At 42.7% G+C, this 72,089-nt stretch overlaps 1 protein-coding gene across 1 annotated transcript; it reads right to left on the bottom strand.

Moving 5' to 3' along the window:
* Positions 1–27,817: 27,817 nt before the first annotated feature.
* On the bottom strand, positions 27,818–63,646 carry LOC116988230 (C-reactive protein-like). The gene is made up of 8 exons (XM_033044780.1): positions 63,578–63,646; positions 63,386–63,461; positions 62,148–62,753; positions 37,132–37,208; positions 35,007–35,087; positions 32,600–32,680; positions 29,235–29,315; positions 27,818–27,949 (listed from the first exon to the last, which is right to left on the bottom strand). Exons 2-8 carry the CDS (start codon positions 63,447–63,449, stop codon positions 27,818–27,820), a joined length of 1,122 nt encoding a protein of 373 aa, XP_032900671.1. The 5' UTR covers positions 63,450–63,461; positions 63,578–63,646.
* Positions 63,647–72,089: the final 8,443 nt, after the last annotated feature.

Below are 72,089 nucleotides of genomic sequence, written 5' to 3'. Positions count from 1 at the left end.
GTATGTCTTTGGAATGTCAGAGGCTGTCAGGAAATACGGTCGTCGTGCAGATGTGTGCATTTATTTCTACATGCCCTGCGGTGAAAGGTTGCATATTGAGGGGTGACCACATTAAATACAGATCTGACTGAGTTAAGGCACATTATAACTATCATTCAATAACTTCACCAGAGGGACTGTAGTGGTTCCAGCCAGTTCACCACCACCTCGTCAAGAGCAATTAGTGATTTGCAATAAATGCTGGTTATGCCATTGATCCTCAGGGACTGAAACATTAATAAAGACATTTTAAAAAGAATGTGTTCCAGGTGATTGGTGAATGAGGATTCCTTCACTACGCAATGTTTTCAATATTAACAAAATGCCTGTAACTCTTCGCAAAAATCAACATTTCCCATTAGGAATATTCCATGATTTACATTCTGATGCACCCAGAAATTGATTTTATTTTGAAAATGCAAGTTGTAAGTTGTTTGGAGAAGATGCGTTCAAGTGCAGAAACAAGGAAATGCAGATGCTGTTTTTCAAAAGTGCTAACTCAGCGAGTGACGCAGCATCATGAGAATGTGGATAGGTGATGTTTTGGATCAGGGTCAGGACCCTTTTTGAGAATGATTGTGGGAGGGTGGGGGTTGAGATATCTGGATGAGAGCAGAGGCAGGACATAGTCTGGGGAGGAGATATTTTGGATAAGCAGATGGTTGGACAAACTTCTTTTATAAGTTCAACTCTGTTTTATCAGGCATATATTGGGTAGATCGGAAGATTTATTTTGCAGCATGGTAAATGCTAAAGGGCATGGATTTAAGAGGAGGGGGAGTAATTTTACAGAAGATATGTGGGGCAAGTTTTTCATACACAGTGTGGTGGTGCATGGACTGTACATCCAGTCAAGCAATGATGTACAATACCACCTACTTTAGTATCATTGGAACACATACTAATCATGCCCAGCATATTTGTATCTAAATCATTTATATAAACCACAAACAGCAATGGGCCCAGCTATGGTCCCTGATGTTTACCAGTCATCACTGGGCACCTGTTCGAAATACTCATTGGAGTTGAGATTTGAATGTGGCAGCTTAGAGGATGTCCCCCAGTGAGAGATCGAGAAAGAAGGGTCAACATTTCAGAAGAAGGGATTGTACATTCAGGGTAGAAACAAGGAGAAAATTTTTTTCTCCCAGAGGTTTAGTGTTGCTCTTTGCAATGCACCATCCCAGAGTAGTATAGAGCTGGAGATGGACTGTGATGCAGGGGTGTGTGGAGTCAGCGGGCAAATGGTGTTGAGGCCAGGATTGGAACAGCCATTATCTCACAGCTGGCTAGCCTCTGCCGATATTTATCTCCTTTCGGATTTACTTTCAGCAGCGTCCCAGTATTATGGCGATCCACAAGGGTGAATCATTTTTTGGTGTTGGAAAAACCTCCCAGGAGGGAATAAATATTGATGTCCACCGCATTGAAACCTGTTAAAAGTGGCGATGTGTTTCCTTACGGGATGTTTTTCTCTCAGTAGTAATGATGAGCACCGCAGCAGTGTGCAAGCATCAGGGGAGGATGTGGGTGGGGTGAATGAAGGGATTTGCTTATGAGGCAAATCTCTGGAGTGTGCCTGCAGTGGTGTTTGACGATACGTGTCCTTTCTCAGCTCTTGTCCCTGCCCCCACCTTGTCCCATGAGGCTTCCAGCTCCTTTTCCAGGCTTCTAATTTGGTTCCAGCCAGCACCCAAAGTTCTGGAGCTCCAGGCATGAAGACCTGGATCCATCTGCTCTTTGAATCAAGGTAACATCCTGGCGAATCTCTTCTGTACCCTTTCCAATGTAATGGCAACCTTCCTATAGCTGGGTACGCAAAACTTTACATAGTATCCAAGTATGGTCTAACCAATACATACTGCTGCATCGAGACAATGAAGGGAAGCAAGCCAATGCCTTCTTAACAGCTCTGTCCACCTAAAATGTCATTTCCAGGGAACCATGTAGCTGTACTGTCAAATCTCTCTATTGTGCTAACCGCTCCAGGGCTCTATTCTTCACTGTGTCAGTCCTGCCCTGCAGTGATTTACCAAACTACAACGCTTCATACTTGTGGGAGTTAAATTCCAGTTGTTGGAAGTTGGGCAGAAATCCCTGTGGGGGGGGGGGGGGGGGGGGGGGGGGGCCACCACAGCCACCAAAGTCAGCCAGCTCCGCAATGGTAATTCCACAGGCTCTGCGATAGGAGCCCCCAAGGTCGATTCCAGTTGGAGGCCACCAGCTCCTTGATTCTAGCAACCTGGGACTTGCTGCAGTTCTCAGGTCGGATCGCCTTCCCCAGGTCTGGCTGTAGCACCCAGGTCAGATCCGGCCCATGGGCCATATGTTGCCGTCCCTGCCCTAGATGTTAGTCCTCATTGTGTCCCCTCCATGTTTTAAAAGTGATTTCCCAATATTTGCACTATAGTTTTACAGCATACGATTCATCTGCTCTTTGAACCAATCACTCACCTTGCCTTATCATTTCTCTTTCCATGTTGCTGCCACTTTTCTTTCCCTGGTCTCTGAATGATGAGCCTACTACACAGCTGATGATCAAACAGCTTTTGCATGACCACAATACGACATTCGCCGCCTTTCCCTCATTGACCCTCCTTGTGAGTTCAGCATGGGTGCAGGAAGCAACACCAAAGCAGTCATTCATGCTCTCAATTTCCAGCCAACACCACTGAGTCCTTCCTTCACTCCATCTCCAGGTCAGAGAATCAGGATGCAGGTTGGCCGTAAACACACATCACATGCCCACACACACCCAGACCTACATTGACCCTATTTCCATTCTCCTCAGTAAACCAGTTGTGAATGTATACGACCAAATCACTGTTAATCCCATGCATATTAATCTTCTGGATCTGCTTACTATGGGGTCATTATCAAATAGCTTACTAAAATGCAAGTGGACAACATCCACTGCCCTATCCTCATTGATCACATTCATCACCTACTCAAAAAAATCAACAACATTTGTAAGACACTGCCATGCTTATTTTGCCCAGGTATCCCATTCGCCACCAAATGGAATTGTGTAAAAGTGCAAGGCTCCCACCTCCTTCTTGATCTCAAACTGTACTTGCATATTAATTAACATTAGACTTTAGCCTTTACAGATACAGTGCAGAAACAGGGCCTTCAGCCCAATGAATCTGTGCCGACCAGTGGACACCCTGTATATTAACATAATAGGGACATTTAAAATTTTATCAAAGCCAATAAACTTACAAACTTGTATGTCTTTGGAATGTCAGAGGCTGTCAGGAAATACGGTCGTCGTGCAGATGTGTACATTTATTTCTACATGCCCTGCGGTGAAAGGTTGCATATTGAGGGGTGACCACACTAAATACAGATCTGACTGAGTTAAGGCACATTATAACTATCATTCAATAACTTCACCAGAGGGACTGTAGTGGTTCCAGCCAGTTCACCACCACCTCGTCAAGGGCAATTAGTGATTTGCAATAAATGCTGGTTACGCCATTGATCCTCAGGCGACTGAAACATTAATAAAGACATTTTAAAAAGAATGTGTTCCAGGTGATTGGTGAATGAGGATTCCTTCTCTACGCAATGTTTTCAATATTAACATAATGCCTGTAACTCTTCGCAAAAATCAACACTTCCCATTAGGAATATTCCATGATTTACATTCTGATGCACCCAGAAATGGATTTTATTTTGAAAATGCAAGTTGTAAGTTGTTTGGAGAAGATGCGTTCAAGTGCAGAAACAAGGAAATGCAGATGCTGTTTTTCAAAAGTGCTAACTCAGCGAGTGATGCAGCATCATGAGAATGTGGATAGGTGATGTTTTGGATCAGGGTCAGGACCCTTTTTGAGAATGATTGTGGGGGGGTGGGGGTTGAGATATCTGGATGAGAGCAGAGGCAGGACATAGTCTGGGGAGGAGAGTTTTTGGATAAGCAGATGGTTGGACAAACTTCTTTTATAAGTTCAACTCTGTTATATCAGGCATATATTGGGTAGATCGGAAGATTTTTTTTGCGGCATGGTAAATGCTAAAGGGGATTTAAGAGGAGGGGGAGTAATTTTACAGAAGATATGTGGGCCATGTTTTTCATACACAGTGTGGTGGTGCATGGACTGTACATCCAGGCAAGCAATGATGTACAATACCACCTACTTTAGTATCATTGGAACACATACTAATCATGCCCAGCATATTTGTATCTAAATCATTTATATAAACCACAAACAGCAATGGGCCCAGCTATGGTCCCTGATGTTTACCAATCGGCACTGGGCACCTGTCCGAAAAACTCATTGGAGTTGAGATTTGAATGTGGCAGCTTAGAGGATGTCCCACAGTGAGAGATCGAGAAAGAAGGGTCAACATTTCAGAAGAAGGGATTGTACATTCAGGGCAGAAACAAGGAGGACATTTTTTTTCTCCCAGAAGTTTATTGTTGCTTTTGAAATGCACCATCCCTGAGACTTTACTCAGAACTGCTGTAGCTTTGGGAGCAACAGCAGCAGGAGCTTAACAAGAGATACGACTGATTGGCTCTAGCCCAAGTGGGAGGAGAGAAGTGAGTCAGTGTTGGGAAAACAGTTGAAAACTGAGGAATTTGGTTTGTAAATTGGTAAATCAGGCAATTTATCAGTCAATTTAAGCAAGACGACTCTTAGCGAGCGGCAGTGAGTGAGTGGCCTTGTGAGGGAAGTGTGAGTCTTTGGCTCGAGAGTCTTCGGCGAGGAGGCTGCTGAGGAGAGGAGACCACGCAATACGCTTGAGAGGTAGAGACGAAAGAAGGAGATGTCAGGCAAGCTGATTCAGTGTGATGCTTGCAGTATGTGGGAGGTCAAGGACACCGCTGGTGCCTCTGGCTGCTAAAAATGCGAGAAGTACATCCAGGTAGAGCTCCTGAAGGGCCGTGTTGGGGAACTTGAGAAGCAAGTGGATGACCTCCAGTTCGTCCGAGAAACGGAGTCGTTCCTCGACAAGTCCTACAGTACGATTGTTACACCTAAGGTACTGGAAGAGAGAAGGTGGGAGACAGTGAGAACGGGAGGGAAGCATGGAATGCCAACGTCCCCGGGTGTTGTACCTCTTGTGAACAGGTTCACCCACTTAGAAGCTGTCGGGACAGAAGAGGTGTTTACACCGGGCGGCGGACTGGCTTGTGATGCAAATAGGGCTGTTGAGCCAAAACCAAAAAGGTCTAAGGCAGGCAACGCCATTGTAGTGGGAGACTCCATTGTGAGAGGTACGGACAGGGGTTTCTGCGGCAACAGACGGGATGCGAGGATGGTGTGCTGCCTTCCTGGTGCCAGGATCCAGGATGTCACGGACAGAGTGCAGAAAATCCTCAAGGGCGAAGGTGAACATCCAGAAGTGGTAGTGCATGTCGGCACAAACGATGTCGGAAAGAAGGGGATGAATATTCTGCAGCGCGACTTTAGAGAGCTCGGAAAAATGCTGAAAAGCAGGACCTCCAGGGTTGTTATCTCCGGTTTGCTTCCAGTTCCTCGTGCTGGCGAGAGCAGGAACAGGGAGATACGGGACCTGAACGTGTGGCTGAGGAACTGGTGCACGGGGCAGGGATTTAGATTCTTAGATCACTGGGATCTGTTTTGGGGTAAGGGGAAACTGTACAAAAGGGACGGATTGCATCTTAACAGGTGTGGGACCAGCATTCTGGCAGGCAGGTTTGCCACTGCTGCTCGGGTGGTTTTAAACTGAATAAGGGGGGTGGGGTGTCGAATGGGATAGTGGAGGATGGAGTTAAAGGGAAAGGGTTTCTTAAATGTGTGAGCGTAGAGACAGAGGGGTGTAAAATGAAGGTAGAAGCAATAGGTAGCAAGGTGAAAAGTAAAAGTGGCAGGCAGACAAAACCAGGGCAAAAATCAAAAAGGGCCACTTTTCAACATAATTGTATAAGGGGTAAGAGTGTTGTAAAAACAAGCCTGAAGGCTTTGTGTCTCAATGCAAGGAGCATTCGTAATAAGGTGGATGAGTTGAATGTGCAGATAGCTATTAATGACTATGATATAGTTGGGATCACGGAGACATGGCTCCAGGGTGACCAAGGCTGGGAGCTGAACATCCAGGGATATTCAATATTCAGGAGGGATAGAGAGAAAGGAAAAGGAGGTGGGGTAGCATTGCTGATTAGAGAGGAGATTAACGCAATGGAAAGGAAGGACATTAGTTTGGAGGATGTGGAATCGGTATGGGTAGAGCTGCGAAACACTAAGGGGCAGAAAACGCTGGTGGGTGTTGTGTACAGGCCACCTAACAGTAGTAGTGAAGTTGGAGATGGTATCAAACAGGAAATTAGAAATGCGTGCGACAAAGGCAAAACCGTTATAATGGGTGACTTCAATCTACATATAGATTGGGTGAATCAAATTGGCAGGGGTGCTGAGGAAGAGGATTTCTTGGAATGTATGCGGGATAGTTATCTAAATCAACATGTAGAGGAACCAACGAGAGAGCAGGCTATTTTAGACTGGGTATTGAGTAATGAGGAAGGGTTAGTTAGCAGTCTTGTTGTACGTGCCCCCTTGGGCAAGAGTGACCATAATATGGTTGAGTTCTTCATTAGGATGAAGAGTGACATTGTTAATTCAGAAACAATGGTTCTGAACTTAAAGAAAGGTAACTTTGAGGGTATGAGACGTGAATTGGCCAAGATTGACTGGCAATTAATTCTAAAAGGGTTGACGGTGGATATGCAATGGAAGACATTTAAAGACTGCATGGATGAACTACAAAAATTGTTCATCCCAGTTTGGCAAAAGAATAAATCAGGGAAGGTAGTACATCCGTGGATAACAAGGGAAATCAGGGATAGTATCAAAGCGAAGGATAATGCGTACAAATTAGCCAGAAAAAGCAGCATACCGGAGGTCTGGGATAAATTCAGAGGCCAGCAGAGGAGGACAAAGGGCTTGATTAGGAAAGGAAAAATAGCTTATGAAAGAAAACTGTCAGGGAACATAAAAACTGACTGCTAAAGTTTTTATAGATATGTGAAGAGAAAGAGATTAGTTAAAACAAATGTAGGTCCCTTGCAGTCAGAAACAGGTGTGTTGATCATGGGGAACAAGGATATGGCGGACCAATTGAATAACTACTTTGGTTCCGTCTTCACTAAGGAAGACATAAATAATCTGCCGGAAATAGCAGGGGACCGCGGGTCAAAGGAGTTGGAGGAATTGAGTGAAATCCAGGTTAGCCGGGAAGTGGTGTTGAGTAAATTGAATGGATTAAAGGCCAATAAATCCCCAGGGCCAGATAGGCTGCATCCCAGAGTACTTAAGGAAGTAGCACCAGAAATAGTGGATGCATTAGTAATAATCTTTCAAAACTCTTTAGATTCTGGAGTAGTTCCTGAGGATTGGCGGGTAGCAAACGTAACCCCACTTTTTAAGAAGGGAGGGAGAGAGAAAACGGGGAATTACAGACCAGTTAGTCTAACATCGGTAGTGGGGAAACTGCTAGAGTCAGTTATTAAAGATGGGATAGCAGCACATTTGGAAAGTGGTGAAATCATTGGACAAAGTCAGCATGGATTTACAAAAGGTAAATCATGTCTGACGAATCTTATAGAATTTTTCGAGGATGTAACTAGTAGCGTGGATAGGGGAGAACCAGTGGATGTGGTGTATCTGGACTTCCAGAAGGCTTTCGACAAGGTCCCACATAAGAGATTAGTATACAAACTTAAAGCACACTGCATTGGGGGTTCAGTATTGATGTGGATAGAGAACTGTCTGGCAAACAGGAAGCAAAGAGTAGGAGTAAACGGGTCCTTTTCACAATGGCAGGCAGTGACTAGTGGGGTACCGCAAGGCTCAGTGCTGGGACCCCAGCTATTTACAATATATATTAATGATCTGGATGAGGGAATTGAAAGCAATATCTCCAAGTTTGCGGATGACACTAAGCTGGGGGGCAGTGTTAGCTGTGAGGAGGATGCTAGGAGACTGCAAGGTGACTTGGATAGGCTGGGTGAGTGGGCAAATGTTTGGCAGATGCAGTATAATGTGGATAAATGTGAGGTTATCCATTTTGGTGGCAAAAACAGGAAAGCAGACTATTATCTAAATGGTGGCCGACTAGGAAAAGGGGAGATGCAGCGAGACCTGGGTGTCATGGTACACCAGTCATTGAAAGTAGGCATGCAGGTGCAGCAGGCAGTGAAGAATGCGAATGGTATGTTAGCTTTCATAGCAAAAGGATTTGAGTATAGGAGCAGGGAGGTTCTACTGCAGTTGTACAGGGTCTTGGTGAGACCACACCTGGAGTATTGCGTACAGTTTTGGTCTCCAAATCTGAGGAAGGACATTATTCCCATAGAGGGAGTGCAGAGAAGGTTCACCAGACTGATTCCTGGGATGTCAGGACTGTCTTATGAAGAAAGACTGGATAGACTTGGTTTATACTCTCTAGAATTTAGGAGATTGAGAGGGGATCTTATAGAAACTTATAAAATTCTTAAGGGGTTGGACAGGCTAGATGCAGGAAAATTCCTCCCGATGTTGGGGAAGTCCAGGACAAGGGGTCACAGCTTAAAGATAAGGGGGAAATCCTTTAAAACCGAGATGAGAAGAACTTTTTTCACACAGAGAGTGGTGAATCTCTGGAACTCTCTGCCACAGAGGGTAGTCGAGACCAGTTCATTGGCTATATGGAAGAGGGAGTTAGATGTGGCCCTTGTGGCTAAGGGGATCAGAGGGTATGGAGAGAAGGCAGGTACGGGATACTGAGTTGGATGATCAGCCATGATCATATTGAATGACGGTGCAGGCTCGAAGGGCCGAATGGCCTACTCCTGCACCTAATTTCTATGTTTCTATGTTTCTATCCTAGAGTAGTATAGAGCTGGAGATGGACTGTGATGCAGGGGTGTGTGGAGTCAGCGGGCAAATGGTGTTGAGGCCAGGATTGGAACAGCCATTATCTCACAGCTGGCTAGCCTCTGCCGATTTTTGTCACCTTTCGGATTTACTTTCAGCAGCGTCCCAGTACTATGGTGATCCACAAGGGTGAATGATTTTTTGGTGTTGGAAAAACCTCCCAGGAGGGAATAAATATTGATGTCCACCTCATTGAAACCTGTTAAAAGTGGCGATGTGTTTCCTTACGGGATGTTTTTCTCTCAGTAGTAATGATGAGCACCGCAGCAGTGTGCAAGCATCAGGGGAGGATGTGGGTGGGGTGAATTAAGGGATTTGCTTATGAGGCAAATCTCTGGAGTGTGCCTGCAGTGGTGTTTGACGATACGTGTCCTTTCTCAGCTCTTGTCCCTGCCCCCACCTTGTCCCATGAGGCTTCCAGCTCCTTTTCCAGACTTCTAATTTGGTCCCAGCCAGCACCCAAAGTTCTGGAGCTCCAGGCATGAAGACCTGGATCCATCTGCTCTTTGAATCAAGGTAACATGCTGGCGAATCTCTTCTGTACCCTTTCCAAAGTAATGGCAACCTTCCTATAGCTGGGTAGGCAAAACTTTACATAGTATCCAAGTATCGCCTAACCAATTCATACTGCTGCATCATGACAATGAAGGGAAGCAAGCCAATGCCTTCTGAAAAATGTAATTTCCAGGGAACCATGTAGCTGTACTGTCAAATCTCTCTATTGTGCTAACCGCACCAGGGCTCTATTCTTCACTGTGTAAGTCCTGCCCTGCATTCATTTACCAAACTGCAACGCTTCATACTTGTGGGAGTTAAATTCCAGTTGTTGGAAGTTGGGCAGAAATCCCTGGGGGGGGACGGGCCGCCACAGCCTCCAAAGTCAGCCAGCTCCGTGATGGTAATTCCACAGGCTCTGCGATCAGAGCCCTCAAGGTCGATTCCAGTTGGAGGCCACCAGCTCCTAGATTCTAGCAACCTGGGACTAGCTGCAGTTCCCAGGTCGCCTGCATGCCTCAGGTCTGGCCGTAGCACCCAGGTCAGATCCGGCCCGTGGGCCATATGTTGCCGACCCCTGCCCTAGATGTTAGTCCTCATTGTGTTCCCCCCCCACCATGTTTTAAAAGCGATTACCCAATATTTGCACTATAGTTTTACAGCCTATGATTCATCTGCTCTTTGAACCAATCGCTCACATTGCCTTATCATTTCTCTTTCCATGTTGCTGCCACTTTTCTTTCCCTGGTCTCTGAATGATAAGCCTACTACACAGCTGATGATCAAACAGCTTTTGCAAGACCACATTATGACATTTGCCACCTTTCCCTCATTGATTCTCCTTGTGAGTTCTGCATGGGTGCAGGAAGCAACACCAAATCAGTCATTCATGCTCTCAATTTCCACCCAACATCGCTGAGTCCTTCCTTCACTCCATCTCCAGGTCAGAGAATCAGGATGCAGGTTGGCCTTAAACACACATCACATGCCCACACACTCCCAGACCTACATTGACCCTATTTCCATTATCCTCAGTAAACCAGTTGTGAATGTATACGACCAAATCACTGTTAATCCCATGCATATTAATCTTCTGGATCTGCTTACCATGGGGTCAATATCAAATAACTTACTAAAATGCAAGTGGACAACATCCACTGCCCTATCCTCATTGATCACATTCATCACCTACTCAAAAAAATCAACAACATTTGTAAGACACTGCCATGCTTATTTTGCCCAGGTATCCCATTCTCCACCAAACGGAATTGTGTAAAAGTGCAATTTCATCAAGGCTCCCACCTCCTTCTTGATCTCAAACTGAACTTGCATATTAATTAACATTAGACTTTAGCCTTTACAGATACAGTGCGGAAACAGGGCCTTCAGCCCAATGAATCTGTGCCGACCAGTGGACACCCTGTATATTAACATTAATAGGGACATTTAAAATTTTACCAAAGCCAATAAACTTACAAACTTGTATGTCTTTGGAATGTCAGAGGCTGTCAGGAAATACGGTCGTCGTGCAGATGTGTGCATTTATTTCTACATGCCCTGCGGTGAAAGGTTGCATATTGAGGGGTGACCACACTAAATACAGATCTGACTGAGTTAAGGCACATTATAACTATCATTCAATAACTTCACCAGAGGGACTGTAGTGGTTCCAGCCAGTTCACCACCACCTCGTCAAGAGCAATTAGTGATTTGCAATAAATGCTGGTTATGCCATTGATCCTCAGGGACTGAAACATTAATAAAGACATTTTAAAAAGAATGTGTTCCAGGTGATTGGTGAATGAGGATTCCTTCACTACGCAATGTTTTCAATATTAACAAAATGCCTGTAACTCTTCGCAAAAATCAACATTTCCCATTAGGAATATTCCATGATTTACATTCTGATGCACCCAGAAATTGATTTTATTTTGAAAATGCAAGTTGTAAGTTGTTTGGAGAAGAGGCGTTCAAGTGCAGAAACAAGGAAATGCAGATGCTGTTTTTCAAAAGTGCTAACTCAGCGAGTGACGCAGCATCATGAGAATGTGGATAGGTGATGTTTTGGATCAGGACCCTTTTTGAGAATGATTGTGGGGGGGTGGGGGTTGAGATATCTGGATGAGAGCAGAGGCAGGACATAGTCTGGGGAGGAGATATTTTGGATAAGCAGATGGTTGGACAAACTTCTTTTATAAGTTCAACTCTGTTTTATCAGGCATATATTGGGTAGATCGGAAGATTTATTTTGCAGCATGGTAAATGCTAAAGGGCATGGATTTAAGAGGAGGGGGAGTAATTTTACAGAAGATATGTGGGGCAAGTTTTTCATACACAGTGTGGTGGTGCATGGACTGTACATCCAGTCAAGCAATGATGTACAATACCACCTACTTTAGTATCATTGGAACACATACTAATCATGCCCAGCATATTTGTATCTAAATCATTTATATAAACCACAAACAGCAATGGGCCCAGCTATGGTCCCTGATGTTTACCAGTCATCACTGGGCACCTGTTCGAAATACTCATTGGAGTTGAGATTTGAATGTGGCAGCTTAGAGGATGTCCCCCAGTGAGAGATCGAGAAAGAAGGGTCAACATTTCAGAAGAAGGGATTGTACATTCAGGGTAGAAACAAGGAGAAAATTTTTTTTCTCCCAGAGGTTTAGTGTTGATCTTTGCAATGCACCATCCCAGAGTAGTATAGAGCTGGAGATGGACTGTGATGCAGGGGTGTGTGGAGTCAGCGGGCAAATGGTGTTGAGGCCAGGATTGGAACAGCCATTATCTCACAGCTGGCTAGCCTCTGCCGATATTTATCTCCTTTCGGATTTACTTTCAGCAGCGTCCCAGTATTATGGCGATCCACAAGGGTGAATCATTTTTTGGTGTTGGAAAAACCTCCCAGGAGGGAATAAATATTGATGTCCACCGCATTGAAACCTGTTAAAAGTGGCGATGTGTTTCCTTACGGGATGTTTTTCTCTCAGTAGTAATGATGAGCACCGCAGCAGTGTGCAAGCATCAGGGGAGGATGTGGGTGGGGTGAATGAAGGGATTTGCTTATGAGGCAAATCTCTGGAGTGTGCCTGCAGTGGTGTTTGACGATACGTGTCCTTTCTCAGCTCTTGTCCCTGCCCCCACCTTGTCCCATGAGGCTTCCAGCTCCTTTTCCAGGCTTCTAATTTGGTTCCAGCCAGCACCCAAAGTTCTGGAGCTCCAGGCATGAAGACCTGGATCCATCTGCTCTTTGAATCAAGGTAACATCCTGGCGAATCTCTTCTGTACCCTTTCCAATGTAATGGCAACCTTCCTATAGCTGGGTACGCAAAACTTTACATAGTATCCAAGTATGGTCTAACCAATACATACTGCTGCATCGAGACAATGAAGGGAAGCAAGCCAATGCCTTCTTAACAGCTCTGTCCACCTAAAATGTCATTTCCAGGGAACCATGTAGCTGTACTGTCAAATCTCTCTATTGTGCTAACCGCTCCAGGGCTCTATTCTTCACTGTGTCAGTCCTGCCCTGCAGTGATTTACCAAACTACAACGCTTCATACTTGTGGGAGTTAAATTCCAGTTGTTGGAAGTTGGGCAGAAATCCCTGTGGGGGGGGGGGGGGGGTGGGGGGGGGCCACCACAGCCTCCAAAGTCAGCCAGCTCCGCAATGGTAATTCCACAGGCTCTGCGATAGGAGCCCCCAAGGTCGATTCCAGTTGGAGGCCACCAGCTCCTTGATTCTAGCAACCTGGGACTTGCTGCAGTTCTCAGGTCGGATCGCCTTCCCCAGGTCTGGCTGTAGCACCCAGGTCAGATCCGGCCCATGGGCCATATGTTGCCGTCCCTGCCCTAGATGTTAGTCCTCATTGTGTCCCCTCCATGTTTTAAAAGTGATTTCCCAATATTTGCACTATAGTTTTACAGCATACGATTCATCTGCTCTTTGAACCAATCACTCACCTTGCCTTATCATTTCTCTTTCCATGTTGCTGCCACTTTTCTTTCCCTGGTCTCTGAATGATGAGCCTACTACACAGCTGATGATCAAACAGCTTTTGCATGACCACAATACGACATTCGCTGCCTTTCCCTCATTGACCCTCCTTGTGAGTTCAGCATGGGTGCAGGAAGCAACACCAAAGCAGTCATTCATGCTCTCAATTTCCAGCCAACACCGCTGAGTCCTTCCTTCACTCCATCTCCAGGTCAGAGAATCAGGATGCAGGTTGGCCGTAAACACACATCACATGCCCACACACACCCAGACCTACATTGACCCTATTTCCATTCTCCTCAGTAAACCAGTTGTGAATGTATACGACCAAATCACTGTTAATCCCATGCATATTAATCTTCTGGATCTGCTTACTATGGGGTCATTATCAAATAGCTTACTAAAATGCAAGTGGACAACATCCACTGCCCTATCCTCATTGATCACATTCATCACCTACTCAAAAAAATCAACAACATTTGTAAGACACTGCCATGCTTATTTTGCCCAGGTATCCCATTCTCCACCAAATGGAATTGTGTAAAAGTGCAAGGCTCCCACCTCCTTCTTGATCTCAAACTGTACTTGCATATTAATTAACATTAGACTTTAGCCTTTACAGATACAGTGCAGAAACAGGGCCTTCAGCCCAATGAATCTGTGCCGACCAGTGGACACCCTGTATATTAACATAATAGGGACATTTAAAATTTTATCAAAGCCAATAAACTTACAAACTTGTATGTCTTTGGAATGTCAGAGGCTGTCAGGAAATACGGTCGTCGTGCAGATGTGTACATTTATTTCTACATGCCCTGCGGTGAAAGGTTGCATATTGAGGGGTGACCACACTAAATACAGATCTGACTGAGTTAAGGCACATTATAACTATCATTCAATAACTTCACCAGAGGGACTGTAGTGGTTCCAGCCAGTTCACCACCACCTCGTCAAGGGCAATTAGTGATTTGCAATAAATGCTGGTTATGCCATTGATCCTCAGGCGACTGAAACATTAATAAAGACATTTTAAAAAGAATGTGTTCCAGGTGATTGGTGAATGAGGATTCCTTCTCTACGCAATGTTTTCAATATTAACATAATGCCTGTAACTCTTCGCAAAAATCAACACTTCCCATTAGGAATATTCCATGATTTACATTCTGATGCACCCAGAAATGGATTTTATTTTGAAAATGCAAGTTGTAAGTTGTTTGGAGAAGATGCGTTCAAGTGCAGAAACAAGGAAATGCAGATGCTGTTTTTCAAAAGTGCTAACTCAGCGAGTGACGCAGCATCATGAGAATGTGGATAGGTGATGTTTTGGATCAGGGTCAGGACCCTTTTTGAGAATGATTGTGGGGGGGTGGGGGTTGAGATATCTGGATGAGAGCAGAGGCAGGACATAGTCTGGGGAGGAGAGTTTTTGGATAAGCAGATGGTTGGACAAACTTCTTTTATAAGTTCAACTCTGTTATATCAGGCATATATTGGGTAGATCGGAAGATTTTTTTTGCGGCATGGTAAATGCTAAAGGGGATTTAAGAGGAGGGGGAAGTAATTTTACAGAAGATATGTGGGCCATGTTTTTCATACACAGTGTGGTGGTGCATGGACTGTACATCCAGGCAAGCAATGATGTACAATACCACCTACTTTAGTATCATTGGAACACATACTAATCATGCCCAGCATATTTGTATCTAAATCATTTATATAAACCACAAACAGCAATGGGCCCAGCTATGGTCCCTGATGTTTACCAATCGGCACTGGGCACCTGTCCGAAAAACTCATTGGAGTTGAGATTTGAATGTGGCAGCTTAGAGGATGTCCCACAGTGAGAGATCGAGAAAGAAGGGTCAACATTTCAGAAGAAGGGATTGTACATTCAGGGCAGAAACAAGGAGGACATTTTTTTTCTCCCAGAAGTTTATTGTTGCTTTTGAAATGCACCATCCCTGAGACTTTACTCAGAACTGCTGTAGCTTTGGGAGCAACAGCAGCAGGAGCTTAACAAGAGATACGACTGATTGGCTCTAGCCCAAGTGGGAGGAGAGAAGTGAGTCAGTGTTGGGAAAACAGTTGAAAACTGAGGAATTTGGTTTGTAAATTGGTAAATCAGGCAATTTATCAGTCAATTTAAGCAAGACGACTCTTAGCGAGCGGCAGTGAGTGAGTGGCCTTGTGAGGGAAGTGTGAGTCTTTGGCTCGAGAGTCTTCGGCGAGGAGGCTGCTGAGGAGAGGAGACCACGCAATACGCTTGAGAGGTAGAGACGAAAGAAGGAGATGTCAGGCAAGCTGATTCAGTGTGATGCTTGCAGTATGTGGGAGGTCAAGGACACCGCTGGTGCCTCTGGCTGCTAAAAATGCGAGAAGTACATCCAGGTAGAGCTCCTGAAGGGCCGTGTTGGGGAACTTGAGAAGCAAGTGGATGACCTCCAGTTCGTCCGAGAAACGGAGTCGTTCCTCGACAAGTCCTACAGTACGATTGTTACACCTAAGGTACTGGAAGAGAGAAGGTGGGAGACAGTGAGAACGGGAGGGAAGCATGGAATGCCAACGTCCCCGGGTGTTGTACCTCTTGTGAACAGGTTCACCCACTTAGAAGCTGTCGGGACAGAAGAGGTGTTTACACCGGGCGGCGGACTGGCTTGTGATGCAAATAGGGCTGTTGAGCCAAAACCAAAAAGGTCTAAGGCAGGCAACGCCATTGTAGTGGGAGACTCCATTGTGAGAGGTACGGACAGGGGTTTCTGCGGCAACAGACGGGATGCGAGGATGGTGTGCTGCCTTCCTGGTGCCAGGATCCAGGATGTCACGGACAGAGTGCAGAAAATCCTCAAGGGCGAAGGTGAACATCCAGAAGTGGTAGTGCATGTCGGCACAAACGATGTCGGAAAGAAGGGGATGAATATTCTGCAGCGCGACTTTAGAGAGCTCGGAAAAATGCTGAAAAGCAGGACCTCCAGGGTTGTTATCTCCGGTTTGCTTCCAGTTCCTCGTGCTGGCGAGAGCAGGAACAGGGAGATACGGGACCTGAACGTGTGGCTGAGGAACTGGTGCACGGGGCAGGGATTTAGATTCTTAGATCACTGGGATCTGTTTTGGGGTAAGGGGAAACTGTACAAAAGGGACGGATTGCATCTTAACAGGTGTGGGACCAGCATTCTGGCAGGCAGGTTTGCCACTGCTGCTCGGGTGGTTTTAAACTGAATAAGGGGGGTGGGGTGTCGAATGGGATAGTGGAGGATGGAGTTAAAGGGAAAGGGTTTCTTAAATGTGTGAGCGTAGAGACAGAGGGGTGTAAAATGAAGGTAGAAGCAATAGGTAGCAAGGTGAAAAGTAAAAGTGGCAGGCAGACAAAACCAGGGCAAAAATCAAAAAGGGCCACTTTTCAACATAATTGTATAAGGGGTAAGAGTGTTGTAAAAACAAGCCTGAAGGCTTTGTGTCTCAATGCAAGGAGCATTCGTAATAAGGTGGATGAGTTGAATGTGCAGATAGCTATTAATGACTATGATATAGTTGGGATCACGGAGACATGGCTCCAGGGTGACCAAGGCTGGGAGCTGAACATCCAGGGATATTCAATATTCAGGAGGGATAGAGAGAAAGGAAAAGGAGGTGGGGTAGCATTGCTGATTAGAGAGGAGATTAACGCAATGGAAAGGAAGGACATTAGTTTGGAGGATGTGGAATCGGTATGGGTAGAGCTGCGAAACACTAAGGGGCAGAAAACGCTGGTGGGTGTTGTGTACAGGCCACCTAACAGTAGTAGTGAAGTTGGAGATGGTATCAAACAGGAAATTAGAAATGCGTGCGACAAAGGCAAAACCGTTATAATGGGTGACTTCAATCTACATATAGATTGGGTGAATCAAATTGGCAGGGGTGCTGAGGAAGAGGATTTCTTGGAATGTATGCGGGATAGTTATCTAAATCAACATGTAGAGGAACCAACGAGAGAGCAGGCTATTTTAGACTGGGTATTGAGTAATGAGGAAGGGTTAGTTAGCAGTCTTGTTGTACGTGCCCCCTTGGGCAAGAGTGACCATAATATGGTTGAGTTCTTCATTAGGATGAAGAGTGACATTGTTAATTCAGAAACAATGGTTCTGAACTTAAAGAAAGGTAACTTTGAGGGTATGAGACGTGAATTGGCCAAGATTGACTGGCAATTAATTCTAAAAGGGTTGACGGTGGATATGCAATGGAAGACATTTAAAGACTGCATGGATGAACTACAAAAATTGTTCATCCCAGTTTGGCAAAAGAATAAATCAGGGAAGGTAGTACATCCGTGGATAACAAGGGAAATCAGGGATAGTATCAAAGCGAAGGATAATGCGTACAAATTAGCCAGAAAAAGCAGCATACCGGAGGTCTGGGATAAATTCAGAGGCCAGCAGAGGAGGACAAAGGGCTTGATTAGGAAAGGAAAAATAGCTTATGAAAGAAAACTGTCAGGGAACATAAAAACTGACTGCTAAAGTTTTTATAGATATGTGAAGAGAAAGAGATTAGTTAAAACAAATGTAGGTCCCTTGCAGTCAGAAACAGGTGTGTTGATCATGGGGAACAAGGATATGGCGGACCAATTGAATAACTACTTTGGTTCCGTCTTCACTAAGGAAGACATAAATAATCTGCCGGAAATAGCAGGGGACCGCGGGTCAAAGGAGTTGGAGGAATTGAGTGAAATCCAGGTTAGCCGGGAAGTGGTGTTGAGTAAATTGAATGGATTAAAGGCCAATAAATCCCCAGGGCCAGATAGGCTGCATCCCAGAGTACTTAAGGAAGTAGCTCCAGAAATAGTGGATGCATTAGTAATAATCTTTCAAAACTCTTTAGATTCTGGAGTAGTTCCTGAGGATTGGCGGGTAGCAAACGTAACCCCACTTTTTAAGAAGGGAGGGAGAGAGAAAACGGGGAATTACAGACCAGTTAGTCTAACATCGGTAGTGGGGAAACTGCTAGAGTCAGTTATTAAAGATGGGATAGCAGCACATTTGGAAAGTGGTGAAATCATTGGACAAAGTCAGCATGGATTTACAAAAGGTAAATCATGTCTGACGAATCTTATAGAATTTTTCGAGGATGTAACTAGTAGCGTGGATAGGGGAGAACCAGTGGATGTGGTGTATCTGGACTTCCAGAAGGCTTTCGACAAGGTCCCACATAAGAGATTAGTATACAAACTTAAAGCACACTGCATTGGGGGTTCAGTATTGATGTGGATAGAGAACTGTCTGGCAAACAGGAAGCAAAGAGTAGGAGTAAACGGGTCCTTTTCACAATGGCAGGCAGTGACTAGTGGGGTACCGCAAGGCTCAGTGCTGGGACCCCAGCTATTTACAATATATATTAATGATCTGGATGAGGGAATTGAAAGCAATATCTCCAAGTTTGCGGATGACACTAAGCTGGGGGGCAGTGTTAGCTGTGAGGAGGATGCTAGGAGACTGCAAGGTGACTTGGATAGGCTGGGTGAGTGGGCAAATGTTTGGCAGATGCAGTATAATGTGGATAAATGTGAGGTTATCCATTTTGGTGGCAAAAACAGGAAAGCAGACTATTATCTAAATGGTGGCCGACTAGGAAAAGGGGAGATGCAGCGAGACCTGGGTGTCATGGTACACCAGTCATTGAAAGTAGGCATGCAGGTGCAGCAGGCAGTGAAGAATGCGAATGGTATGTTAGCTTTCATAGCAAAAGGATTTGAGTATAGGAGCAGGGAGGTTCTACTGCAGTTGTACAGGGTCTTGGTGAGACCACACCTGGAGTATTGCGTACAGTTTTGGTCTCCAAATCTGAGGAAGGACATTATTCCCATAGAGGGAGTGCAGAGAAGGTTCACCAGACTGATTCCTGGGATGTCAGGACTGTCTTATGAAGAAAGACTGGATAGACTTGGTTTATACTCTCTAGAATTTAGGAGATTGAGAGGGGATCTTATAGAAACTTATAAAATTCTTAAGGGGTTGGACAGGCTAGATGCAGGAAAATTCCTCCCGATGTTGGGGAAGTCCAGGACAAGGGGTCACAGCTTAAAGATAAGGGGGAAATCCTTTAAAACCGAGATGAGAAGAACTTTTTTCACACAGAGAGTGGTGAATCTCTGGAACTCTCTGCCACAGAGGGTAGTCGAGACCAGTTCATTGGCTATATTGAAGAGGGAGTTAGATGTGGCCCTTGTGGCTAAGGGGATCAGAGGGTATGGAGAGAAGGCAGGTACGGGATACTGAGTTGGATGATCAGCCATGATCATATTGAATGACGGTGCAGGCTCGAAGGGCCGAATGGCCTACTCCTGCACCTAATTTCTATGTTTCTATGTTTCTATCCCAGAGTAGTATAGAGCTGGAGATGGACTGTGATGCAGGGGTGTGTGGAGTCAGCGGGCAAATGGTGTTGAGGCCAGGATTGGAACAGCCATTATCTCACAGCTGGCTAGCCTCTGCCGATTTTTGTCACCTTTCGGATTTACTTTCAGCAGCGTCCCAGTACTATGGTGATCCACAAGGGTGAATGATTTTTTGGTGTTGGAAAAACCTCCCAGGAGGGAATAAATATTGATGTCCACCTCATTGAAACCTGTTAAAAGTGGCGATGTGTTTCCTTACGGGATGTTTTTCTCTCAGTAGTAATGATGAGCACCGCAGCAGTGTGCAAGCATCAGGGGAGGATGTGGGTGGGGTGAATTAAGGGATTTGCTTATGAGGCAAATCTCTGGAGTGTGCCTGCAGTGGTGTTTGACGATACGTGTCCTTTCTCAGCTCTTGTCCCTGCCCCCACCTTGTCCCATGAGGCTTCCAGCTCCTTTTCCAGACTTCTAATTTGGTCCCAGCCAGCACCCAAAGTTCTGGAGCTCCAGGCATGAAGACCTGGATCCATCTGCTCTTTGAATCAAGGTAACATGCTGGCGAATCTCTTCTGTACCCTTTCCAAAGTAATGGCAACCTTCCTATAGCTGGGTAGGCAAAACTTTACATAGTATCCAAGTATCGCCTAACCAATTCATACTGCTGCATCATGACAATGAAGGGAAGCAAGCCAATGCCTTCTGAAAAATGTAATTTCCAGGGAACCATGTAGCTGTACTGTCAAATCTCTCTATTGTGCTAACCGCTCCAGGGCTCTATTCTTCACTGTGTAAGTCCTGCCCTGCATTCATTTACCAAACTGCAACGCTTCATACTTGTGGGAGTTAAATTCCAGTTGTTGGAAGTTGGGCAGAAATCCCTGGGGGGGGGACGGGCCGCCACAGCCTCCAAAGTCAGCCAGCTCCGTGATGGTAATTCCACAGGCTCTGCGATCAGAGCCCTCAAGGTCGATTCCAGTTGGAGGCCACCAGCTCCTAGATTCTAGCAACCTGGGACTAGCTGCAGTTCCCAGGTCGCCTGCATGCCCCAGGTCTGGCCGTAGCACCCAGGTCAGATCCGGCCCGTGGGCCATATGTTGCCGACCCCTGCCCTAGATGTTAGTCCTCATTGTGTTCCCCCCCCACCATGTTTTAAAAGCGATTACCCAATATTTGCACTATAGTTTTACAGCCTATGATTCATCTGCTCTTTGAACCAATCGCTCACATTGCCTTATCATTTCTCTTTCCATGTTGCTGCCACTTTTCTTTCCCTGGTCTCTGAATGATAAGCCTACTACACAGCTGATGATCAAACAGCTTTTGCAAGACCACATTATGACATTTGCCACCTTTCCCTCATTGATTCTCCTTGTGAGTTCTGCATGGGTGCAGGAAGCAACACCAAATCAGTCATTCATGCTCTCAATTTCCACCCAACATCGCTGAGTCCTTCCTTCACTCCATCTCCAGGTCAGAGAATCAGGATGCAGGTTGGCCTTAAACACACATCACATGCCCACACACTCCCAGACCTACATTGACCCTATTTCCATTATCCTCAGTAAACCAGTTGTGAATGTATACGACCAAATCACTGTTAATCCCATGCATATTAATCTTCTGGATCTGCCTACCATGGGGTCATTATCAAATAGCTTACTAATATGCAAGTGGACAACATTAACTGCCCTATCCTCAATGATCACATTCATCACCTACTCAAAAAAATCAACAACGTTTGTAAAACACTGCCATGCTTATTTTCCCAGGTATCCCATTCTTCACCAAACGAAATTGTGTAAAAGTACAATTTCATCAAGGCTCCCACCTCCTTCTTGATCTCAAACTGTACTTGCATATTAATTAACATTAGACTTTAGCCTTTACAGATACAGTGCGGAAACAGGGCCTTCAGCCCAATGAATCTGTGCCGACCAGTGGACACCCTGTATATTAACATTAATAGGGACATTTAAAATTTTACCAAAGCCAATAAACATACAAACTTGTATGTTTGGAATGTCAGAGGCTGTCAGGAAATACGGTCGTCGTGCAGATGTGTACATTTATTTCTACATGCCCTGCGGTGAAAGGTTGCATATTAAGGGGTGACCACACTAAATACAGATCTGACTGAGTTAAGGCACATTATAACTATCATTCAATAACTTCACCAGAGGGACTGTAGTGGTTCCAGCCAGTTCACCACCACCTCGTCAAGGGCAATTAGTGATGTGCAATAAATGCTGGTTATGCCATTGATCCTCAGGGACTGAAACATTAATAAAGACATTTAAAAAATAATGTGTTCCAGGTGATTGGTGAATGAGGATTCCTTCACTACGCAATGTTTTCAATATTAACAAAATGCCTGTAACTCTTCGCAAAAATCAACACTTCCCATTAGGAATATTCCATGATTTACATTCTGATGCACCCAGAAATTGATTTTATTTTGAAAATGCAAGTTGTAAGTTGTTTGGAGAAGATGCGTTCAAGTGCAGAAACAAGGAAATGCAGATGCTGTTTTTCAAAAGTGCTAACTCAGCGAGTGACGCAGCATCAGAGAATGTGGATAGGTGATGTTTTGGATCAGGATCAGGACCCTTTTTGAGAATGATTGTGGGGGGGTGGGGGTTGAGATATCTGGATGAGAGCAGAGGCAGGACATAGTCTGGGGAGGAGAGATTTTGGATAAACTGATGGTTGGACAAACTTATTTTATAAGTTCAACTCTGTTTTATCAGGCATATATTGGGTTGATAGGAAGATTTTTTTGCAGCATGGTAAATGCTAAAGGGCATAGATTTAAGAGGAGGGGGAGTCATTTTACAGAAGATATGTGGGGCACGTTTTTCATACACAGTGTGGTGGTGCATGGACTGTGCATCCAGGCAAGCAATCATGTACAATACCACCTACTTTAGTATCATTGCAACACATACTAATCATGCCCAGCATATTTGTATCTAAATCATTTATATAAACCACAAACAGCAATGGGCCCAGCTATGGTCCCTGATGTTTACCAGTCATCACTGGGCACCTGTCCGAAAAACTCATTGGATTTGAGATTTGAATGTGGCAGCTTAGAGGATGTCCCCCAGTGAGAGATCGAGAAAGAAGGGTCAACATTTCAGAAGAAGGGATTGTACATTCAGGACAGAAACAAGGAGAACATTTGTTTTCTCCCAGAAGTTTAGTGTTGCTCTTTGCAATGCACCATCCCAGAGTAGTATAGAGCTGGAGATGGACTGTGATGCAGGGGTGTGTGGAGTCAGCGGGGAAATGGTGTTGAGGCCAGGATTGGAACAGCCATTATCTCACAGCTGGCTAGCCTCTGCCGATTTTTATCACCTTTCGGATTTACTTTCAGCAGCGTCCCAGTATTATGGTGATCCACAAGGATGAATGAGTTTTTGTAGTTGGAAAAACCTCCCAGGAGGGAATAAATATTGATGTCCACCGCATTGAAACCTGTTAAAAGTGGCGATGTGTTTCCTTACGGGATGTTTTTCTCTCAGTAGTAATGATGAGCACCGCAGCAGTGTGCAAGCATCAGGGGAGTATGTGGGTGGGGTGAATGTAGGGATTTGCTTATGAGGCAAATCTCTGGAGTGTGCCTGCAGTGGTGTTTGACGATACGTGTCCTTTCTCAGCTCTTGTCCCTGCCCCCACCTTGTCCCATGAGGCTTCCAGCTCCTTTTCCAGGCTTCTAATTTGGTCCCAGCCAGCACCCAAAGTTCTGGAGCTCCAGGCATGAAGACCTGGATCCATCTGCTCTTTGAATCAAGGTAACATCCTGGCGAATCTCTTCTGTACCCTTTCCAATGTAATGGCAACCTTCCTGTAGCTGGGTAGGCAAAACTTTACATAGTATCCAAGTATCGCCTAAACAATTCATACTGCTGCATCATGACAATGAAGGGAAGCAAGCCAATGCCTTCTGAACTGCTCTATCCACCTAAAATGTAATTTCCAGGGAACCATGTAGCTGTACTGTCAAATCTCTCTATTGTGCTAACCGCTCCAGGGCTCTATTCTTCACTGTGTAAGTCCTGCCCTGCATTCATTTACCAAACTGCAACGCTTCATACTTGTGGGAGTTAAATTCCAGTTGTTGGAAGTTGGGCAGAAATCCCTGGGGGGGGGGCGGACCGCCACAGCCTCCAAAGTCAGCCAGCTCCGTGATGGTAATTCCACAGGCTCTGCGATCAGAGCCCTCAAGGTCGATTCCAGTTGGAGGCCACCAGCTCCTAGATTCTAGCAACCTGGGACTAGCTGCAGTTCCCAGGTCGCCTGCATGCCCCAGGTCTGGCCGTAGCACCCAGGTCAGATCCGGCCTGTGGGCCATATGTTGCCGACCCCTGCCCTAGATGTTAGCCCTCATTGTGTCCCCCCCCCCCCCCCCCCACCATGTTTTAAAAGCGATTTCCCAATATTTGCACTATAGTTTTACAGCCTATGATTCATCTGCTCATTGAACCAATCACTCACCTTGCCTTATCATTTCTCTTTCCATGTTGCTGCCACTTTTCTTTCCCTGGTCTCTGAATGATGAGCCTACTACACAGCTGATGATCAAACAGCTTTTGCAAGACCACATTATGACATTTGCCACCTTTCCCTCATTGACCCTCCTTGTGAGTTCTGCATGGGTGCAGGAAGCAACACCAAATCAGTCATTCATGCTCTCAATTCCACCCAACATCGCCGAGTCCTTCCTTCACTCCATCTCCAGGTCAGAGAATCAGGATGCAGGTTGGCCGTAAACACACATCACATGCCCACACACTCCCAGACCTACATTGACCCTATTTCCATTCTCCTCAGTAAACCAGTTGTGAATGTATACGACCAAATCACTGTTAATCCCGTGCATATTAATCTTCTGGGTCTGCCTACCATGGGGTCATTATCAAATAGTTTACTAATATGCAAGTGGACAACATGAACTGCCCTATCCTCAATGATCACATTCATCACCTACTCAAAAAAATCAACAACGTTTGTAAAACACTGCCATGATTATTTTGCCCAGGTATCCCATTCTCCACCAAACGAAATTGTGTAAAAGTACAATTTCATCAATGCTCCCACCTCCTTCTTGATCTGAAACTGTACTTGCATATTAATTAACATTAGACTTTAGCCTTTACAGATACAGTGCGGAAACAGGGCCTTCAGCCCAATGAATCTGTGCCGACCAGTGGACACCCTGTATATTAACACTAATAGTAGGTATGTTGCAAAGCCTACCTGAAGCGTCCTTGAAAATCTTCCGTTGCGGGTGTGCGCGATTTTGGCGCCGTTTAGAGGGGGCGGGTTTAAAACGCGATTTTCTCTAAGCTGTTCCAATCGAAAATGTTCAGCCTAGTTAATTATTAACGAAAAATCGCTGGAAGACCCCGTCGCAAAAGCTATTATTAGGTTTAAAGGCCTTGAATAATAGTTATAGTAGTTTAAAAATCAATCTCTAAACCCGCGACCGTCAGCAACCGCAGGGTCTCATAAAGCAAATAGCAGAAGTTAGGTTGTATATTTTTACATTAAAAAGGGCTTCTAAAGAACCTTTATACAAAGTTTAATATTGCGAGTAGCTCAATTTGGCCCCATTATATCGCGCAGTATTTTTCTCGGCATTTGAGGCACAAATCTACCGCAATGTGAACGTTCTAAACCAGCGCGTTCCACAGGGACCCACTAGAAAGCTGATTTAAATGGGCATTTATTTACAGCAATTAAACACTAAATTCCTTCCATTTGGCCTATAAATTAATGTAAATGAGATTTTAAAATCATGTTTTATTGTGAATTATTTGTGAATATTATTTGGACATTTAGGCTATTTAAAAATGTTAATCATTTATTAAGAAATGGATAGATGTTTAGATCTAGTAATTGAAGTCTGAAATTAGCTACAATTAGGTAACTAACTAATTATATGCTTTAATTTCAGGTCATCCAAGTAAGATTATTTTATATTTGTTTCAGAATGCTTCAATCTATGATAACTGAAAATTTCATTCAGTTCTCTTAATTTTTAAGAAAGTTATGGGCTTTTGACTGTTCACGATCACAGCTTTTTTGTTATGTCCATAGAAAATCAATAGGGAACAAGATGCTAATTTCCCAGTATGAAAATGGCCATAACTTTTTAAATACTTGAGATATGAAAGTGAATTAGGTGTCAAATTAAACTTCTTTTTATGCTTTATCTGATGGGATAAATTACAGACTTGATTTTTAAAATCTCAAAATTTTGTAACATTGCTACTAATAGGGACATTTAAAATTTTACCAAAGCCAATAAACATACAAACTTGTATGTTTGGAATGTCAGAGGCTGTCAGGAAATACGGTCGTCGTGCAGATGTGTACATTTATTTCTACATGCCCTGCGGTGAAAGTTTGCATATTGAGGGGTGACCACACTAAATACAGATCTGACTGACTTAAGGCACATTATAACTATCATTCAATAACTTCACCAGAGGGACTGTAGTGGTTCCAGCCAGTTCACCACCACCTCATCAAGGGCAATTAGTGATGTGCAATAAATGCTGGTTATGCCATTGATCCTCAGGGACTGAAACATTAATAAAGACATTTTAAAAAGAATGTGTTCCAGGTGATTGGTGAATGAGGATTCCTTCACTACGCAATGTTTTTAATATTAACAAAATGCCTGTAACTCTTCGCAAAAATCAACACTTCCCATTAGGAATATTCCATGATTTACATTCTGATGCACCCAGTAATGGATTTTATTTTGAAAATGCAAGTTGTAAGTTGTTTGGAGAAGATGCGTTCAAGTGCAGAAACAAGGAAATGCAGATGGTGTTTTTCAAAAGTGCTAACTCAGCGAGTGACGCAGCATCAAGAGAATGTGGATAGGTGATGTTTTGGATTAGGACCCTTTTTGAGAATAATTGTGGGGGGGTGGGGGTTGAGATATCTGGATGAGAGCAGAGGCAGGACATAGTCTGGGGAGGAGAGTTTTTGGATAAGCAGATGGTTGGCCAAACTTCTTTTATAAGTTCAACTCTGTTTTATCAGACATATATTGGGTAGATCGGAAGATTTTTTTTGCGGCATGGTAAATGCTAAAGGGCATAGATTTAAGAGGAGGGGGAGGAATTTTACAGAAGATATGTGGGGCGCGTTCTTCATACACAGTGTGGTGGTGCATGGACTGTGCATCCAGGCAAGCAATGATGTACAATACCACCTACTTTAGTATCATTGGAACACATACTAATCATGCCCAGCATATTTGTATCTAAATCATTTATATAAACCACAAACAGCAATGGGCCCAGCTATGGTCCCTGATGTTTACCAATCATCACTGGGCACCTGTCCGAAAAACTCATTGGAGTTGAGATTTGAATGTGGCAGCTTAGAGGATGTCCCACAGTGAGAGATCGAGAAAGAAGGGTCAACATTTCAGAAGAAGGGATTGTACATTCAGGGCAGAAAGAAGGAGAACATTTTTTTTCTCGAAGAAGTTTAGTGTTGCTCTTTGCAATGCACCATCCCAGAGTAGTATAGAGCTGGAGATGGACTGTGATGCAGGGGTGTGTGGAGTCAGCGGGGAAATGGTGTTGAGGCCAGGATTGGAACAGCCATTATCTCACAGCTGGCTAGCCTCTGCCGATTTTTATCTCCTTTCGGATTTACTTTCAGCAGCGTCCCAGTACTATGGTGATCCACAAGGGTGAATGATTTTTTGGTATTGGAAAAACCTCCCAGGAGGGAATAAATATTGATGTCCACCGCATTGAAACCTGTTAAAAGTGGCGATGTGTTTCCTTACGGGATGTTTTTCTCTCAGTAGTAATGATGAGCACCGCAGCAGTGTGCAAGCATCAGGGGAGGATGTGGGTGGGGTGAATGTAGGGATTTGCTTATGAGGCAAATCTCTGGAGTGTGCCTGCAGTGGTGTTTGACGATACGTGTCCTTTCTCAGCTCTTGTCCCTGCCCCCACCTTGTCCCATGAGGCTTCCAGCTCCTTTTCCAGGCTTCTAATTTGGTCCCAGCCAGCACCCAAAGTTCTGGAGCTCCAGGCATGAAGACCTGGATCCATCTGCTCTTTGAATCAAGGTAACATCCTGGCGAATCTCTTCTGTACCCTTTCCAATGTAATGGCAACCTTCCTGTAGCTGGGTACGCAAAACTTAACATAGTATCCAAGTATGGTCTAACCAATTCATACTGCTGCATCATGACAATGAAGGGAAGCAAGCCAATGCCTTCTTAACAGCTCTGTCCACCTAAAATGTAATTTCCAGGGAACCATGTAGCTGTACTGTCAAATCTCTCTATTGTGCTAACCGCTCCAGGGCTCTATTCTTCACTGTGTCAGTCCTGCCCTGCAGTGATTTACCAAACTACAACGCTTCATACTTGTGGGAGTTAAATTCCAGTTGTTGGAAGTTGGGCAGAAATCCCTGGGGGGGCTACCACAGCCTCCAACGTCAGCCAGCTCCGCAATGGTAATTCCACAGGCTCTGCGATAGGAGCCCTCAAGGTCGATTCCAGTTGGAGGCCACCAGCTCCTTGATTCTAGCAACCTGGGACTAGCTGCAGTTCTCAGGTCGGCTCGCCATCCCAGGTCTGGCTGTAGCACCCAGGTCAGATCCTGCCCATGGGCCATATGTTGCCGTCCCTGCCCTAGATGTTAGTCCTCATTGTGTCCCCTCCATGTTTTAAAAGCGATTTCCCAATATTTGCACTATAGTTTTACAGCATACGATTCATCTGCTCTTTGAACCAATCACTCACCTTGCCTTATCATTTCTCTTTCCATGTTGCTGCCACTTTTCTTTCCCTGGTCTCTGAATGATGAGCCTACTACACAGCTGATGATCAAACAGCTTTTGCAAGACCACAATATGACAGTCGCCACCTTTCCCTCATTGACCACCCGCGGAGTTTGAACCATCGCCTCGGCGCAGAGGGAGAACAAAGGGAAGAGACAGAGACTTTAAGATTTTGCCTTCCACCACAGTGAGGAGGTGTTTGGTGAACTCACTGTGGTGGATGTTAAATTTGTGTTGATTGTGTGTTTGTATCATTTTTTAATTATATGTATGACTGCAGGGAAACAACTTTTCATTCAGACCGAAAGGTCTGAATGACAATAAACTAATCTAATCTAATCTAATCTAAAAACCTTGTGAGTTCTGCATAAGTGCAGGAAGCAACACCAAAGCAGTCATTCATGCTCTCAATTTCCACCCAACATCGCTGAGTCCTTCCTTCACTCCATCTCCAGGTCAGAAAATCAGGATGCAGGTTGGCCGTAAACACACATCACATGCCCACACATTCCCAGACCTACATTGACCCTATTTCCATTCTCCTCAGTAAACCAGTTGTGAATGTATACGACCAAATCACTGTTTATCCCATGCATATTAATCTTCTGCATCTGCTTACCATGCGGTCATTATCAAATAGCTTACTAATATGCAAGTGGACAACATCCACTGCCCTATCCTCATTGATCACATTCATCACCTACTCAAAAAAATCAACAACATTTGTAAGACACTGCCATGCTTATTTAGCCCAGGTATCCCATTCTTCACCAAACGAAATTGAGTAAAAGTGCAAATTCATCAAGGCTCCCACCTCCTTCTTGATCTCAAACTGTACTTGCATATTAATTAACATTAGACTTTAGCCTTTACAGATACAGTGCGGAAACAGGGCCTTCAGCCCAATGAATCTGTGCCGACCAGTGGACACCCTGTATATTAACATAATAGGGACATTTAAAATTTTACCAAAGCCAATAAACTTACAAACTTGTATGTCTTTGGAATGTCAGAGGCTGTCAGGAAATACGGTCGTCGTGCAGATGTGTACATTTATTTCTACATGCCCTGCGGTGAAAGGTTGCATATTGAGGGGTGACCACACTAAATACAGATCTGACTGAGTTAAGGCACATTATATCTATCATTCAATAACTTCACCAGAGGGACTGTAGTGGTTCCAGCCAGTTCACCACCACCTCGTCAAGAGCAATTAGTGATGTGCAATAAATGCTGGTTATGCTATTGATCCTCAGGGACTGAAACATTAATAAAGACATTTTAAAAATAATGTGTTCCAGGTGATTGGTGTATGAGGATTCCTTCACTACGCAATGTTTTCAATATTAACAAAATGCCTGTAACTCTTCGCAAAAATCAACACTTCCCATTAGGAATATTCCATGATTTACATTCTGATGCACCCAGAAATAGATTTTATTTTGAAAATGCAAGTTGTAAGTTGTTTGGAGAAGATGCGTTCAAGTGCAGAAACAAGGAAATGCAGATGGTGTTTTTCAAAAGTGCTAACTCAGCGAGTGACGCAGCATCATGAGAATGTGGATAGGTGATGTTTTGGATCAGGATCAGGACCCTTTTTGAGAATGATTGTGGGGGGGTGTGGGTTGAGATATCTGGATGAGAGCAAAGGCAGGACATAGTCTGGGGACGAGAGTTTTTGGATAAGCAGATGGTTGGACAAACTTCTTTTATAAGTTCAACTCTGTTTTATCAGGCATATATTGGGTAGATCGGAAGATTTTTTTTGCGGCATGGTAAATGCTAAAGGGCATAGATTTAAGAGGAGGGAGAGTAATTTTACAGAAGATATGTGGGGCACGTTTTTCATACACAGTGTGGTGGTGCATGGACTGTGCATCCAGGCAAGCAATGATGTACAATACCACCTACTTTAGTATCATTGGAACACATACTAATCATGCCCAGCATATTTGTATCTAAATCATTTATATAAACCACAAACAGCAATGGGCCCAGCTATGGTCCCTGATGTTTACCAGTCATCACTGGGCACCTGTCCGAAAAACTCATTGGAGTTGAGATTTGAATGTGGCAGCTTAGAGGATGTCCCACAGTGAGAGATCGATAAAGAAGGGTCAACATTTCAGAAGAAGGGATTGTACATTCAGGGCAGAAACAAGGAGAACATTTTTTTTCTCCCAGAAGTTTAGTGTTGCTTTTGACATGTATCATCCCAGAGTAGTATAGAGCTGGAGATGGACTGTGATGCAGGGGTGTGAGTGGAGTCAGCGGGGAAATGGTGTTGAGGCCAGGATTGGAACAGCCATTGTCTCACAGCTGGCTAGCCTCTGCCGATTTTTATCTCCTTTCGGATTTACTTTCAGCAGCGTCCCAGTATTATGGTGATCCACAAGGGTGAATGATTTTTTGGTGTTGGAAAAACCTCCCAGGAGGGAATAAATATTGATGTCCACCGCATTGAAACCTGTTAAAAGTGGCGATGTGTTTCCTTACGGGATGATTTTCTCTCAGTAGTAATGATGAGCACCGCAGCAGTGTGCAAGCATCAGGGGAGGATGTGGGTGGGGTGAATGAAGGGATTTGCTTATGAGGCAAATCTCTGGAGTGTGCCTGCAGTGGTGTTTGACGATACGTGTCCTTTCTCAGCTCTTGTCCCTGCCCCCACCTTGTCCCATGAGGCTTCCAGCTCCTTTTCCAGGCTTCTAATTTGGTCCCAGCCAGCACCCAAAGTTCTGGAGCTCCAGGCATGAAGACCTGGATCCATCTGCTCTTTGAATCAAGGTAACATCCTGGTGAATCTCTTCTGTACCCTTTCCAATGTAATGGCAACCTTCCTGTAGCTGGGTAGGCAAAACTTTACATAGTATCCAAGTATCGCCTAACCAATTCATACTGCTGCATCATGACAATGAAGGGAAGCAAGCCAATGCCTTCTGAACTGCTCTATCCACCTGCTCTATCCAACAGCTAAATGTCATTTCCAGGGAACCATGTAGCTGTACTGTCAAATCTCTCTATTGTGCTAACCGCTCCAGGGCTCTATTCTTCACTGTGTCAGTCCTGCCCTGCAGTGATTTACCAAACTACAACGCTTCATACTTGTGGGAGTTAAATTCCAGTTGTTGGAAGTTGGGCAGAAATCCCTGGAGGGGGGGGGGGGGGACGGGCCACCACAGCCTCGAAAGTCAGCCAGCACCGCAATGGTAATTCCACAGGCTCTGCGATAGGAGCCCACAAGGTCGATTCCAGTTGGAGGCCACCAGCTCCTTGATTCTAGCAACCTGGGACTAGCTGCAGTTCCCAGGGCGGCTCGCCTTCCCCAGGACTGGCTGTAGCACCCAGGTCAGATCCGGCCCATGGGCCATATGTTGTGGCCATATAAAGCATTTCGTTGTCTCTGTACTGTACACTGACAATGACAATTAAAATTGAATCTGAATCTGAATGTTGCCGTCCCTGCCCTAGATGTTAGTCCTCATTGTGTCCCCTCCATGTTTTAAAAGCGATTTCCCAATATTTGCACTATAGTTTTACAGCATACGATTCATCTGCTCTTTAAACCAATCACTCACCTTGCCTTATCATTTCTCTTTCCATGTTGCTGCCACTTTTCTTTCCCTGGTCTCTGAATGATGAGCCTACTATACAGCTGATGATCAAACAGCTTTTGCAAGACCACAATATGACATTCGCCACCTTTCCCTCTTTGTCCCTCCTTGTGAGTTCTGCATGGGTGCAGGAAGCAACACCAAAGCAGTCATTCATGCTCTCAATTTCCACCCAACATCGCTGAGTCCTTCCTTCACTCCATCTCCAGGTCAGAAAATCAGGATGCAGGTTGGCCGTAAACACACATCACATGCCCACACATTCCCAGACCTACATTGACCCTATTTCCATTCTCCTCAGTAAATCAGTTGTGAATGTATACGACCAAATCACTGTTAATCCCATGCATATTAATCTTCTGGATCTGCTTACCATGGGGTCATTATCAAATAGCTTACTAATATGCAAGTGGACAACATCCACTGCCCTATCCTCATTGATCACATTCATCACCTGCTCAAAAAAATCAACAACGTTTGTAAGACACTGCCATGCTTGTTTAGCCCAGGTATCCCATTCTCCACGAAACGAAATTAAGTAAAAGTGCAAATTCATCAAGGCTCCCACCTCCTTCTTGATCTCAAACTGTACTTGCATATTAATTAACATTAGACTTTAGCCTTTACAGATACAGTGCGGAAACAGGGCCTTCAGCCCAATGAATCTGTGCCGACCAGTGGACACCCTGTATATTAACATTAATAGGGACATTTAAAATTTTACCAAAGCCAATAAACTTACAAACTTGTATGTCTTTGGAATGTCAGAGGCTGTCAAGAAATACGGTCGTCGTGCAGATGTGTACATTTATTTCTACATGCCCTGCGGTGAAAGGTTGCATATTGAGGGGTGACCACACTAAATACAGATCTGACTGAGTTAAGGCACATTATAACTATCATTCAATAACTTCACCAGATGGACTGTAGTGGTTCCAGCCAGTTCACCACCACCTCGTCAAGGGCAATTAGTGATGTGCAATAAATGCTGGTTATGCCATTGATCCTCAGGGACTGAAACATTAATAAAGACATTTTAAAAAGAATGTGTTCCAGGTGATTGGTGAATGAGGATTCCTTCACTACGCAATGTTTTCAATATTAACAAAATGCCTGTAACTCTTCGCAAAAATCAACACTTCCCATTAGGAATATTCCATGATTTACATTCTGATGCACCCAGAAATGGATTTTATTTTGAAAATACAAGTTGTAAGTTGTTTGGAGAAGATGCGTTCAAGTGCAGAAACAAGGAAATGCAGATGCTGTTTTTCAAAAGTGCTAACTCAGCGAGTGACGCAGCATCAGAGAATGTGGATAGGTGATGTTTTGGATCAGGATCAGGACCCTTTTTGAGAATGATTGTGGGAGGGTGGGGGTTGAGATATTTGGATGAGAGCAGAGGCAGGACATAGTCTGGGGAGGAGAGTTTTTAGATAAGCAGATGGTTGGCCAAACTTCTTTTATAAGTTCAACTCTGTTTTATCAGGCATATATTGGGTAGATCGGAAGATTTTTTTTGTGGCATGGTAAATGCTAAAGGGCATAGAATTAAGAGGAGGGGGATTAATTTTACAGAAGATATGTGGGGCACGTTTTTCATACACAGTGTGGTGGTGCATGGACTGTGCATCCAGGCAAGCAATGATGTACAATACCACCTACTTTAGTATCATTGGAACACATACTAATCATGCCCAGCATATTTGTATCTAAATCATTTATATAAACCACAAACAGCAATGGGCCCAGCTATGGTCCCTGATGTTTACCAGTCATCACTGGGCACCTGTCCGAAAAACTCATTGGAGTTGAGATTTGAATGTGGCAGCTTAGAGGATGTCCCCCAGGGAGAGATCGAGAAAGAAGGGTCAACATTTCAGAAGAAGGGATTGTACATTCAGGGCAGAAACAAGGAGAACATTTTTTTTCTCCCAGAAATTTAGTGTTGGTTTTGAAATGCACCATCCCAGAGTAGTATAGAGCTGGAGATGGACTGTGATGCAGGGGTGTGTGGAGTCAGCGGGGAAATGGTGTTGAGGCCAGGATTGGAACAGCCATTATCTCACAGCTGGCTAGCCTCTGCCGATTTTTATCTCCTTTCGGATTTACTTTCAGCAGCGTCCCAGTACTATGGCGATCCACAAGGATGAATGATTTTTTGGTGTTGGAAAAACCTCCCAGGAGGGAATAAATATTGATGTCCACCGCATTGAAACATGTTAAAAGTGGCGATGTGTTTCCTTACGGGATGATTTTCTCTCAGTAGTAATGATGAGCACCGCAGCAGTGTGCAAGCATCAGGGGAGGATGTGGGTGGGGTGAATGAAGGGATTTGCTTATGAGGCAAATCTCTGGAGTGTGCCTGCAGTGGTGTTTGACGATACGTGTCCTTTCTCAGCTCTTGTCCCTGCCCCCACCTTGTCCCATGAGGCTTTCAGCTCCTTTTCCAGGCTTCTAATTTGGTCCCAGCCAGCACCCAAAGTTCTGGAGCTCCAGACATGAAGACCTGGACCCATCTGCTCTTTGAATCAAGGTAACATCCTGGCGAATCTCTTCTGTACCCTTTCCAATGTAATGGCAACCTTCCTATAGCTGGGTAGGCAAAACTTTACATAGTATCCAAGTAGGGAATAACCAATTCATACTGCTGCATCATGACAATGAAGGCAAGCAAGCCAATGCCTTCTGAACTGCTCTATCCACCTAAAATGTCATTTCCACGGAACCATGTAGCTGGGCTCTCAGATCTATTATATTAATCTTCTGGATCTGCCTACCGTGGGGTCATTATCAAATAGCTTACTAAAATGCAAGCGGACAACATCCACTGCCCTATCCTCGTGGATCACATTCATCACCTACTCAAAAAAATCAACAACATAAGACACAGCCTGCTGTGTACAAAACCATGCTTATTTTGCCCAGGTATCCCATTCTCCACCAAACGGAATTGTGTAAAAGTGCAATTTCATCAAGGCTCCCACCTCCGTCTTGATCTCAAACTGTACTTGCACATTAATTAGCGTTAGACTTTAGGGATATAATGCGGAAACAGACCATTCGGCCCTACAAAACCGTGCTGAGCAGTGGACACCCTGTACATTAACACAGGGAACATTAAAAGGGGAAAATTTAAAATTTTACCAAAGCCAATTAACTTACAAACCTCTATGTCTTTGGACAGGACCTAAGTTTGAACAGAGGAGAACACAGCTGGGCCAACACTAGCAATGAGGCAAACCCAACTGGGGAGAAACATATTGGAGTCACTCCAGTTATTGAGATGTTTCCAACAGTATGTTTGTTCTGTTTTATGTCACAAGTCTGTGCTGCATTGCTGGTACATTGGTTTTGATGAGTTAATGACCTAAACCAATTTGCCTGACTACATGGAAAGCACAAAGGCTACACGCGGTTGTGGTAATGCACAGGCTAGGAGACTAGACAAACTAACTAACAGCAAACAGAGTCTCAATAAATGGCCAAACAAAAACTCGTGAGGTGTCACAAGGATAGATCTGGGTCTCAACTGTTTACATTCCATATTAGTGACGGATGAAGCGACTGTGTGAACCGTAGACAGATTTACTGGTGAACAAAGACAGGTGGATAACCAGGTTGTGAGGAAGAAAGAATGAAAACAGAAATATTAATTAAACAGGGTGAGGCTACACAATGTTGATCCACAAAGTGATTTTGGGATCCGAATGCATCAAACACAAATATTTAGCAAGAAGATAAACCATGGTATTTGAACATCTCATGGTATGTTGGCCTTTATTACAAAAGGTATTAAGTATATAAGTAGGGGTTGTGTTCCATCAATACCCACAGTGTGCAGGAAGGATGTCACTCAAGAGATATGCTTAACAAATTCACAAGGCAAACCAGTTCAGATTAAAAACCATCTGTCATTTCTGTGGTTCATCTAGTTTCTGTTGCATAGTTTGACAGCCTTCCTCACAGTGCACAACTCCACCAATTTTGGAATCACCTGCAGACTTAATTAAACAAAACATCTACTGTGATGGCCATATCATATATACACACATTACAAACTACAGAGGTCCCAGCTGCCATGTGCTTGTTTAGCATCGCACCTACATTCTCTCACTCCAAGCACAAATTCCCTCCTTTATTCTTGAGCAATCCTACCTTCTCCCTGGTCACCCTCTTGTAAAGTGGATAAAACCCTGGGGCCTGATCAGGTCCAGAAGCTAGGGGAGAAATAACAGGGGCCTGGCAGAGAGAGTGTAACATCTTCAGTCACAGGGTAAGGAGCGGGACACTGGAGGATGGCTTATGTTATGACTTTACTTCAGAAGGGCTGTAAAGACAAGCCAGGGAACTACAGGCCAGTGAGCCTAACATCAGTGGGGGAGAAGGCAAGGCAAGGCAAGGCAACTTTATTTATATAGCACATTTCATACACGAGGCAGACTCAAAGTGCTTCACATAAAGACATGTCATACAATAAATGAAATAATAAAATGAAATAAAATAGAAGAACTAATAGAAAAGAAAAGCAAAATTAAAAATGCATTATAAAAAGTGCAAAAGTTAAAAGTGCAATGTAGTTAAGATTTAGCTGAAAGCTAAAGTAAACATAAAAGTTTTCAGTCTTATTTTAAAAGTGGTCAAAGTTGAGGCAAGTCTTAAATCTTCAGGAAGTTTATTCCAGCTATTTGTTGCATAGTAACTAAATCCTGCTTTCCCATGTTTTGTATTTACTCTGGGAATCACTAGCAGATTGGTTTCAGAAGATCTTAGCGGTCTAGAAGGCTTATATAGTGGAAGGTTACTGGAGAGGAATCTGAGGGATAGTGGCAGTTTATGTACAGGTAAGGATGGATTAGAACCAGTCAGCATGGCTTTGATTGTGGGAAATTGTGTCTATCAAACCTGAGAGAGAACCAGGAGAGGAGGGAAAGTGTTGGTCTGGAAGTGAACCAAGCACAGGAGCTCTGCAAGGACAGGACCTAGGATTGAACAGAGGACACCACAGCTGGGCTAACACTAGCAATGAGACAAATCCAACTGGAGAGAAACATATTGGAATCACTCCAGTTATTGAGATGTTTCCAACAGTATGTTGGTTTTGTTTTATGTCACAAGTCTGTGCTACATTGCCGATACATTGGGTTTGGTGAGTAAGTGACCTAAATCAATTTGCCCGACTACATGGAAAGCACAACAGCTACACGCGGTTGTGGTAATGAACACGCAAGAAGACTAGACAAACTAACTAACAGCAAACAGAGTCTCAATAAATGGCCAACCAATAACTCGTGAGGTGTCACAAGGATTAGATCTGGGACTCAACGGTTTACATTCCACATTAGTGACGCATGAAGCGACTGTAGACAGATTTACTGGTGAACAAAGACAGGTGGATAACCAGGTTGTGAGGAGAGCACAAGGAACCTGGAAAGGGATATGGACGGGTTAACTGAGTGGACAATAGAATGCCTTTTATTGTCATTCAAACAGACAAGGTATGAACGAAATTTCATTCCTGCAGTCATGACATTACAACAAAAAAAACCAAGACCCACACTTAACACAATTTACACAAACATCCATCACATTGAATCTCCAACACCTCCTCACTGTGATGGAAGGCAAAAGTGTTATCTCTTCCTTTTGTTCTTCTCCCACGGTCCAGCAGTCCAACTGCAGCGTCGAGGCGACTGGGACTCATGATGTTAAAGCCCCCAGCGGGCGATAGTATGTCCTGCGCCCGTTTAAGCCCTGTGGGGCGATGTTAGGCCCCGCTCCGAGTCATTTAAACACCGCAATTCCAGCTGGAGAAGTTGCTGCTTTGCAAGATGACAATAAAGGTTATTTTGATTTGAAGATATGCTTAACAAATTCACAAGGCAAATCAGTTAAATCACCAGTAGATGTGCTTGCACACACCAACGACTTTCAAATAAGTAGGCAAATCAATTTAGCCGCAGGTGAAGACAGTCTGTTTTTGCAGCAGGCAGCATGAGATGGAGCACAGGGTAACTTATCTATTCCGCCACCATGTTGCATGTCCATGAGGGCTGCTGCCTGCTGCAAAACAGTAGGATGTGGGGTGATCTCGGACTGGGGGCCTCCATCTGCGGCTGGATATTCGACTTCCTGACGGGCAGGCCCCAGGTGGTGAGAATTGGCAGCCACACCTCTTCCTCACTGATCCTCCACACAGGCGCACCACAGGGCTGTGTGCTCAGTCCTCTCCTGTACTCCCTATTCACGCACGACTGTACTACTAAGCACAGCTCCAACATCATCTTAAAGTTTGCTGACGACTCGACCATCCTGAGTCTCATCACAGACAATAATGAGACGGCCTATAGAGAGGGGGTAAAGGCACTAAACAGCTGGTGCAAGGGAAATAACCTCTCTCTCTCAATGTCAGCAAAACTAAAGAGATGATCGTGGACTACAGGAGACAGCAGGGGTGTGGACACTTCCCCATCCACATCGGTGATGCTGAGGTTGAAAGGCTCAGCAGCTTCAAGTTCCTCGGTGTGTACATCACTGGGGAACTCTCTTGGTCACTGCACACGGACACAATATCTAAGAAAGCCCGCCAGCGGCTCTTTTTCCTGAGAAGACTGAGGAAGTTTGGCATGAACGCCAGCATCCTCACAAACTTCTGCATCATCGAGAGTCTGCTGAATGAATGAATGAATGAATGAATGAATGAATGAATGAAAACTTTATTGTCATTCAAATACACCTAGACACAGTGCGCCTTGAACGAAATTTTGTTGCATTTGACTCTCCAAATCAGGTAAATAGTAAAAGTAAAAGTGCTAGGTACGTCCATAAAAATACCTCATGTGCATGGTTCTGCAAAATAAATATATATAAAAAGTTTTTAAAAAGTGTTGATATTTAAAAAGTTCTAGCCTCGGTTTTTTTGATTGTTCAGTAATCTTATGGCCTGGGGGATGAAGCTGTTGTAGAACCTGGTTGTCCCGCTCTTCATGCTGCGGTACCTCCTCCCAGAGTTAAGCAGTATAAACAGTCCAAATTGTGGGTGTGTGGGGGCTCTGGTAATGCCCTTAGCTCTAATCAGACAGCGCTTGTACCCCATGTCCATGATGGAAGGAAGAGAAGTCCCAATGATTTTTTCCGCTGTCCTCACCACTCTCTGAAGGCACTTCCAGTCCGCAGCTGTACAGCTGCCGCACCACGTAGAGTTGCAGCTGGTCATGACCAACTCAATTGTGCTTCTGTAGAAAGTGGCGAGGATGGGAGGGTGGAGGTGTAAACTTCTCAACCTGCGGAGGAAGTACAACCGCTGCTGTGCCCGTTTTGCCAGAGATGTAATGTTTGTGGACCAGTTTAAGGTGTGTGTTATATGCACCCCCAGGAACTTGATCCTTTTCACCTGCTCCACTGCTGAGTTGTTGATGCAAAGTGGAGTGTGACTGGGCTGAATTTTCCTTCTGAAATCGACGACAATCTCCTTGGTTTTGTTCACATTTAAGAGAAGGTTGTTCCTGCTGCACCAGCTCACCAGCTGTTCCACCTCCTCTCTATATGCCTGGTCGTCGTTATTGCGGATGAGGCCCACTACTGTTGTGTCATCCGCGTATTTGATGATATGGTTAGTAGTGGACCTGGCGACACAGTCATGTGTCATCAATGTAAAGAGCAGCGGACTCAGGACACAGCCCTGAGGGGAGCCGGTGCTCAGTGTGATGACCGAGGAGGTGTTCTTCCCCACCCGCACAGACTGGGGTCTTTCAGAAAGGAAATCCAGGATCCAGTTGCATAGTATGGTATTGAAACCTAGGGGTGCCAGTTTGCTCACCAGATGCTGGGGGATTATCGTGTTAAATGCTGAGCTGAAATCAATAAACAGCATCCGCACGTGGGTGTTCCTCTCCTCCAGGTGTTGTAGGCTCAGGTGGACTGCAGAGGAAATAGCATCCTCTGTGGAGCAGTTCGGGCGATAAGCAAACTGGAACGGGTCAAAACTGGAGGGGAGTGAAACTTCCGGTGGCGCTATGGAGGCTTGAGTGCAGCGCCAACTAGCTCCGTGCCGAAGAAATTAAAAACGGGAGAAAATCGGGTCTTACCTGCAGCGATCGCGATCTGAACGGCTGCCTGCGTGACGTCATCAGGCGCGCTACTTTACGGTATGTCGTTACAACGTACCCCCCCCCCCCCCCGTGGGACACAAAATAAAGTTTAACGGTTTTTCTCTTTATTTTTCAATTTAAAATTAAATTTATAGATTTAGCGAAAAAATTAATATGATATGTAGAGAATAATAACGTTGTGAATTTTTGCTGTTCTTGAACTTTTCTGCAGGGTTACGTGCTTATGTATGTATACATATGGGTATATATATATATATATATATATATATATATATATATATATATATATGTATATTGTGTGTGTGTATGTATGGGTATGTAAATAAGTTTGTTACTCCCAAAGAAGTTATTTGAATGTTAGAAATAATCTTTTTTTTTCTTCAGGCACGGAGCTGGAAAAAAATGTTTTTCTTACAAAGGCTACGGAAGTCTTTAGAATTCTAGCCACGTTAGTGTGGCTATCACTAACTACACTAATTGTAGATGTAGTTCTTTTTCTTTCACCCTATACTAACCAACTCTATCACTTTTTTCACTTTAAATATTTTTATAACTTAATGTTTGAATGGAAAAATAAGACTATTACAAGGAGATGTGTTCGGAAGAGCGATGTATATGATTTTAAATTCATCTATTTGAGGTTCGGGAGCAGGGTCAGGTTCTATGTGTTGTACCTTCTGCTCGGTTATAGACCACCTTAGAAACAATATGCAAGATGTTAACATGACAAGAGGGGGTCAGGGAATAACATTTTGTAGTTGGAATGTCAAGGGAATCAATGAACCAATTAAGAGAGGTAAAGTTTTGGCACATCTAAATTTAATCAAAACAGATATAATATTTCTTCAAGAAACACACCTTAAAAAGGAATCTCAACATAGACTTAAAGCTAAGTGGATCGCTGAATCATATCATTCCTCCTTTTCCCATAAGTCCAGAGGAGTTGCAATACTAATTCGTAAAGGAATACCTTTTAAGAACTCTTCAACAATAGTGGATATTGATGGTAGATATATTATATTAGTTGGAGAGTTAAATGGAGAAAAAGTGATTCTTCTTAATGTTTATGGGCCTAATTTTGATAACCCCAAGTTTTTTAATAAAACATTTAATAAAATTCCTGAATTTACACAATATAAATTAATAATTGGAGGAGACTTCAATTGTACATTAGATTCATACTTAGACAGATCATCAAGGCAAAAAAAAGTAAAATCTCAATCAAGTGTATTTCTAAATTCATTTATTAATACCACTAATATTAAGGATGTCTGGAGAATAGAAAACCCAACTGGACGGGAATATTCATTTTACTCACCAGTACACAAAACATACTCAAGAATAGATTATTTTTTAGTTGACTCTACGTTTATCCCATTTATTTATAATTCAAAATACCATAACATTATAATCTCAGATCACGCACCTGTAACATTCATGATTAAATTAAATGGAATGTCCGAGAAACAAGCATATTGGAGATTTAACCCACAAATTTTGAACGAAAGATCATGCCAGGAATATATTATTAAACAGATTCAAATATTTTTTGAGGTAAATGACAACTCTGACACACCTACTTCTCTTATGTGGGAAACGTTTAAAGCGTATGTTCGAGGTACATTAATTTCTGCTCAAGCATTTTATAATAAAGAGAACAGGATTAAGCAACAAACATTGGAAAGTGAAATCAAGCAACTAGATATAGAAAATGCGAGAATGCCATCTACTTTAAAACATAATAAAATTGCTGTATTGAAATATAAATTAAATAAAATGTATTCAGAACAAGTAATAAAACTTTATCAAAAAACCAAACAATTACATTTTGAATTTGGAGACAAACCACAAAAATTATTAGCACGTCAGTTACGAAAAATGGAAGGGGAAAAAACAATTCATAAAATTAGAACAGAGACAGGAGAATTATTAAAAATGCCCAAGGACATAAATGATAGATTTCTCCAATACTATCATAACCTTTATTCAACTAAAACTGTAGCACAATCAGAAGGAATAGCAGATTTTTTAATAAAATGTAATTTAAAAGGTTTAGATTCAAACGATAGAGAATTATTAGAAAGGGAGATTACGATAAAGGATATTGAGGAGTCTATTGGCTCTTTAAAAAATGGTAAAGCAGTAGGACCAGATGGTTTAGGTTCCGAATTTTATAAAAAAAATTATGATTTGCTTAGCCCACGTTTACAAAGACTGTATGAGTATATATATACTCAACAGAAACTTCCAGACACTTTAAATGAATCTATAATAACACTTATTCCTAAAGCTGATAAAGATCCGGAATCCCGGGATCATACAGAGCAATTGCACTTTTAAATACAGATCAGAAAATTTTAACTAAAATATTAGCGCATAGATTAAGTACAGTGATGAATAAATTAATACACCCTGACCAAACAGGCTTTATTCAGAAACGGTACTCATATTATAATCTAAGAAGATTATTTAATATTATATATTCCAAGAGAATTATTAATGAAGATCTAGCAATAATTTCACTTGACGCTGAAAAAGCATTTGATCAGGTCGAATGGCCTTATTTATTTTCGGTGATGGAAAATATGCAGCTAGGGGAGAAATTCTGTACATAGATAAAACTGTTATATACAAATCCCACGGCTAGAATATTTACAAACCAAAGGTTGTCATCTAAATTTAGCCTATCTAGAGGTTGTAGACAAGGATGCCCATTATCTCCATTATTATTTGCGCTTGCTATTGAGCCACTGGCAGAAAGAGTTAGGGGGCATCCGGAAATACATGGGTATAACACAAAGGACACAGTGAATAAAATGTCTCTATACGCAGATGATGTATTAATTTACATTACAAAACCAGAAATTAGTATTCCAAACTTATTAAAGCTAATAACCCAATTTGGTTCACTTTCAGGATACAGAATAAATTGGAATAAAAGTGAAATTATGCCAATAAGGGAACATAACAAACAGATAATACAACAATTTCCATTTAAAATAGTAAATGAAAAATTTAAATATCTAGGTATTTATGTAACTAAGATATATACATCATTATTTAAAGCAAATTTTCCCCCATTACTGAACAAACTACATAAGAATATTCAATACTGGAAAACACTTCCTATCTCAATGGTTGGCAAAATTAATGCCATAAAAATGATTTTTTTACCGCAAATATTATACCTTTTTCAGACAATTCCGATATATCTGGCAAAAATTTTTTTTTTAAATTGGACTCTATTGTTAATGATTTTATCTGGGATTATAAGAATCATAGGATAAACAAAAGACACTTGTGTAAATCAAAAATAAATGGAGGCTTGGTTTTACCCAATTTTTTGTTTTATTTCTGGGCAGTTAATATTAAAAATATGAATTTCTGGTTGGAAGAAATAGATCATCAACCAGACTGGTTAAAAATGGAAAAGGAAGATTGTTTACCTTTTGATATCGGTTCGATATTATTTGCTACGTCTAAATTAAACAAAAAAATTTATAGGGAAAACCCTATAATATTTAGTGCTATACGAATTTGGAAACAATTAAAAAAGACATTAAAATTAGATAATTTATCACTTTTTCTTCCAATTGTGAATAATCCTTTGTTTAAGCCTTCATGGTTGGACGGGGGTTTTACACAATGGAAGAATTATGGAATTAAAAATATGGGACAACTTTACAAGGAAGGCACTTTTCTGACATTTCAGGAGTTGCAACAGACTTATGGACTTCGAGGAAATGATTATTTCAGATATCTTCAACTTAGAGATTATGTAAAATCGAACTCCCAAAATTTTCGAATTAGAAATTCAGAAATTCAGAAATTCTTCATGAATGTTGGAACAAACATCCTAATACAGAAAAATTAATATCTTATATATATAATATCTTATTAGACAGTGACATTCCTTCGATGGACTTACACAGACAACATGGGAAAAAGAATTAAATCAAGTAATAACGAAAGATACTTGGGAAGAAAGTTTGCAACACATACATCAGTGTTCACTAAACGCCAGACATTCTCTAATACAATTTAAAGTAATACATAGGTTACATTATTCAAAAACAAAACTACATAAAATTTTTCAACATATCTCACCTATATGTGATAAATGTCAACATTTAGAAGCTACATTATCTCATATGTTTGCAAACTGTATAAAAATTAAAAAATTCTGGGTAAATATTTTTAGTATAATATCTAAAGTAACCAGCACACAATTGGACCCAGATCCAAAATTAATAATACTCGGAATATTAGAATTAAATCAAACACTTAGAACAACACAAAGAAACTTTATTGATTATAGTTTAATAACAGGAAAAAAATTAATTCTAAAATTTTGGAAAGGCCCTACGGCCCCCACAATCAAAATGTGGATTATAGAAATGACGGAGACCTTAAACGTGGAAAGAATCAGATTTTCCCTGTTGGACAAACAGGAATTATTCGTTACTTTTATTGATTACTTAAAGGGTCAGAATAGTTCAGCACAGGAACCTGACTAGCACGCGGGCTAAAGAATGGATGAAATACTATACTCTGAAATGTACGAATATATCTCGAATGAAGTCTTTTTTATTTTAATAAATTTTTCCATTCTTCTTTAACTATCTTTTTCCTTTTTTTTTTTTTTTTTTTTTTTTTTTTGTTTGTTTTTGTTTTTGTTTTTCTTCTCTTTCTTTTCTTTCTTTACTTCATCTATCTCTTTAGTTCTATCTAGTTTAAAAAAAAAAAAAAAGGCAAAAGGTATTGGAGACAATGTAATAATAATTGACAATATTATCAATTTAAAAATATAAGACTGTAATGATGTAAATAGGTTATGTACCTATCTCCAATAAAAAATATTTTCAAAAAAAACCCAAAAAACTGGAGGGGAGTTTAGAGACCATGTGCTGCTTAATAAGCCTCTCAAAGCACTTCATTATTATTGGTGTGAGTGCTACGGGGCGGTAATCATTCAGGCAGGTTATTGTAGACTTTTTGGGAACTGGTATGATGGTGGCTGTCTTGAAACATGATGGAACAATGGCCTGGTTCAGGGAGATGTTAAAAATGTCTGTCAGAACCAGAGCCAGCTGGTCGGCACATCCCCTAAGCAGACGCCCCGGTATGTTATCCGGTCCGGCTGCCTTTCGCTGGTCAATACCCTCCAGGATTTTGCGGACTTCAGCAGTTTCAAAAGACAGTGTCTGTTCTCCTGGTTGTGGCTCTAATTTCCTCATTGTAGTGGTGTTCAGTGCCACAAACCTGCCGAAATGATTATTTAGTTCATTTAGAAAGTCTGTGTCATTCTTACAAGACATCTGAGGGGCCTTGTAGTTTGTTATGGCCCGGATGCCTTCCCACATGTTCCTGGTGTTGGTATCATCCTGGAAGAAACCTTGGATTTTCTGTCCGTGGGCACGCTTTGCTTTCCTAATTTCGCGGTTGAGGTTGGCTCTCGCTGTTCTCAGAGCCCCCAAATCACCAGATTTAAAAGCCGCATTTTGTGCTTTCAGCATGGCACGCACCTCTGCAGTAATCCAAGGTTTGTGGTTGGCCCGGGTTGTGATGTTCCTGATGACAGTGACGTCCTCCATGCACTTCTGTATGTATCCCGACACTGACATGGCATACTCATCCACATTGATGTTTTGGTTATGAGTGGCTGCTGTCCTGAACATGTCCCAGTCCGTGCACTCAAAGCAGTCCTGGAGTGCTTCTGTAGCTCCCTCAGACCAGACTCTAACCTGCTTCACAGTGGGTTTCTCTCTGATCAGCAGGGGCTTATAGGCTGGGAAGAGCATTACAGAGAGGTGGTCAGAGGAGCCGAGGTGAGGCCGGGGTACTGCTCTGAAAGCCTGCTTGATGTTACTGTAGACCCGGTCCAGCGTATTCTCTCCACGTGTAGCAAAGTCCACATATTGATGGAAATGAGGGAGGACAGTCTTCATGTTGGCCTGGTTAAAGTCCCCAGCAACAATGACAACGCCCTCTGGATGATTTCTTTGCAGCTCACTGATGGAACGGTAGAGAATACGCAGAGCCTCCTTAGTGTTGGCTGCGGGGGGATGTATACAGCAGTAATGCTAACCACAGTAAACTCCCGTGGCAGATAGAATGGCCTGCATTTCACAGTCAAAAACTCTATGTCCGGAGAGCAGTGGCTGGAAACAGTGGTAGCATTATTACACCAGCTGTTGTTTGTGTAGATGCACACACCCCCACCCCGGGATTTACCAGTCAAAACAGTGTCCCTGTCGAGCCGGAAAGTTGTTAGCCCCCCTAAGCTAACAGCCGCATCAGGTACAGATGAGTTTAGCCATGTCTCTGTCAGCACTATAACGCAGCAGTCTCTCACCTCCCTTTTTGTTGTGAGATCCAGATGTAAATAATCCATTTTATTTTCCAGAGAGCGGACATTCGACAGGAGAACGGATGGGAGCGGTGTCCTCCACGGGTTAGCCTTTAGCCTCGCCGTTAGCCCCCCTCGACAGCCCCGCTTCTGTCTTCTGTAGCGCCGCCTCCGTGTCCTTCTGTAGCGCCGCCTCCATGTTCTTCTGTAGCGGAGAGAACCGTAATTACACGTCCTTCTACGCAACAAGCAGATCCAACAATTAGCTGCTGATTTGGCAAAAGCATAACTCACAACTCAAACTGTATTTAAGAAATTTGTTAGGGGATTGTTCCTACCAAAAATGAATGCCTTTTAGTGTGACCTGGGAGTCTCAAGAAGGTGTGATAGCAGTCTGGGTCAATGGGAAATGCAGTCTTCGGAAGGTTGGTGGAAACGGTTGAGTTGTGAAAGGAAATGGCCAGTTTATTGTTGGTCAGGAGCAAGACTCAGTGCTTTGTCAGAGGGATAACTGATGTTAATATGTGGGATCGTGTTCCAAAACCTAATGTGATTGAGTTGATCAGTCAGGGGTGTTACAATGATGGAGGGAACATCATTGACTGGAGATAAACAACATTTGCATCAGGGGGGGACGTCATAATTGAAGACAATAATGATTGCATACTTTGAATGTTTTAGCTACTAAAGGCATAAAATTGTGCAGAGGAAACATAACCTCCTCAAACTGCTCTTGCTAAATATGACCTTGCTTTGCAATCTTTCCTCTAAAAACCAAATCAGCAGTAGAAGCAATGATGTTGATTCCAGAATAAAGGTTTTTTTACATCAGGGTAAGGAACAACTTACTGAGTCCGTCCAGTTTCTCATCACCCTCACTGACAGGGTAATGGCTTCATTGGTAGTTCCATTCTGCTGGAGCCCTTCCTCAAATTCCACCAGGAACAGTTGGGCATCCCAGTTAAAAGGTGAAGCTGTACAGAGTGGTGTCCAGGGAATTTGGTGCCATCTCTCTGACACACACATGTAGACAAGAAAACGTCAGGGGCACGGGGGTGGTGGTGATGGGCAGACACGGACTGTGGGAAAGTCCCTGGGGTGGAGGCTGATCCTGTCTTGATTTAGATTGTGCTGATTGGAATTCTTACTGTCTCTCTCTGTATTACCCTCTTGATTTCACATTGTTTGTTACACCAAGGTTTGGGAAGCTCACAATGTGTTCTGTGCTTCCAGTGATTGTGATTGAACAGTAACATTGCAGTTTCATCAGCTTAATAAACGAGCATCAAAACAAAAATGATTCTGTCTGTGAATGACTGTCCAATATCCAGTTAATGCTCCCAGTACACTCTCAGTGTCCATCACCAAATCAATTTGTGGCACAGCCCAGTGTGGAGCTGATCTGCTGACAGTAAGATCACTTCAGAATGAGAGATGATGAAACAGCCCAGGTAAATGTGGATCCGTGGGGAACTGGGGAGAACTCCACTGGCTGGTATCAGGTGTAGCGCGCTGGAGATAGTGATCACAACTCCATCTGATTGCTTTGAATAGAAGCAAATCTGGATCTTGTGGGAAGGCACTAAACTGGTGTAAGGTAGATCACGATGTTATCACGCTGAAGGTGGGGAGAGTAAATTGGGAACAGTTGTTATTGGGTAAGTCCATATCTGACATGTGAGAGGCATTTGAAGTCCACTAATCAGAATTCAGAACTGCCATGTTCCAGAAAGGAGGGATAAAGATGGCAAGGTAAGGGAACCTTGGATGACCAAAGAGGTTGTAAATTTAATCAAAAAGAAAAAGGAAGTAAATGTCAGGATTAATTAAATGAAGTCAGACAAGGTCTTTGAGGAATATACAGCAAGGCGGAAAGAGTTCAAAGGGCTGTTTAGAAGTTCAAGTTTGCGTTTATTGTCACATGCATCAATTATATGCACCAGTGATATTTGAGTTACCATGCAGCCATACTAAGTGAAAAGCAATACACACAGTCACATAAAATAAAATTTAACATAAACATCCACCACAGTGGGATCAACATACCTCACTGTGATGGAAGGCAATAAAGTTCAGTCATCTTTCTCCTTTATTCACCTGTGGTCAGAACCTTTGATCGCTCAGCACTTGCCGTTGTCGACGGTCCGATGTTCAAGCCCTCGCGTCGGTATGATGGAAACTCCAGCGTCGGGATGGATCGGAACACTCGGTGGCATGGAGCTCCCGAGTCGGCCTCTTGTTACTGGAGACCGCTGCTTCACGGTGTTAAAGTCCACAGGCCCCGTGTTCAGGGCACTTTCCCTGGTGATCCTCAGCAAAGGATGGTAAGTCCATGCCGCACCTGCGGCTTGAAGCACCTGGCCGGTCTTCAGGAAAGGCTGCACCACTCCCGTTGTTAGGCCGCGGGGATGTGACACGAAGAAAAATCGCTTCTCCATCGAGGTAGAAGGGCCAGAAGGGACCATAAAATATCTCTTCATCGAGTCAGATTAATAAAAATCGAAGGGGTTTTTATACATGCCTTAAAATAAGAGAGTTACCAGGGAGAAGGTAGAACCACTCAAGGATAAAGGAAGACATTTGTATCTGAGCCAGAAGTAAGCGAGGTAATAAACAAGTACTTTGCATCTTTATCCACTGAGGGAAAGGACATGAAGGATTGTAAAATCAATGTGGGGAACGCTAATATACAAGGGCTGTTGGTGATCAAGATGGAGATGGAGATTTTAAAATGAACTGATTACAGGGGCCTTGGTGAAGGTTTTTGCATCTTTTCTAATCACAGGTGAGGTCCTGGATGAATGAGGCATTATCAATGTTGTACCTTTGTTTAAGAAATAAAGTAGAGATAATCAGATGAATTATAGGTGAGTTAGCCTCATGTCAGTGGCAGGGAAGCTATTGGACATAATTTAGTGTAGGCAATGGCTAATTGTGGACAGTCTTTGTACACTGGCTTTGTACACAGCAGGTCATGTCTTAGTAACTTGATCAAGCGTTTTGAGAAAATCATAAAGGTGATCAATGAGGGTAGTGCAGTACATGGTGTCAACGTGGACCAGAAAGGCATTTAATAAAGTATCCCCTGGTTGACTGATCCAGAAGATTAAGATACACATGATTCACGATGAATTGCTCATATGGATTCAGTACTAAATCACTCATAGAAGTCAAAGCGTTGTGGTGAAAGGGCGTTATCTGGCGTGGTTTGTGGCCACTGAAGTTTGTAGAGACTATGTTGGATCCTATGTTGTTTGTGATGTATATGACATGGACATAATTGTGGATGAGTTTGTTAATAAGTTTGCAGCCAACACCAAGATTGTTGGAGTGGTATACTGTGAGGAAGTAGACAGCAGTATACAAACCAACTACAGAAAAGGGGAGATAAATGGCAGATGAAGGTTAATTTAAGCAAGTGTGAGCTGTTGGACTTTAATCATTATCATCCTTTTATTGTCATCATGCAAAGTAACAATTGTACAGTGCAAAATGAGAAGACGTTTCCCAGGGAATACCGGAGCATCGCACATAAAAACTTAAACATTTCACGCATAAATAAAAAACAATCCAGTTCCTGATAAAAACAGTACGAATAGTTTTTTAAAAAGTGCAGGTAAAAAAAGCAACATTAAAATACAAGTAAAAAAAAAACAAAAAAAAAACAGTCATAAAATGTCCAGGGCAGCTGATTTAAGTGGCCTGAGCCAGTGCCAGAGTTATTACTCAGTGCCAGTTATTAAATTGTCAGTGCAAAAGTAGCAGAATCAGGTGGAATGACTGTTTAGCAGTCTCACAGCGTGTGGAAGGAAGCTGTTTAGCAGTCTGGTTGTCCGGGCTTTGATGCTGCTGTATCTCTTTCCTGATGGCAGGAGATCTAGATGTGTGTGGAGTGGGTGCAGTTTGTCCTGAGCTATTCTCAGAGCTTTTTTCAGGCAGCGGCTCTGGAACAGTTCTTGTACCGAGGGTAGCGAGACACCAATGATCCTCTCTGCTCCCCTCACTACCCTCTGCAGAGACTTCCTGTCAGAGCAGTTACAGTTGGAGTACCACGTCTTCATGCAGTACGTGAGTACAGACTCCACCGTGCCCCTGTAAAAAGTCCTGAGGATGTTGGTGGGAAGTGAGACCTGTTTGAGTTTCCTCAGGTAGTGCAGTCGCTGATGGGCCCGTTTGACAATCCCAGTGATGTTCCTGGACCTGGTGAGACTGTCTGTGATTTGCACTCAGAGGAACTTTATGCTCTCCACTCTCTCCACCGTGGTGCCACTGATATTGAGGGGTATGTGTTTGGGCTGCGACCTCCTGAAGTCGACAATCATCTCCTTTGCTTTGTCTACATTTAATTCTAAATTATTGTTGCCGCACCAGTCCACTAGTTGTTTCACTTCCTCCCTGTACATTGTTTCATCCTCTCCACTGATGAGTCCCACCACTGTGGTGTCATCTGCGAATTTTATAATCCTGTTGTCCCTGAATCTAGCAGCACAGTCATGTGTGAGCAGTGTGAACAACAGCGGGCTGAGCACACAGCCATGAGGGGAGCCGGTGCTCAGCGTGATCGAGCCTGAGGTGTTCTTGCCAACACGGACTGACTACGGTCTCTCTGCGGTCAGAAAGTCCAGGATCCAGTGACATAGGGTGGTGTTGAGGCCCAGCAGGGTTAGTTTCTCCACAAGTCTCTGTGGGATGATGGTGTTAAAGGCTGAGCTGGAGTCAATGTACAGGATTCTGGCGTAGGTGTTTTTGTTTTCCAGATGAGTGAGTACTGTGTGCAGCGTAGTAGAGATGGCAACTTCTGTAGAATGTTTGGGGTGATAGGCGAACTGGAGGGGGTCTAACGATGAGGGGAGGCTGGCAGTAATGTGAGGTTTAACCAGGGGTTCAAAGCACTTCATTACTATGGGGGTCAGGGCGACAGGGCGGTAATCATTTAGGCAGGCCACAACTGATTTCTTTGCTATTGGGATTATTGTGGAAGTTTTGAGGCATGTGGGGACAATGGCTTGACTAAGTGAGATGTTGAAGATGTCTGTTAGCACATCTGCTAACTCATCCGCACATTCCTTGAGCACCTGTCCTGGGATGTTGTCGGGACCAACTGCTTTCCACGGGTTGACCTTGAATGTGAGGGGAAAATATAAAAAAACATGTTTAATAGCAAAACCATTAACAGCATTAATTTACAGAGGGTTCTGTTTCAAGGCAGGGATATACACCCGGCCACCACTAGTTCCAGCATGTCCCTTACTCCACCACGTCTGGTGGCTATGACTAACAACAAAACTACCTCTCCCGCTTGTTCTCCCTGTCGTCATCACGTGTCCCCCGCTGCTTTCTCACTTCTGGGTTCACCGCCTCCCTCTAACTTTTCTGGCGAAGAGGGAGAGGGGTTGGTCCGTACGCGTTTGGGCCGTATTAGTAGACGTCCAGACAGATATGAAGAGTATGTTTGAATTCTAACTGCATGTGTGTTTAACTATATTCGTTCTTTACGGGGAAGGATGTAGATTGGTTATTGCATGTGAACCAATCATAGTAGAAATAGCATCACTAACCCCAGCATACTGTATGATTCATACTAACACCTACTTCCTATACTGGTCATTCTGGGAAGCGGTAACGATGAACTAACAACCTGCTGTACTGCTGTACTATGGGTACCGATTAAAGATGATCTTGAACTCCAGATTGTACAGTTTGCTTATTTACAGTTCCCATCCCTTAAACCCTCTCAGCACCAGCATCCTCTGATCCAAGCACGTATTTCCTCTTTTATCATTGAGCGATCCTACCTTCTTCCTGGTTACCCTCTTGTAAAATGGATTTGGTTACTCCCAATGCAGCAAACAAAGTCCTACAGCTCCATTATTGTGATACTTGTATTGAACTGTATATAAAAATTAATTTCACTGTTCCTTGGTCCAAGTGACAAATAAAATTCCATTGCATTGAATACGATTGAGCCTTCTACTCAATGCCCCAACAAATGAAGGGAAGCATACCATTTGCCTTCTTTACCACACTATGTACTTGTGTTGCCACTTTCAATGAGTTAAGAACTTGGACCCCAAGAACCCTCTGTAAATCAATGCTGCTAAGGGTTTTGTCATTAACTGTATACTTTCTCATCACATTTGACCTCCCAAAACACAACTTCTCACAGTTAGTCAAATTAAACTCCATGTGCCATCATTCTTCCCATTTCTGTGGCTGATCTATATCCCATTGTGAACTTTGACAAACTCCACAGTGAATGGGAACACCCTGGAGAATGGTGTGGAGCAGAGTGCAAGTACATCATTTCCTGAAAGTGGCATAATAACTTTAAAAATATACCACCAATCGGAATAAAACTTGGTGCATTTGCAGCACAGAACAACGGTGAGTAAGGTGGCAAAAAATTGTAGCGTATTGCGTACTGTTTTTGCGCAAATGTAAAAACATCGCAAACCGGAAGATAACAAGATGAGAGTTTTAGTGTAGAATTAAAAGACATTTGCACACGTACATAGATAGGAAACGTTTAGAGGGATATGGGACAAACGTGGCCAGCTGGGATTTGCATAGATGTGCCATCTTGGTTGACATGGGTAAGGTGGGTTGAATGGCCTGTTTCAGTGCTGTGTGACTGTGAATCTGAAGCAGTTCCTCGTGTTGGTCTTTCATGAGTATCTGGCTGATCAGCTTGTTTTCAAGTTGCCGCTCAGCTCACTTAGACAACATTGTCATCTTATGACAATAGAGGGAGCTGTTTCCCCGTGTAACCTTGCTGGTCCTGTTTCCACCACTGGAGCCAAAAACATAGCGTGTGTTATTTCACATCCCATGTATGTCCTCAGTCTAATAACTCTGGGACTGCATCATTATATTTCAGACACTGCCGTGGTGGAATACCAATCCTGTTGGTGTACCTCCAGGTGAAGTCACACCAATAATATTCCACTTCTGTTTCACAGAGAAATATAGCATGGAAACAGGCCCTTTGGCCCAACTTGCCCACACCGACCAACACTAGTCCCACCTACCTGTGTTAGGCCCATATCCCTTTAACCCTATCCTATCCATATGCCGGTCTAAATGTTTCTTAAACGTTGCGATAGTACTTGTTTTAACTATCTCCTCCAGCAGCTCATTCCATATACCCACCACCCATTGTGTAAAAGAGTTACCCCTCAAGTTTCCATTAGATCTTCCCCCTGCCAAACCCCCCAATCACCTTCAACCTATGTCTTCTGGTTATCGATTCCCCTCCTCTGGGTAAGAGACTCTGTGAGTGGACCCAATCTATTCCATACACAATTTTGTACACTTCTATAAGATCACCCTCATTCTCACATGCTGAAAGGAATCGAGTCGTAGCCTGTTCAATTGCTCCCTATAGCTCAGGCCCTCCACTCCTGGCATCATCCTTGTAAATCTTCTCTGCACGCTTTCCAGCTTGACAACATCTTTCCTATTACACAGTGCCCGGAACTGAACACAATACTCTAGAAATGTGGCCTCATCAACACCTTATATAACTGCAACATGACTTCCCAACTTCTATACTCAATACCCTCACTGATGAAGTGCCGAAAGCCTTTTTGACCAAACAATCTACCTGAAATGCCATTTTCAAGGAGGTATGTGCCTGCACTCCTAGATCCCTCTGCTCTACAACACTCGCCCAAGCCCTACCCTTCACAGTGTTGGTCCAAAAATGCAACAGCTCACATTTCTTGCATTAGATTCCATCAACCATTCCTCAGCCCACCTGGCGAAATTATCAAGATCTTGCTGCAATTTTTGACAACCTTCTTCAAGGTGGGATGGGTTTGACCTTTGCGAGTGCAGAGTGTACGTTGCATGTGGTGGACATTGTGAAACCGAGCAGTTGCTGATAGCTCCATCTTTGTGTATGATCTGTATGTTGTGATCAGCCAGCCAGGGCCCACTGCAACACGTGGCTGCTGGAGGAGACACTCTCTTGATTTATGAGGCCAGTTGCAATAGCGCTTTGGTCAGTGTGGACCCTGAGATGTGGATTTGGAGATCTCGGCAATGGTGGTATCACAGGATGTCAGAATGTGTCTTGGGGGCAGCAATTACTGGGCGATAATGGCCTCCGTTAGCCAGCATGGTGCAACAACTGATACTAGCCAGTGGAGTTCTCCCCTGTTCCCCACGGATTCACATTCACCCTGTTTGTTTCATCGTCCCTCAGCCTAAAGCGATTTTATTGTCAACAGATCAGCTCCACACTGGGCTGGCTTGAATCAATTTAGTGATGGACACTGAGAATGCACTGTGTTAACTGTAGACCAGACACACACACACGCGCGCGCGCACACACACACACACACACACACACACACACACACACACACACACACACACACACACAGATTCATTTCTTAGACAAGATCTTTGTTGTTTTGATGCTCGTTTATTAAGCTGATGAAACTGTAATGTTACAGTTCAATCACAATCACTAGAAGCACAGAACACATTGTGAGCTTTCCAAACCTTGGTGTAACAAACAATGTGAAATCAAGAGGGAAATACAGAGAGACAGTAATAATTCCAATCAGCACAATCTAAATCAAGACAGGATCAGCCTCCACCACAGGGACTTTCCCACAGTCCGTGTCTGCCCATCACCACCACCCCCGTGCCCCTGACGCTTTCATGTTCCCAGTGGGATTTGAGGAAGGGCTCCAGCAGAATGGATGAGGGAAGTCTGGTTAAAGAGGGTGGACTTGTCTGTTCTGGGCAGTCCCTGGACTTCAGTCAAGGGTCAGTGTGTGGGGCAGTGCCCTGGGGTTTACACCCTGCTGATCCCTGTAGACATCACCATGGTTCCCCACTCCCCATCCCTCTCTCAATGTGTGACGGAGAATGGCCGAGACTCTTGTGTACTGAGTTGGAAGCCATTACCCTGTCGGTGATGAGAAACTGGAAGGACAGTGAGTTGTCCCTTACCCCGACATAAACAGCTCTTTAATCAGGAATCAACATCAGTACTTCTACTACTGATCTGGTTTAGAGAGGAAAGATCGCAAAGCGAGGTCATGTTCAGCAAGAGTAGTTTGAGGACATTGTGTTCTCCTCTGCACATTTAAATGCCTTTTGGAGCCAAAATATTTAAAGTGTACAATTATCAGACTTCCGGTGGCGCTATGGAGGCTTGAGTCCAGCGCCAACTAGCTCCGTGCCGAAGAAATTTAAAACGGGAGAAAATCGGGTCTTACCTGCAGCGATCGCGATCTGAACGGCTGCCTGCGTGACGTCATCAGGCGCGCGACTTTAAGATATGTCGTCGGTACAACATACCCCCCCCCGTGGGACAAAAAAAGCCGGTAAAGGGAGACCGCAGAAGGAAGAGGAAGGCCCTACAGAGACCTCGGCCTCAGTTACAACAACGGCCCAGGAAGACCCTTCGAAGAAAGCGAAACCGAAAAAGTCTGAAATGGAGGAACTTAAAATTTTTCTCTCTGCAGAAATGAAAACCTTTGGAGAGAAGTTTGGAGAGAAGTTTAAAGAGGAACTTGACTCTTTTAAGGTAGATTTTAAAGCAGAAATGCTTTCTACCGTTAAACAAATGCTGGAAATCTGGAAGAAGACGAGGGAGGAAGAGATCAAGGATCAGATGGAAGTGCTGGAAACCAGGCTTGTTTCGGTGGAAACGAAGGTGGACCCCATTTATCACATACTTGATCAGCATAGAACAGCGATAACCGAACTTGAGAATTCGGTGACGACAAGTGTGGAAACTGTAAGTCGACTCCTTATTGAAAATCAACGCCTCTCCGATATGGTGATCAAATTAAATGATAAGTGTATTGATTTGGAGGGGCGTCAAAGACGTAAGAATCTAAGAATTGTAGGGGTGAAAGAAGGAAGTGAGAAGGAAATGGGTACGCGGGATTTTGTGGCAGACCTACTACAAAAAGCCTTAAAATTGGATCACAAACCTTCACTCGGTCGAGCTCATAGAGCGCAGGGACGTCGTATACAAGATGATGGCCGTCCAAGACAAATTATCGTAAAGGTACAATTGGATCATGAATTTGATGATTTAATGAAGAAAATTGTTCGAGGTGGACAGCTCCTTTTTGAAGGTGCGAGATTCAGTATTTATCGAGATTATCCGGCAGAAGTCTTCAAGAAAAGAGCGCTGTTCACTGAGACAAAGAGAATACTGAAGGAGGTACCTGATCTGAAATACAGTTTGTTTTACCCCGCAAGACTAAGAGTCTTCTACAAGTCCAAGGAGCACTTTTTTACAGACCATGAAAAAGCACTGGAATATGCCAAAAAAGTCAATAACACGACCATAGACGGAAGAATTTACATTACCCCTTAGGAGTCAAGCCAGATCTAAAAGGACCTTTAAAGTTCTTTTAAGAGCTTTAAGGACATTCGGAAACCGAAATGGACGGAGGACATTGGATAAAACCGTGATCTTTGTATTTTTGTTTATTAATCAATATTATTATCTGTATATTCATGCCTAACTATATATGTAACAACTAATACTTATTAAATATCTATATTACCACTAAAATTATTAACATTAACATTTCTCATAAAAATTTAATACTGTATATGATTGATAACAATGATTAATAATTAATAGTCTTTGATTAACGTAGAAATGAATTACATACTTATATTATATAAGAAGATATGCAAGAGGTAAATTAGATTACGTCATTAAAAAAGTTTAACGGTTTTTCTCTTTATTTTTCGATTTAAAATTAAATTTATAGATTTAGCGAAAAAATTAATATGATATGTGAGAATAATAACGTTGGGAATTTTTGCTGTTTTTGAACTTTTCTGCAGGGTCACGTGTTTGTGTATGTATGCATATGGGTATATATGTATATATATGTATATGTATATATATATATATATGTGTGCATATTGTGTGTGTGTACGTATGGATATGTAAATAAGTTTGTTACTCCCAAAGAAGTTATTTGAATGTTAGAAATAATCTTTTTTTTCTTCGGGCACGGAGCTGGAAATTTTTTTTTTACAAAGGCTACGGAAGTCTTTAGAATTCTAGCCACGTTAGTGTGGCTATCACTAACTACACTAATTGTAGATGTAGTTCTTTTTCTTTCACCCTATACTAACCAACTCTATCACTTTTTTCACTTTAAATATTTTTATAATTTAATGTTTGAATGGAAAAATAAGACTAATACAAGGAGATGTGTTCGGAAGAGCGATGTATATGATTTTAAATTCATCTATTTGAGGTTCGGGAGCAGGGTCAGGTTCTATGTGTTGTACCTTCTGCTCGGTTATAGACCACCTTAGAAACAATATGCAAGATGTTAATATGATAAGAGGGGGTCAGGGAATAACATTTTGTAGTTGGAATGTCAAGGGAATTAATGAACCAATTAAGAGAGGTAAAGTTTTGGCACATCTAAATTTAATCAAAACAGATATAATATTTCTACAAGAAACACACCTTAAAAAGGAATCCCAACATAGACTTAAAGCTAAGTGGATCGCTGAATCATATCATTCCTCCTTTTCCCATAAGTCCAGAGGAGTTGCAATACTAATTCGTAAAGGAATACCTTTTAAGAACTCTTCAACAATAGTGGATATTGATGGTAGATATATTATATTAGTTGGAGAGTTAAATGGAGAAAAAGTGATTCTTCTTAATGTTTATGGGCCTAATTTTGATAACCCCAAGTTTTTTAATAAAACATTTAATAAAATTCCTGAATTTACACAATATAAATTAATAATTGGAGGAGACTTCAATTGTACACTAGATCCATACTTAGACAGATCATCAAGGCAAAAAAAAGTAAAATCTCAATCAAGTGTATTTCTAAATTCATTTATTAATACCACTAATATTAAGGATATCTGGAGAATAGAAAACCCAACGGGACGGGAATATTCATTTTACTCACCAGTACACAAAACATACTCAAGAATAGATTATTTTTTAGTTGACTCTACGTTTATCCCATTTATTTATAATTCAAAATACCATAACATTATAATCTCAGATCACGCACCTGTAACATTCATGATTAAATTAAATGGAATGTCCGAGAAACAAGCATATTGGAGATTTAACCCACAAATTTTGAACGAAAGATCATGCCAGGAATATATTATTAAACAGATTCAAATATTTTTTGAGGTAAATGACAACCCTGAAACACCTACTTCTCTTATGTGGGAAACGTTTAAAGCGTATGTTCGAGGTACATTAATTTCTGCTCAAGCATTTTATAATAAAGAGAACAGGATTAAGCAACAAACACTGGAAATTGAAATCAAGCAACTAGATATAGAAAATGCGAGAATGCCATCTACGTTAAAACATAATAAAATTGCTGTATTGAAATATAAATTAAATAAAATGTATTCAGAACAAGTAATAAAACTTTATCAAAAAACCAAACAACTACATTTTGAATTTGGAGACAAACCACAAAAATTATTAGCACGTCAGTTACGAAAAACGGAAGGGGAAAAAACAATTCATAAAATTAGAACAGAGACAGGAGAATCATTAAAAATGCCCAAGGATATAAATGATAGATTTCTCCAATACTATCATAACCTTTATTCAACTAAAACCGTAGCACAATCAGAAGGAATAGCAGATTTTTTAATAAAATGTAATTTAAAAGGTTTAGATTCAAACGATAGAGAATTATTAGAAAGGGAGATTACGATAAAGGATATTGAGGAGTCTATTGGCTCTTTAAAAAATGGTAAAGCAGTAGGACCAGATGGTTTAGGTTCCGAATTTTATAAAAAATTTTATGATTTGCTTAGCCCACGTTTACAAAGACTGTATGAGTATATCTATACTCAACAGAAACTTCCAGACACTTTAAATGAATCAATAATAACACTTATTCCTAAAGCTGATAAAGATCTGGAAGACCCGGGATCATACAGAGCAATTGCACTTTTAAATACAGATCAGAAAATTTTAACTAAAATACTAGCGCATAGATTAGGTACAGTGATGAATAAATTAATACACCCTGACCAAACAGGCTTTATTCAGAAACGGTACTCATATTATAATCTAAGAAGATTATTTAATATTATATATTCTAAGAGAATTATTAATGAAGATCTAGCAATAATTTCACTTGACGCTGAAAAAGCATTTGATCAGGTCGAATGGCCTTATTTATTTTCGGTGATGGAAAATATGCAGCTAGGGGAGAAATTCTGTACATGGATAAAACTGTTATATACAAATCCCACGGCTAGAATACTTACAAACCAAAGGTTGTCACCTAAATTTAGCCTATCTAGAGGTTGTAGACAAGGATGCCCATTATCTCCATTATTATTTGCGCTTGCTATTGAGCCACTGGCAGAAAGAGTTAGGGGGCATCCGGAAATACATGGGTATAACACAAAGGACACAGTGAATAAAATTTCTCTATACGCAGATGATGTATTAATTTACATTACAAAACCAGAAATTAGTATTCCAAACTTATTAAAGCTAATAACCCAATTTGGTTCACTTTCAGGATACAGAATAAATTGGAATAAAAGTGAAATTATGCCAATAAGGGAACATAACAAACAGACAATACAACAATTTCCATTTAAAATAGTAAATGAAAAATTTAAATATCTAGGTATTTATGTAACTAAGATATATACATCATTATTTAAAGCAAATTTCCCCCCATTACTGAACAAACTACATAAGAATATTCAATACTGGAAAACACTTCCTATCTCAGTGGTAGGCAAAATCAATGCCATAAAAATGATTTTTTTACCGCAAATACTATATCTTTTTCAGACAATTCCGATATATCTGGCAAAAAAACTTTTTTAAAAAATTGGACTCTATTGTTAATGATTTTATCTGGGATTATAAGAATCATAGGATAAACAAAAGACACTTGTGTAAATCAAAAATAAATGGAGGCTTGGTTTTACCCAATTTTTTGTTTTATTTCTGGGCAGTTAACATTAAAAATATGAATTTCTGGTTGGAAGAAATAGATCATCAACCAGACTGGTTAAAAATGGAAAAGGAAGATTGTTTACCTTTCGATATCGGTTCGATATTATTTGCCACGTCTAAATTAAACAAAAAAATTTATAGGGAAAACCCTATAATATTTAGTGCTATACGAATCTGGAAACAATTAAAAAAGACATTAAAATTAGATAATTTATCACTTTTTCTTCCAATTGTGAATAATCCTTTGTTTAAGCCTTCATGGTTGGACGGGGGTTTTACACAATGGAAGAATTATGGAATTAAAAATATGGGACAACTTTATAAGGAAGGTACTTTTCTGACATTTCAGGAATTGCAACAGACTTATGGACTTCGAGGAAATGATTATTTCAGATATCTTCAACTTAGAGATTATGTAAAATCGAACTCCCAAAATTTTCGAATTAGAAATTCAGAAATTCTTGATGAATGTTGGAATAAACATCCTAATACAGAAAAATTAATATCTTATATATACAATATTTTATTAGACAGTGACATTCCCTCGACGGACTTACACAGACAAACATGGGAAAAAGAATTAAATCAAGTAATAACGAAAGATACTTGGGAAGAAAGTTTGCAACACATACATCAGTGTTCACTAAACGCCAGACATTCTCTAATACAATTTAAAGTAATACATAGGTTACATTATTCAAAAACAAAACTACATAAAATTTTTCAACATATCTCACCTATATGTGATAAATGTCAACATTTAGAAGCTACATTATCTCATATGTTTGCAAACTGTATAAAAATAAAAAAATTCTGGGTAAATATTTTTAGTATAATATCTAAAGTAACCAGCATACAATTGGACCCAGATCCAAAATTAATAATACTCGGAATATTAGAATTAAATCAAACACTTAGAACAACACAAAGAAACTTTATTGATTATAGTTTAATAACAGGAAAAAAATTAATTCTAAAATTTTGGAAAGGCCCTACGGCCCCCACAATCAAAATGTGGATTATAGAAATGACGGAGACCTTAAACGTGGAAAGAATCAGATTTTCCCTGTTGGATAAACAGGAATCATTCGTTGGAACATGGTCTCCTTTTATTGATTACTTAAAGGGTCAGAATGGTTCAGCACAGGAACCTGACTAGCACGCGGGCTAAAGAATGGATGAAATATTATACTCTGAAATGTACGAATATATCTCGAATGAAGTCTTTTTTATTTTAACAAATTTTTCCATTCTTCTTTAACTACCTTTTTTTTTTTTTGTTTGTTGTTTTTGTTTTTTGTTTTTCTTCTCTTTCTTTTCTTTCTTTACTTCATCTATCTCTTTAGTTCTATCTAGTTTAAAAAAAAAAAAAGGTAAAAAGTATTGGAGACAATGTAATAATAATTGACATGTAATGATGTATTTTGGTTATGTACCTATCTCCAATAAAAAATATTTTCAAAAAAAAAAAAAAAAAGTGTACAATTATTATTGGTGTTAAATATGACGTTCCCTCCTGTTGTAAATGTTGTTGATCCCCAATCAATGATGTTCCCTCCAGCATTGAAACAAACCTGAATGATCAACATAATCTCATTGGGTTTTAGAACACGATCCCACATATTAACATCAGTTATCTCTCCGACATATGACTGACTGGCGTCAAAACCTCCACCAACTGAGTCTTGGTCCTGACCTAGAATAGATTCACCAGACCCTTTCACAACCTGACCCTCCCGTACATGAACCTCCCGTACATGGCATCTCACATTGACCCAGATTATTATCTCACCCCCTTTAGACTCCCAGGTCACACAGATGTGTCTCGGTAAAGAATTCATTTCTGGGATGTAAAACTTATATTCATAACTTCCTAAATACAGCCAGAGTTGTGTTTTAGTTTCTTGCCAAATCAGTAGTTCGTTGGCGGAAGAGCTTGTAGCGTAGGAGAACAAACTTTGGTAAGTATTTTCAGTGCCTGCCCTGAAACAGACAGTAAAGGCGGTCAATCCGGTGAAATCATGTGCATTCAACCTGACGAAGCTGTTGTCTGTCTCGGTTTGGAATTTCACTGATTTTCCATACAATCCTGTAAAATTGAAGAGTAAAAATTTTAAATCTCAGTTTGAAATGGTAACTTTGCCATCTGAGATGGAACACAAGGTCGCTAGTGAGCAGAGATTTGCAAAAGGATGTTTTTTTTAAATGTGAGAGACAGAATGGCATCTGAAGACTGGCAGGTTTGGAGAGAGTGTTGAAGATTTTACCAGGATTGGAGCACCTTCGGTACAAGGAGAGGTGGGACAAACATGGATTATTTTGTCTGGAGTGTTGGAGGTTGAGGGGCAAACTGTAGAAGTACAAAATGACAGGCAGCATAGTTAGTGTAGATAGTCAGAGTCTGTTTTATCCCCCAGGGTGGAAATGACAAGTAGCAGAAGGCACAGATTGATAGTGAGAGGGATCAAGTTAAAAGGAGATGTGAAAGGCAAGTTCCTGTTTCCACAGTGGTGGGTGCCTGGAACACACTGCCAGGGGTGATGGTAGAAACAGATACAATAGCAGTGTTTAAGGGGCATTTAGACAGACACATGCACATCGAGGAATAGATGTGAGATGGGATTAGTTCAAACTGTGCTGGGAGATGGGATTAGTTCAGACTGACATCATGGTCAGTACAGACACACACTCTCCAAACCTACATGTAAATCTCATACAAACCTGCACTGTCCGATCCTGACAGGTAAATACACACCACAAGCACAATTGTTGCGAAGGGCTTCATCCTGACTCCAACCTGTTAAAACAAAGAATTCCCAATTCATTTCATTTCACTTGTCGATCCATTGAAACTGAGAACCAGCAGCCAGTCCCGTGTGTCAGCAACACACAAACAGTCCCTCTGGTACTCACTGTGTCCGTCTCCAACAAGCCGGTTTCACCTCGGGGGGGTCCAATACCCTGGGCACAAGGTGCTGCAATTTATATTCTGCTGAACCCAGTCACTGCCAATCGCAGGATGGAACTGAGGGGGTGGAGCAAACTCTGCTGCCATCCAATACTCAGAGAGCTGCCATTGATCTGTGTGCTGACATCAGTCAGCATCAGGTGATGAGGGAGAGGGAGTGGAGTGAGCGGGGGAGGTGATGAAGTTCACCTCCCCCGCCCGATCAGAGATATCTTCCCTACCCCACTGTGGCTCTGATCTGTGACACAACTTCATGTTGAGAGGGAGAAGTGCACGTACATGTATTGGATGCTTGCCATGAGGTTGTGGTCAGGACCGCTGACAGCTGATTCCTGGAATACATGTAAAGAAGTTTGGTTACTGCCTCGATTCATCCCATGGGAAAGTGTCCAATGAGTGAATGAGTGGGCACAACTTGGAGTCATGAGTCATCGCATCATACAGCACAGAAACATACCCTTCAGTCCAACTTGTCAATGCTAACCAAGATGCCCTGTCTACACTAGTCCCACCTGCCTGCATTTGGCCCATATCCCATTATACCTTCCATATCCATCTTCCCTAACCATCTTCCTATCCAAAATTCCCACCACCCTCAGTGAGAATACGTTGCCCCTCAGGTTTCTTTTCATCCTACCCTCTCACCTTAAACCTATGTCCCCTGGTTCTTGATTACCCTACTGTGTCTAAAAGACTGTACATTTGCCCTATCTATTCCATTCATGACATTATACACTTTTATAAAATCAGCCCTCAGCATTCTGCACACCAAGGCATAACGTCCTGGCCTGCTCATCCTCCTCATATCTTCTCTGCACTTTTCCAAGCTTAATGACAACCTTCCTATAACTGGGTGACAAAGACAATGCACCAAATGTGACCTCACACATGTGTAGTACATCTGAAGGGTGTTGTACCGAAAGCCTTCTTGACCATGTTATACACCTGTGATAACAATTTCAGGGAACTATGTACCTTCACTCCTAAATCCCACTGCTCAACAACACTCCCTGGGCCTGCCATTCACTTTCAAGGTCCTGCCCTGATTTGACTTCATAAAAAGCAAAACCTTGCTCTTATCTACGTTAAACTCCACTAAACATTCCTCAGTCCACTTAGCTGATCAAGACCCTGCTGTGATTTTTAATAACCATCTTCACTATCTATAATACCACCCACTTTAGTGTCACCTGTAAACTTACCTTACGCAATCCAATTGAAAATTGTTGATGTAAACCACATACAGCTATGGGCTCAGCACCAATCGTTGAGGCACACTACTAGTCATAGGCCTTCAGTCCGAGAAACAAAACTGTTCCATCATCCTCTGCTTCCTTAAGGAGATAGTTGTGGACTTCAGGAGGGGGAGGAGGAGGACTCAAGCAACACCAATCACCATTAAGGGCACTGAGGTGGAGGTGGTCGCTAACCACAGGTACCTTGGGGTGCAGCTTGACAGTGAGCTGAACTGGAAGTGTCATATGGAGGCGGTGTACAGGAAGGGACAAAGCCGACTGTATTTTTTAAGGAGGCTGAGGTCATTTAACATCTGCCAACCCCTACTGTGCAGTGTCTACCATTCAGTGGTGGCCAGTGCTCTGTTTTTTGCTGTGGCCTGTTGGGGAGATGGCGCCCGTATAGCGGACAAAAACAGACTGGACAAGCTAATCAGGAAGGCCGGCTCAGTGGTCGGGGCTGAGCAACGAACGGTCCAGCAGGTGGCAGAGGCCAGAACTCTGAACAAACTGGGTTCAATAATGACCAACCCCACTCACCCACTCCATGCCCTGAAGGTGATCAAGAGCAGCATCTTCAGTCAGAGGCTGATTGCACCAATGTGCAAAACTGAGAGACATAGGAAGTCCTGTTTACCAGCTGCTATAAGGTTATATAATGCGCATAAATAACTGCACTTTTTTTTTAAATTAATTGTATTTTAACTTGTATTTTAACTTGTATTTTAACTTGTTAAGTATGGAAGCCATTTGAGGAAATGTGTGGTGTTATGTCTGTCTTGAAGCTGTCGTGGCACTGTAATTTCCTGTAAAGGATTATTAAAGGTATAATCAATCAATCAATCAATCAAACTAAGCGAAAAAGCGAGTTCGATATTACAACTGCACATGCCCAGGTCATGGGTCATCCGGGATAAACATTCTCGCCAACGGAGCTACTGTGTTTGTATGGACCTGCGTTTCATACGTATTTTCCAGTTTTACTTCTTTGAGGTAAGAAAATACTGCTTTCAAAACTATTAACTAGGAGTATTTATGGTTCATTTATACAAAACCACAATGATTTTGGTGGTTTTATTGCTATATGCTTCGGTAAGTGAGTGAGATTGTGTCGATGAATAACAACCATTTTTTATTGTTGACTTGTTTGTTGACTTCTGAATGAGTTCTGCATGTACATGTGTGGGTAAAGTTGTGAAAGAAGACTTCTTTCAGCCATCTTGAATCAAATGGCTATAGGCCTTGCCTTCTTTGTAGTCGCTAAGCAGGCGAGACTTCAGTGAAGTGGCTGGCTGGTTAGCCTCATCATAACTGGCAAGATGACTTGACAGCTCGACGATGGATGTGGGAGGTCAGCGGTCGGTAGCACGGGCTTCTTCGTGTACGATGCGGCGTAAGCAAGAGAAGCAAGTTCTTTTTCAACCGCCTGTCTGCTAAAAAATGCTTCAAAGCTTCGAATTTCCATTGCAGAAAATCATCCAGTGAAACATCATCGTAATTTGGGTCAGCCATAACCAATATAAGATTCAAAGAAGAACAAAACAGACCGAAAATGTACTCACAGTTTATACAGCGCTGCATTCGCTTCTTTTAAATTTCGATGACCTTTGACAAATCCCATAATTCCTTGCGTTTATCGAGATACTGAACTCGCTTTTTCTCAATCAATTTCACTAGCTCACCTTGGGTCCCCTGACATTTAACCTTCCAGAGTCACCTTATCAAATGCCCTGCTGATGTCCGTATAGACAACGTATATGTCTTTGCCCTTGTCAACATTTTTGGTAACTTCTTCAAAAAGGATTCATAAGATACTTTCTTCCACCTACAAAACCATGCTGATTATCCCTAATCAACCTTTGTCTATCCAAAGCCATATGTATCTAATCCCTCAGAATCCTCACCAGTAACTTGTTTTCCACAGATGTTAGGCTCACTAATCTATATTTCTCAGGATTTTCCAGCCCCTTAAATAGAGGAAAACATTAGCCCCCCCCCCCCCCCCCCCCCCCCCCCCCCCCCCCCCCCCCCCCCCCCCCCCCCCCCCCCAACCCCCCCCCCCCCCCCCTCCCCCTCCAGCTTCTGGCACTTCACCCATGTCTAATGTTGATTCATATCTCTCAATCAAGTTTTCCTGCCATTTCTTCTCTTGCTTCCCACATTGTCCTTGTCTATATCTAATTAAGATCGGGAGATTTATGTACCATCATATGCCTTAGGACGTCCAGCAACTTCTCAACCCTGGTACGGACTGTCCTCAAGACATCACCATTAATTGGCCTATGTTCCCCAATCCAGTTAACTGCATCCAGGAATGTTTTCTCAACCAATATGTAGATGGCCATACTCATCAGAGGACATCACAGGACCTCAGTGGGAAAAGTGCTGGGCAAGTCACTGATATGTAAGTGGGGGAACTAATACTATCAGTTTTAAGGAGAGGGGCAAAGTTGAAAGTATTTTACACTGTGAGTGGAGGGTGATTGTTGGTGTTGTCAGAGGTGGTGATGGAGGCAGATGAGATAGTGTTGTTTAACAGGCTTTTAGATAGGCACATGGATCTGTAGGAAATGGAGGGATAGGCACTACATGCAGGCAGATAAGATTAGTTTATCCTAACACCGTGTTCAGGATGAACATTATGGGCCGAAGGGCCTTTACCTGTGCTGTGTTGGTTTATGTTCTGATTGGGGAATCCTGGCAGATGAGGGATAATGAGGCACTGGTCAGAAAATAGGAGGCATGCATCAAGTGTAAGCAGCTGCGATCAAACAAAACCTTAGAGTGGAATAAGCAATGGTGGATTACTCTGTGTGTAAATATCAGGAAGGCTGAAAGAGGACATTTAGTATCTTTGGCCAACAAGGTAAATGTGAATTCTAATGGGCCTGTCCCACTTAGGTGACTTTTTAGGCAACTGTAGGAGACTATGCCACATGGTCGCCACATGTTCGCGGGTGATTGCCAGGGAGTCGCCTTCACGGTCATGATGAGCACCCGCATTCTGGAAACTAGTCCTGGCCTCATTAGTCAAGTCAAGTCAAGTCAAGTCAAGTCAAGTTTATTCACCACATACGCATATGAGATGTGCAGTGAAATGAAAAGTGGCAATGCTTGCGGATTGTGCAAAAAACTACAAAACAGAATGGAACAGAATCAGAATTACATAATTGTGGGGGGTAAAAAAAGAAACAGCAATTTAAAAAGACACCACACAATAGTAAATTGGGACATTATGGTCCAATTTAGACTAGAATGAAGGACTAGACTAGAATGGACCAGAATGAAGCCGCCTTGGACAGTAGCGAGAATTCTCAAGCCGTAGGTGGGTCGCGAGGAGGTCCTAATGGGTTGCCAGGAGGTTGAAGGTTCTGGAAGGTTCACGGAGGTTCTTGTTGGTTGTAGCCGGTGCTGACCGGTGAATTTCATTGGCTCATTGGGAAAGAAAAAGGTAAGCAGTAGTTTTTAGAACCAACCAGTAATGTTAAATGTCCGCCGAGCTTCACAGCCGTGTATTTCTAGCTTCTTAAAAGTTGTCTCCACTCCTTCTCTCCCCTTCTCCCCCCCCTCTCTCCCCTCTCTTTTAAAGGATTTACCGTGCACTGTGCTTTAGTCATCTTTTTAGAGCGTCAATCTTCCTGTTCATCGCGGTGTGCGTCTGTTTCACCTTGGCTTTGCAACGTGTGAATTTTTTAGACAGCACTCCCCTCGCTTGCCCTGTCCCCCACCCGCATAACGGGCTGGTGAAGGAAGCGATGTGTTTGTGTGTGTTCCACTCTGACAGTTGCCATTCCAGTTGCCAGTTTTTCAGGCAACTGCCGGCAACTTGACAGTCGCCAGCAGTCCGCTGAAAAGTCGCCTAAGTGGGACAGGCCCATCAGGGACTCCAAAAAGTATACAGGGAGTAAAAGAGTAGCTGTGGAGAGGATATTGTTGCCCTGAAGGATCAACATCATTGTCCCTGTGTTGGATCTTGGTGGATGGGCAAGGTGTTAAATGAATATTCCTCATCAGTATTTACTGTGGCGAAGGTCATGAAGGTAGGGAATTAAGGAACAAGAACATCTTGAAACATATCCATATTACAAAAGAGGGGTCTTTGGACAACAGTACAGCATAGGAAAAGGCTCTTCGGCCCACAATGTCTGTGCTGAGCATGATGCCAAGTTAAACTAATCTTTTCTGTCTGCAAATAAATCATATTGGTAATTTCCTAAATTAACGCAAATAATGCCAAAGGACATAACCTTGCTTCTACTTTAGTAGGGGAATTAAGGTGGCCAAACATGATGCCAAGTTAATCTAAATTCAACTGCCTGTACGTGATCTGTCCCTCCATTCCCTGCATAACCATGTGCTTATCTAAAAGCTTCATACATGCTCCTTGTGAACCGGACTCCACCTACACTCCTAGCAGGGCATTCCAGACACCCATGACTCTTTGTGTAAAAACCTGTTCTGCACATCTCCTTTAAACTTTGTTCCACTCGCTTTGAAGCTATCCCCTCTAATCTTTTACATTGCCACCCTGCGGAAATAGGTTCCCAACAGAGGTCCCAGATGCAATGTGCTCATTTAGCATCTCACCTACATCCTCTGACCCCAAGCATATATTCCTTCCTTTATCCTTGAGTGATTCTACCTTCTCCACGTTTTGATCCTTGAAAATTCACAGCGGGTGCGAGGGGGTGGGGTGTCGTTGGAGGGATATTAGAAATCTGCTTAACTAATTGACAAGGCAAATCAGTTGACCATGTCACCAGTATCTGGGATTTGCATACACCAGCAACTTCCAAGTAAGTGGGCAAATCGAGTTGACCACAGGTGAGGTCAGTCTGTTCCTGCTCCAGGCAGCAGCCCTCGTTAACATGCATCATGGCGATGAAATGAGCAACGTCTGGCAGTGAGGTGTAAAGAAGGGGACAACAGAAGCTGATTGTCCAGACAACAGAGCTGTCAAAATGGAGATGAAGGAGAGTGAAGCTATCACTGGAGCTGACTGTTAAACTTCTGGGCTCACAGTCTGTGACTATCAGCAGCTTAATGTTCCATGGGGTAAAAGAGTATGTTTGGTCTCTCAGGTGTAAGGGAGGCCACACTGGGAACACCGGATAGAGGGGTTGAGCTTAGGGGAGGTGCACGTAAATCTTTATCTCACCCGGAAAGTCTGCCATTGTCCCTGAGTTTATAGAAATGGAGAAAATAAAATCAACAATAAAACCTGCAGATTCTGGGCATCTGAAATAAAACCGGTCACAAGTCAGGTGGCAAACGTGGAAAGTTAAACAGTTAAAGTTTCAGAACTGCGCAGTGGTCGAGCTGGGAGAGGTGCAAAGACCCGGGTTCGATCCTGACCGTGGGTGCTGTCTGTGTGGTGTTTGCATGTTCTCCCTGTGACCGTGTGGGTTTCCTCCAGGGGGTTCGGTTTCGTCCCACATCACAAAGACAGGCGGGTTTTAAGGTTAATTGGCCTCAGTAAATTACCTGGATCGGGAATGGATGAGAAAGCATTATAACATTGAACCAGTGTCAACAGGTGATCGCTGGTCGGTGCAGACTCCAAGCTGCACCTTCAAGTCCATCAATCAAAACTGGAAGAGATAATAAGGCAACTTTCAGCAGCAGACACGCTGGGGGTGGGTTGTTTAGAGGAATAATGGTCTCAGAACCATACAGCATGGAGGCAGATGCTGTGACCCAACTTGACCACATCAACTGACGTATGTAATTTGCCCATGTTTGGCCCGTATCACTCCAAGTCTTTGCTGTCCATGTACCTGTCTAAATATCTTTTAAATGTTGTGATTTAATCATACACCTGCTGTGTAAAACATTGCCCCTCAGGTCCCTATTAGTATACCTCTCTCAGGCCTCTCAGAGTTTTATATACTTCTGTCACATCTCCAAATACCTGAATCTTCTCAGATGCAAAAGAAAATAAATGTGCCATTCCACATTTTGTTCACCAAATAAGTTTGAAAGGAAGGAATGAAAAATGGAAGGAAGGAATTAAGGAAGAAAGAATAAAGAAAGGAAAGCAGTGAGAAAAGATGGAAGCAGAAGCAAGGAACTGCTACTCACAGGTCAGGCAGCATTCCTGGTGAACATGGGTAAGTGACATTTTAGGTCGGGTCCCTCCTTCAAGCTGATTTTGGGGAGGGGAGGGGAACGAAAGCCTGACTTAGTAAGTCCCATTCATTATTGGGGATGTTAAAGTCACCCACTACGACAAATCTGTTACTTTTGTATCTTTTGGTAATCTACGTATCTCCCACTTCCTATTAGGAGCCTACAATACAATGCTATTAGACTGATTGCACCTCACCTATTTTTAAATTCTACCCATATTGCCTCGATGAAGGAACCCTCCAGATATAGATCAGTTACATATATGAGCAGAGAAATGGCAGATGGAGTTTAATCCTGTCAAGTGTGAGGGGTTGCATCTGACAGGTCAAATATTATGGAAAGGTGTTCAAAGTGTTGAAGTAACTCAGCAGGCCAGGCAGCATCACTGGAGAACATAGATAGATGGCGTTTAATTCTGGAGCCAGGCTGAAAAGGGGTCCCAATCGAAAACGTCACCTATGTTTATATCTATGTTTCCCTCTGCAACTGGATACTGGACTTACTAACTAACAGACCCCAGTCTGTTAGGTCAGACAACCACACCTCTTCAACCCTCACCCTGAACACCGGCGTTCCACAGGGCTGCATGCTGAGCCCCCTCCTCTACTCCCTCTTCACCCTCTTCACCTACAATTGCACACCTGTATATGGTACTAACACCATCATCAAGTATGCAGATGATACAACGGTGATTGGCCTCATCAGCAACAACGATGAGTCGACCTATAGGGAGGAGGTCCAGCTCCTAACAGCATGGTGCGCTGACAACAACCTGGCCCTTAACTCCAAGAAGACCAAGGAGCTCATTGTGGACTTCAGAAGGTCTAGGGGCGGCACGCACACCCCCATCCATATTAACGGGACGGAGGTGGAATGTGTTTCCAGCTTCAGGTTTCTGGGGGTCAACATCTCCGATGACCTCTCTTGGACCCACAATACCTCAACACTGGTCAAGAAGCTCACCAGCGTCTCTTCTTCCTGAGGAGACTAAAGAAGGTCCATCTGTCTCCTCAGATTCTGGTGAACTTCTACCGCTGCACCATCGAGAGCATCCTTACCAACTGTATCACAGTATGGTATGGCAACTGCTCTG

Source organism: Amblyraja radiata, chromosome 27 (genome assembly GCF_010909765.2).
Source record: "Amblyraja radiata isolate CabotCenter1 chromosome 27, sAmbRad1.1.pri, whole genome shotgun sequence".
Lineage (NCBI taxonomy): Eukaryota > Metazoa > Chordata > Chondrichthyes > Rajiformes > Rajidae > Amblyraja > Amblyraja radiata.
The sequence above is the reverse complement of the archived record's forward strand: the minus strand, read 5'-3'. Positions and strand labels throughout refer to the sequence as shown.

What these genes read in the sequence shown, in the direction of transcription:
- LOC116988230 (XM_033044780.1), bottom strand. Translation starts at nt 63,449, where the DNA reads ATGAAGCCCTTCGCAACAATTGTGCTTGTGGTGTGTATTTACCTGTCA. An exon ending in TATTTGATAATGACCCCATG is followed by an intron (nt 29,316 to 32,599) that starts GTAAGCAGATCC and finishes TTTTTTGAGTAG; the next exon opens with GTGATGAATGTGATCAATGA. An exon ending in TATTTGATAATGACCGCATG is followed by an intron (nt 27,950 to 29,234) that starts GTAAGCAGATGC and finishes ACCCAGCTACAG; the next exon opens with GAAGGTTGCCATTACATTGG.